This window comes from Coptis chinensis, chromosome 3 (assembly GCF_015680905.1).
Source record: "Coptis chinensis isolate HL-2020 chromosome 3, ASM1568090v1, whole genome shotgun sequence".
NCBI classification, from domain to species: domain Eukaryota; kingdom Viridiplantae; phylum Streptophyta; class Magnoliopsida; order Ranunculales; family Ranunculaceae; genus Coptis; species Coptis chinensis.
This window is the reverse complement of record NC_141458.1, coordinates 21,989,848-22,044,661: the sequence shown is the minus strand read 5'-3', so window position 1 is coordinate 22,044,661 and position 54,814 is coordinate 21,989,848. Positions and strand designations below refer to the sequence as shown.

The 54,814-nt window shown below is 36.7% G+C and overlaps 2 protein-coding genes across 2 annotated transcripts; both read left to right on the top strand.

Moving 5' to 3' along the window:
• The first annotated feature begins 28,774 nt into the window (after positions 1-28,774).
• On the top strand, positions 28,775-33,179 carry LOC147508614 (Double Clp-N motif-containing P-loop nucleoside triphosphate hydrolases superfamily protein). Its single transcript, XM_086601043.1, has 3 exons — positions 28,775-30,488; positions 30,861-31,161; positions 31,266-33,179. Exons 1-3 carry the CDS (start codon positions 29,251-29,253, stop codon positions 32,892-32,894), a joined length of 3,168 nt encoding a protein of 1,055 aa, XP_086457169.1. The 5' UTR covers positions 28,775-29,250; the 3' UTR covers positions 32,895-33,179.
• A 13,591-nt stretch (positions 33,180-46,770) lies between these two features.
• LOC147508613 (uncharacterized) lies at positions 46,771-47,763 on the top strand. The gene has a single exon (XM_086597436.1). The coding sequence runs from the start codon at positions 46,771-46,773 to the stop codon at positions 47,761-47,763; it is 993 nt and encodes a 330-aa protein (XP_086453562.1).
• Positions 47,764-54,814: the final 7,051 nt, after the last annotated feature.

Genomic DNA, 54,814 nt, shown 5'->3' with positions numbered 1-54,814 from the left:
AAGGTTTTGTTGAGCTGTTCTTCAGTACTGGTGAGATTCTTTACTAATCCAACTTTATCCCTAATCTCAATTCTTATCTCCTCCACATTCTTATCTCATCCGAACACTTTGAGTCCAATTAGTATTTAACTTCTTTTGATTACTATTATTACTATACTACCCCTACGTTTAATTTCAAACGGTCTATTCCTAGTATCGCTATTTCGTTGGCACGCGTCGTCATTATCAACTTTCGTATTGTTACGTAATGCGTTCGGTACATTTTCGACAATCAATTTCTTTTGAATTTTTTTTTTGCATCTTTTATTTTTTCGGTGCATTTTTCAGCCATTTTTTAACTACATTGCGTCCTGTATGCGTTAGTTTGATATTCTTTCGTTTCCGTTTTCGATAGTTCACGACTTTTTCCCGATTGTCCATTTTCCTATCATTTACGTTCACGCGACACTTTATTATACATTCTGCTTACTCTTTTCTTATTCCAAGTTTTCCTTGATTTTTCTTCTCTTCTTTGCCATGTGAACTTTATTCGCATGACAAAGAGGGGGCGGTGTTTCGACCCCCACCTACGTGGCAAACGTCCATTACTAGGGGTCTCTATTTTATTCATTTAATCGACAGGGCTAAAGCCCAATTTGCAATACCATGGATCAATGTACATGCCCATTAACTCATGTGTTTAAGGCTGAACCTTAGCCACATGGCTTGCCACTAATGTACATTGATTTATGTCTAGATTCATTTCTTATCAAAGAGATAATTATCAGTTGAAAGTTATAGTCTATCACAATTACTCAAGCTACAAGGACTTTCTACTCTACCTATATAAATGCCAAACTATTTTTCATTCAGAACTACGTTCTTGAGACTTGATCCCATTGATAATTTGGGTACGTAGGCAACCGCAAGGTACAGTCTCATCATTCCCCCGATCACCATCATTTTTCTAAATTACTTTTCTACGTTCTTCGTCTCTTTTATCAACACTTGATGTTTTGATCATATCTGGTTGAAATAGTTATATCTGGAGGAAGCACCATAGATAGCTTACAAGGGTCGACAACTCAGGGGAGGTTTGTGGTGCTACATACAAGGTTGATGTGGATTCTAAGAAGGAAGCTGGCATGCCTAGAGTTGGGAGTGCTGCAAACTGGTCTTCACACTACTGACCCAACTCTTCATTGTATTCTGACATTAGTCTACCTTCAGTATTTTTGGTGTTTTAATTTTCCCATTTGGATGACATTGCTTCATTAGTGGGTAATAGTTGCAGATTACAATATCTTTTGAGCTGTGATCTATAACACAAATGTTTGAAGTGTTTCTTCATAGCCTTTTAAAACACACACTTTATCAACTTCACAACATAAGACAACCAAAAAAATCCAAAACTTTGGTTCCTCTTTGCAATTGTTCGATCTCGAGATTACCACGTAAGATTCACTCTCCCACACTCATTTTTCTTCAGTCACTTATATATATATATATATATATATATATATATATATATATATATATATATATATATATATTTGATGTGAAGAACTACACATGAATAGTGGGTATAATGCGTTTCTGTCTTATTGGTTATACATATTTTTTAATATAATTAAATGGGCATGCTTTAAAATTATTAATGATGTTTTTATGGTTTATTTGAACTTAAGCTCCAAGTGAACCGACTTTTTTTTTATCTAATGAAATGGTTGGAAAAAAAATTAGGCTGAAAGAAATGGGTATTGTACAAAATTGTGAGAATGTGAGTCAGATTTTAACAAATTGAGACCATGAGTGGCGACTTGGTATATGGAACAATGATTTCATCATGCAATTGGATTCGTGTTTGACCGATGTTTGTTATCCCTCTGTTCAATTTGTAATTGTTGCAGGGTTCAATTACTAATAATCACTTACTGAGTTTATCAATTGAAGGTGATAATAGTTTTGCTGCAATTTGAGTTCATTCTTGGTAACTGGATTTATTGTGATTACTCTATTGAATCATTTCTCTTATTTTGATTAACCTTAGTTGAACAATGTCAAACTCTTTTGGGCTCAATTTGAATAGCTTGTGAAAATCAGGTGTTGTTGTTTTTTTTTTTTTTTTTTTTTTTTTTTTAATTTAGCACTATATATTGGGAATTCGATACTGAGAAAATATAGATTCAAAAAACAACATTCTCTATTCTTGAAGCTTTGGCAAGTTTTTCTTGCCATTTGTTATCGGTCATATACCCCATAACCTTTTTTTGCTCTCAATGATGCTGATTAAGTTCTTATGTTCACTTGGTGTCAAAGCAAAGAAGGTTAGAATGGAAGATTAAAATGGTAGGTGATCATGAGGTACAAAAGTAAGAACTGTTTCATATACATAGTGATGTAGCTTTGGATTGAATTTCATTTTCCAGGTTTAGGATGGACCATTCTATGGCTATAAGACTGCCGACTTTCTAACGTTAGTGCTTATTTTTGTCATGACATTGGCATTATCTTTGGAAGGTACATCTCAATCTCCATTATGTTATTAAAACATCATTGATACCAACAAAGGCATCACCTTATCAGAAATGTTTGCACATATATAACCGTTTATTGTTCATTGTTCATGACCATTTAAATATCTTATTCATTGTTTATGTTAATGTTTGTAATGCACATCATGCTCCTAATACTTGAACGAACAGGTTTATATATATATTTTTTATTGGATGGTGTTGTATTTATATTTTTCTCTTTGTTCTGTATTCAATGTGTTTTGATGGGTTGTCCGTCACTATGTATATAGGGTTTTGCTTGAGTACCATACCACGTACTGATTGTTTCATTTGTTTTCTTCAATATATGTATTAATTATTTCAATATAGGTGAGCATCCAATGCCCTGACTTATTTTATATATAGTTTTTCCTTTTGAATTTTGCAGCTTGGTTGTATTACCTTGCATTCAACAATTTAATAGAGTTGACATATTTAGCAATTTTTTAACAGGATTAGACTGACATATTACGAAGTGGAAAGGGACCTTTGTTGTAGGTTGAAGTGTTAAACCAAGTAGCGCCCTTTGGTGTTTCTGTTTTAGTGTTTGAGATTTTGACATATTCAAATCAAAATTTATTTCACATTTCCTCATATTTCTTATCGCTTATTTATGATAAGTATAAATATAGTCAACATGTCCAAGAGAACAATACATGTGGCATCGATAATAAATTAGCAACAGTACATGTGGTGTCAATAATAAATTAGCTAAAGAGAGTTACAAAATTAGTAGTACACATTGATAAGGAATTAGGTTCTCATGTAGTAGATCCTTAAATATCAAGCTCGCAATGGCAACAACCAAAGAAGAGTTTAAATGGAGCAAAGCTGAGCACAAAGCCGATTAACTTGACGTCAAACACACCCACATGATGCATGACCATCACAATTCCAACACACAGACATTGCCTTATGAACCCCAGCTATAACTACTATTACTACTAATCTAATCCATATGTAGAGTGCGAGATATTGGGGAATAATTATCTACATTTGTGAATGTTCTTGGTGTACTAAGTTATATCTGATGTTGTAGTCGTATGAGTAATTTTAAATTTTAGAATTTTCCTTCTACAGTGGATTTGTATGTGGTGTTGCTAAAGCAAGTTTGATTTCACCCTCATATTGAAATGCACTTTGTTTGTTTTTGTAATATGTTGTTTGACGTTTTGATTATTTTGATATCAGTAGTAAGTAGTAACACAAGTTTTAGAAACCATTCATTCTTTCTTTTGAAAAATATAGTTGCTCAGTCTTTGTACTTCAAACACTCAAGGCACTATGAGTACATATGTGCTTCATAAATTTCAAGATGAATATTCTAATTGTGCACAAACAAGGATATTATGAAAGTTTGAATGTACCCAATCATCCAAACCTTTTAAGTAAGTGATAGAAAAGCCCAAAAAGATTCATTTTGGCAGATATTCCTCATTTCAAACCACAAAATTATGTTAATCACATTTTTCAACAAAGTTCACGTATCTCTTTCCCATTTCCGTTTAAATTGAATGGTTAGTTACAATATTTAATTTTCATATCTACTAAGAAAAAAAAAATCAAATTAACAAGTAATAATGTAACAAGCCCGTCATAAGGGACTTTTTACCTATGGTTTTTGTGTTTATTTTTTATTTATACTAAACGGAGAAAAAAATAAAAATGAAGATAGTAAGCCCGGCCATAGGACATGCATATTAGCTAGTTCTACTATTAGTTTATAATTGACCATGTATAACACCCCTATTTTTATTCACCTTTTAGTTTATAATAAAAATAGATAAAAATAAAAAGAATAAAGATTAGAAAGAGATAAGGTAAAGAGGATAAACCCCATTCCCTATTTTTAAGGGGGTTTTGAAAAAAAAGGTGTTTACACGGAGAGTTTTAAACAGTAGAGAGAGGGAGAGTTTTACTCAAAGAAGAAAATGGAGGTTTCTTGCTGGGGATTTGCTGGCAACAGGAGCGTATCATGAGTGAGTAGTCTATGTTTTTTTATTTTAAGATTAATATTTTAGTTGATTGATTAGTATATATTTTTCTCTCAAACGCGAAATCCGTCCGTTTCTTTTCTCTCTGACATTTATTTCTTCAACTTTTGAAAACTGAACCTCAAAAGAATCTTCATTTTCTCAAACGAAAAATTGAGGAATGAAGTTCGAATTCAAGGATATATCTGTTTATGAGGTGTAGTATAAGTTATAGATCTCATTTGAACAAGGGGAATTAAAGATACAACAAAGATGAGTGAGGGCGCGAAATTTCAGCTGGGGACGGTTGGGCTTTGAGTCTCTCAGTTGTTTTGTCGGCCTCTATTGTCATTTGTAATAAAGCGCTTATTAGCACTCTCGGCTTCCATTTCGGTGAGTATTTAGTTTGTCTAGTTTTGCATTGGTAGATCTGTTGAGTTCGACGTAGAGATAGTTATTATACCACACTTGTGTCAATCTAGCTGGATTTAGTATACACTTAGTGGAAAGGTTGTTACAAAACTTGGAATGAGTATTGGCATTTGTCAAAACTAGTTTTTATAATATTTAGTAATACTTCCCAATCGCTAGAACATTCCTCTACTTATGGTAATGAATGAAATGTGATTCGGTTGAAGTCAGAAAATCAATTTACTAATTTAGAGATACTTTGGTCAACAGCTTGAAACTTGTGACATGATATATATCATAATTGGACTGCACAAAACTTAGTCACTTGATTATAGATACGTTGAAGAAATTGTATCTTGAGTTGTCACCCTGCATTATATATATCACTAGTGCATGCTTAATACTTTGTATGGACAGAGAAGAAGGAGACCATGATCTGGTGCTCTAGAACTAAAGTTGTGTTTAAGATGGGTTTTGGGTGAGAGTTTGTTTTGGGGCCGAATCTGTGCCTGGTTTGGAATCGAGTTTTCACCTAGTTAGGATCAGATTCAAACTCTTGCCAAAACATGAAAAAGTGAGTTTTATGTATCTTCTTTCGAACCCAATTGGCCTCATCACATTCCGAGGTCTGTGGTGGTAGATATGATGTCTGGAAGTTTGGTTGACAGAAAACAATGAGTTAGAAATCAGTTTCTATGCACTGTGTTCAAGTCCAGTTTTAATTTAGTTAGAGTTTGAACTAGATTTTTATAAAAACATGAAAAAATAAGATTTGGAAGTCTGTTTTCTATTCCAATTGGCCTCATCGCATTCCGAGGTTTGTGAAATTAATTATAGTGTTTGGAAGTTTGATTGGCAGAAAACAGTGCGTCAGAAATCAGTTTCTGTGCACTGTATTCGAGCCTAGTTTTTGAATATTTAGAATGAGATTGAGTATTTTTGTAAAACATAAGAAAGTAAGTTATGTGTGTTAGCTTTTCAACTCAAAAAGCCTCTATGCATTTGAACACTTGTGGAAAGTGTTGTGTCATTCGGAAGATAGTCCGTAAAAATATAGTTTGCTGAAAATTAGGATTTTTACCATTTTCGACCTAAGTTTTCTTCTAGATGGGCTGAGGTTAGGACTTCGAGTTATACATGAAAAAATATATCTACATACCTTAGTTTCTAAATAATTAAGTTACATATCATTTAGATGAATATAAGAAAAACTATAGCTTTGACTATGTGGCTAATAAGAACTACGAAGGCTTGATTCCAATCTGGAAAGATTTGGATATGTAGGCAGCTTTGAGCAAAAGTGCACCCACTACACTATACTATATTATATATTATATATTAGTTATTAGTTATTGTGATAACTATATGTGTACAATGTTAGTACTTAATGATGTACGTGATTTTGATTGTTTAAAATGTATTCACGAGACATTTAACTAATACATTATTCTTGATTGAACCTTTTGATATATATGATTTATATAATTGATAATGAGGTGAATTGATTAGTTATTGTATTTGAAATCTTTAGTAATGAATTATTGTTTGAGACGATGTTTGTTTTGTAATAAAAATATTATAATAAATGAGAACTCTCGAGTGTTACAATCCGGTGTAAAAGTGTCCGGTGAAAATTTAATGTGTCGCCCATATCTTTATATCTCTCCATGCCTCTTTGATGAAAAGAAATGTTTATGACTAATGATGTCATGTGAAAAGCCGCCTTAGAGAGGAACTAAGGCATTCACCTTGCGGGTTGGCTGTATTCCTTGAATGTACGGGAATGTAGGTGGGTATTTCTTAAATGTAGCGGAAATGACCCAAGGTATTCATTGAATGTGCCATGAATGACCTGTTAGTGTTATGATGAGTATTCCTTGAATGTGGCGAGAATGACCCAATATATTAATTGAATGTGCCATGAATGACCTGTTAGTGTTATGACGGGGATTCCTTGAATGTGGCGGGAATGACCTAAGGTATTAATTAAATGTGCCATGAATGACCTATTAGTATTATGATGGGTATTTCTTGAATGTGGCGGGAATGACCTAATGTATTCATTGAATGTGCCATTAATGACCTGTTAGTGTTATGATGGGTATTCCTTGAATGTGGCGGGAATGACCTAAGGTATTAATTGAATGTGCCATGAATGACCTATTAGTATTATGATGGGTATTCCTTGAATGTGGCAGGAATGACCCAAGGTATTCATTGAATGTGCCATGAATGATCTGATATTTTGTTATGCCCAAAAGAGGTTTGTGATTGTGTGTATGAGAAGCCTAGAGATGGCTGTGACTCACAAGTTATGAGTTTACAAGATGAAAGTATGTTTCCTAGAGGCGATATCCCGCTTGGGACATATGTCTTGTAGTGGTACTCGGTGTGAGTGAGGCACATGGATATGTGTGATTTGGCAAATGTGTGTAGTGCAAATCGTGGAGTAGGAACTAAAGGTTGGGCTGTGTCTTTTAATAAATAAGTCAACGAGATAATTAATAAGTCAAGTAAAATATTGATTTTTTGTGTGATGGAGTTATTGTATGTGATGTATATGATTTCTTATGAGAAATATATACGTGGTTTGTATGAGTTGATACTCACAATGGATGAATGTACTCCTTGGGTGTGATATTTCCCCGTTCTCATAAGTAGACGAGTGGTTTTTAAGTAAAAATATATGAATTATATGATGTTATGGATGTGAAGTGTGACAGTGAATAATATTAGTAAATGATTGTGATTTCTATGTGACTGCGAATGACTATAACTTGATATGTTATTACAAAAATATTAATAACTTGTGATAATCTGAGATCTATGGTTATGCACGCAGAAACTTTATGTCGTAATGATGTCATATGAATGACTACCCTATAGATATTAGGATATTATGATAAGTATCAATTAGACTTAAATTCTTAAATAGGTTTGGTTATGAATGAAAATTTGACTGGCTGAGATAAATCATTTTATTGTGATGTCTAACTCTGTTTTGCAGGAGGGTAGGATCTATTAATCTTTTCTGCAGGGACGTAATTATATATCCTACCCTAAGACAACGTGTTGGCTTAAAGGTAAGGTATACCAAACTCATATTTAATTAGGTTATCATATGTGCATTTAATAAATAGAATGTAAGTGGTATTTATGTTGTGAGTTATTTTGAAAAGTGGGAATGATGAGTACTGTTATATGAGATTCTTGGAATTTGTATATTGGGGGTGAAATCTTACTTGGGAAAAAACTACACGCCGTTTTGGAAAACGGAACTATATTGTCTTCCAAGTTGAAATGGTTGGTAATGTTATATTTATTAATTTGAAAGATTATTTTATATATTTTGTGATTAGTCTACTCATACCCCATGTTTGCTTTGTTTTGCAACGTGGGTGTGTTCTTGGGAACATAGATGGTGGAGTGCAGTGGATAAGGACACGTGATTTGGAGTTGCTCTTAGAGTCTTCTGGTTTAAGATTTTCCTCAAGGGAGTGCGGTTTTGTTTTGAGACAGATGTAATAGAGTTGGTTAGTTTCTTTATAGTTTAATAATGTGATTTAAGGATTGTTCCTTTTAGTTTTCTTTAGATTTCAGTTTTGTATATATTGTGATTGATAACAGGGTTTTGGGATTTGTTTCACCCCAGGTTTCCAGATAATTGAATATAATTGTTTTAAATATTGTCTGAAAATTTGGGGTGTGACACCATGCATCATCCATTTTGTGCTACCCCAGTTTCTTGCTTGTTTAGGGGTGTGCACAGTCTAGGGGAATCTGACTTAAAACGACCCCACATTAAGTCTAGGGGAATCTGACTTAAAACGACCCCACATCAAGTCTCGGGAATCTGACTTTAAAAGACCCACGTGTTTAAACAAATTTTTTAAATTATGTTTGCAAAAATTTGTTTGGGGGTGGGGTGTTTGGTCATTCCATTCTTGATCACTCAACTTCCTATTCTTATTCCATTCTCGTAACGTGGCTAAGACTTGTTTTCTTGTTTTTCGTAAATTTTGATTCCGAATTGTTTAGTTAAGTAGTTAATATTTGGATTCTGTAATTGTTATTTTATTTTAATTTAATTTGAAGTTATTTTAGTTTCCAGCATATACTATGTGTTGTATCGTGAATCCCACCCTTTCAACTTGTTTGGGGGTGGAATTATTTATTTAGAAATGCCTATAATCATATCCACGTATTTTTTGTCGAGTTATTATTGTCTGCCTGATAATGATTGAATTATGTGAATGTCGCTAAATTGGTGTCACTAGAATTAGCAAGTGTTGTTTGGTGCAACCTCAAGGAGTCATAATTAGATGATTGCTATTTTAATTCCAACCAAAAAGCTATTGGTTTGGTTTTGGAGTATGCCTCTTGTCTGTTTCTATTTTGGATTTAGAACTGTCTTATTCCATCATGTTGCCTTAACTAGTTGGGAAGCTTGTGGAACTTAGAAACTAGTTCTCTATAAATCCTTGGTGCACTCTCAACTTCACATCACACCCCTCACTTTGCATCTCTCACTTTACCTTTGATTTTCACTTCATTGCACTCATCATACACGAAGCGCGCACGCCCTCTGTTTTGCCTATACTCAGAGCGCGTGCGCCATGAAAACACTGGACCTCTTGTCAGGCAAGAGCGTGTCCGTGCCCGCCCTCAAAACACTAGAAGTCAAGTCAGGCAAGAGCGCGACCGCACCCTCCCACAAGCAATCTTGAGTGTGCCCGCCCCCTTCACCTCCGCAACCACTTAGTTTGTCGAATAATGCTATGTTTCTTTCCAAATTTTTGTGTTCGTTTCACAGATTGGGTTGGGGTTGATATTGTATGACCCACCAACTGCATTATACACTCATTCTATTCAATGACTTGGCAAGGGTGGAGGCTACAACCTAATTGGGTTGCCCCTTACACTCCATCCGACCAAGTGGCGCTTAACCGGTTAGCAATTGTAGATGATAAATGGCGTGAGGCCTGGCAAATTATCATGGCGTGGCAGGATGCCAAGGAACCTCAATTCTTTATTGAGGAGGAGGAAAACGATTAAATGGTAGATATGAGGTAAGTTTTAATTTTTGTTCGTGTCTGCGCTATGTCCCAAGCAATTTACATCTTGTTAACCCTATAATGGGTGGAACTCATATAGAGTTGTGTCTGTCTTTATTTATCAATATTAGTATATTTTAAATTTGTTTTGCAGGTTGTCAGTACCCTCCACTCGTGGTAGACCACGTGTCTAGACTACAAGCAGGTCGTGCATACGACCTAGGCCAGGTCGTCCAAACGACCTAGGAAACATAACCGCTGCAAGCTGGTAAACAACATCATTAATGACAGATCATTACTTCATAATGGAAGGAGTAAAACCAATCATCAAGTCATCATAAAAGGGGGATCTACGCCTATAAAAGGAGGCGTCTTCTCTATTCACAGGGGAGGCTGACATTGTCTCCATATCCCACTCAGTCACTCAACATGAACTACGTTTGACTTGATTCCAGTTCATCAGAGAACTGGATACGTAGGCAACTTAGAGCACCGACCTAAGTTCACTCAAACATCTTATACAAACCCTATTCTCCGAGATTGTAAGGTCATGCCAAAACTATACCTCCACATTGGCGCCGTCTGCCGGTTCGTTTTCTTGAGAAAAAACATTCACATCATTTTCTCAATCCCACGAAACTTGGTAAAACCACCAGGGAAGAACAGTCATCATTCTTCCATTCAACTATCAATGGCGACAGTTTAAAAGTCACTTTTTAAGAGATAAGTCTACATTCAACTATCCTTTATTTATACTAATCTTTAATCTTAGATCAATTCGGATAATCTGTGCACACTTTTATATTGCAAGATATATTTCAGATTTACAGATCACTTGCAGTCGATCCAGTACCAACCCGAGGGCTGCAACTACCACCATACAGATCCAGGAATCCAGCTTATAGGTCGTTCCTTACCAGGTCAATTAAGGTGCTGATTCAACCACTCTCAAACAAAAATTTCAGAGCATGTTAATATCAATGAGGATAAGCGCACACCCGCACACCAGCATAACTAATCACAGAGCTATATCAAAACCTCAGCCATATCTCATGCAAAAACCTCCGCCAGGTCATCCATCAGCCTTCCATCAGCTCAGGTTATCCTCAGCTAGGTCATCCATCAGATCAGCACATCATCAAGCCATGTCATCCTCAGCTCAGGTCATCTTCAGCCAGGTAGTCCTCCTCCAGGTCGTCCTCATCCAGGTCATCCATCAGATCAACGCATTATTAGCTCAGGTCGAACAAAAACAGAAAAAGGTGATCTTAGAGGGGAAAATAGTGGATTTTGACCTCGACAATAGCCACCACGGATCAAAGCAGTGGTGACAGCATGCGCGCCGCCGAGATCTTTCCGAATTGGGCTCACACGCGTGATTATGACAATTGTAGCCAAAGTTATGGCTAAAATACCAAAATACATACAAACTTACTCCAATTAGCTAAAGATTAGCTCACTCATCCCGGAAGCGACTCATCATCCTCACCAGTCGTCCTCAAGACAAAGTCGTCCTCAATTCAACTCATCCCTCGAATAGCTCATCCTCAAAACAGCTCATCCTTAGCTCAGCTCGTCCTCAAAACAGGCCATCCTCATAACAGCTCATCCTCAGAATAGCTCATCCTCAGAATAGCTCATCCTCAGAACATCTCATCCTCAGCTCAGCTCATCCTTAGCTCAGGTCGTCTTCAAAACAGGCCATCCTCAGAACAGCTCATCCTTAGAACAGCTCATCTTCAGATCAATTGATCCTCAGCTCAGGTCGTCCTCAAGACATGCCGTCCTCAAGTCAGCTCTCACTCGAATTGCAAAATGGAAGCTCACTCCCTTGCAGTTTATTGCAAGCCAATCAAGCTGGGGGCTAGCCATAGCCACCTCCGAACTGGGACATGTTATTTCACTGGGGCTAAACAACATTAACACCCACAAAGGGCTGTTTCTACTACGAACTGGGGGCTAGTGATAAGCACGCTAGCTAAAGGTTAACGATCAGTCATAGTAATGCCTAAAAAAGGCTTACTAATCAGCTAGCTCAAATGGCATCTACAACAACAATAGTGCCCTGAAAATCAACCAATCAGCTTGATGCCCTACTAAGGATCAAGTTCGAACCACGCACTATGATGTCAGATCACAATCAAGGACGTTCAACGAGGAACAACCACCATAGTGACGCCCCCAAAAGGCTAGCTATCAACCATAGTGACGCTCTCAAAAGGCTAGCTATCAACTATAGTGACGGCCCCAAAAGGCTAGCTATCAATCATAGTGACGCCCCTAAAAGGCTAGCTATCAACCATAGTGACGCCCTCAAAAGGCTAGCTATCAACAAAAACACCCCCAAAAGGCGTACAATCAACTTAACACCAACGCTAGGGTTAAGCTTGATTCAACCATAGTGATGCCCCCAAAAAGCTAGCTATCAACTATAGTGACGCCCCCAAAAGGCTAGCTATCAACCATAGTGACGCCCCCAAAAGGCTAGCTATCAACTATAGTGACGCCCCCAAAAGGCGTACAATTAACTTAACACCAATGCCAGGGTTAAGCTTGATTCAACTGTAATTACCACTCAAAACCTAATTATCAGTCAAAACAAATCTACAAACTACGATCTACGCACTACGAGATACGACATACGATTTATGATCTACGCATTAGAAGCTACGATCTGCGCACTACGACGTAAGACCTACCACATCAAACTCCCAACAAAGCTTTAAGCAACAAATGACATCCAGCCTACAAACACAAAAAAATTCAATTCGCAGCAATCTCCATTTTCAACCAAGTAAGACACGCGGTCTCCTTTATTATATTTCTTTACACCACTATTCTACAAACAGTGATATAAAGAAAGGGGGCTATGTCAGTACCCTCCACTCTCAACCACTCGTGGCAAACCACGTGTCCAGACTACAAGCAGGTCGTGCATACGACCTAAGGTCAGGTCATCCAAACGACCTAGGAAATGTAATCGTTGTAAGCTGGTCAACAGCATTATTAATGACAGATCATTACTTCGTAACGGAAGGAGTAAAACCAATCATCAAGATAACACAAAAGAGGGATCTATGCCTATAAAAGGAGGCATCTTCTCCATTCACAGGGGAGGCTGACATTGTCTCCATCTCCCACTCAATCACTCAACATGAACTATGTCTGACTTAATTCCAGTTCATCATTGTCTCTATAAATATTACTCTCACCATTGTTCCTTGTGTTTGATTAATTGGATTCTATTATGTCTTGATAGTTTAGGAGTGGAACGATTATGTACTCTATATATTGCATAAATATATATGTGAGACTAGAAAATAAATAATTGATACCGTAAGAACAAGTTGGAGTAATCTAGTTGAGTTTTTACAGGTTATCAGTTACTCAATTCGATGGAGTCAACTATTGTTGAAATTTTTACTTTCTCTATTTCTGCAAAGGAGATGTGGGATTCAATTGAAGATTTATACGGAAACCAAAACAATTCTGCCCGTGTGTTTGAACTTTAACTTGCAATCGGTGCTTTGCAACAAAGTGAGAAGACTTTTACATAACACCTTGGGAATCTGAAGAAATTATGGGATAAGTTAAACATATATCGTCCACACACCACTAATGCTAAGACTCTTTTGAAACGGGCTGAAGAGGATAAAATCTTCGTATTATTTCGTAGTCTTAAACCAGAATATGAAAATCTAGAAAATAATATTTTAATGGAAATTACTCTTCCTTCATTTGCTACTGTTTGTGCAACTATTCAGAGAGAGAAAACAAGGAAAAATTGAAAACAATGAACTCCGAGTTGAAGTCTTCAATCTCTGAATTTACTGTACTACTTGTAAAAAACTGATTTTCGAAAGACGTTACAGGGATTCGAAAAAGGTAAGGGAGTGGTTCATCTTAAGGGAAAAAGGGAACCGTCTCACTGTGATCATTGTGGTAAAAACTGGCACACCAAGGACCGTTGTTGGGAATTACATCCGCACCTTAAAAGGGAACTGTCCAAGAAAGATCATGTTGCAATGGCCGAGACATCAATTTCCAACTCATATATTAGTCATCAGTTGAGTCAAATTTTCCAACAACTCACTAAGTCCATACCATATAGCAAAGGTCATTATGTCTCAACTCATGTGTAAGGTAATTTACATGCCTATTTCACTATACTATGCTAGAAAATAGTAATTCATGGATAATTGATTAAGGGGCTACTGATCATATGGCTAATTGCCCTTCCTCTGTCTATAATTTTGTGTCCACGACAGAAAAACATAATATCTCCATGGAAAATGGATCCACTGTCCCCATTCTAGGTAGTGGCCAAGTGGATTTTTTTTAATCAAAGTCCCAATAGCGATGCTCTTGTTGTTCCTGCATTCCAAATTCAACTTCTATTTGTTGGAAAAATTACAAATTCCTTAAATTGTGATGTCATTTTTTCTCCTAACTCTGTCATCTTTCAAGATCGAAAGTCGAAGAAGACGATTGGTGAAGAAATTTATTCCAATGGGCTCTATTTGTTGAATTCTCATAAGAAGGCATGTCAAGCTAGTGGCTTAGTTGAGAGTCACATTTTGCATAAAAGACTTGGGAATCCATCTAGTCGTGTCTTGTCAAATTTGTTTACGCTTGTTTCTATAAACTCTGATGATGTTTGTGATGTTTGTCAATTTTCTAAACAAACTCGTTTACCTTTTCCAAACTCACATACTATGTCTAATAATTTGTTTGAGTTAATCCACTCTGATTTATCTGTTAATTCGAAGATGGCTATAAGTATTTTGTGTTGTTTATTGATGATAAATCTCGTGCTACATTGTTATATTTGTTGAAATTGAAAATTGATCGAGGTTGTGACTATTTTCAAAGATTTTCATAATATTGTTATCAATAAGTTTGGTGCTAAAATCAAGATGTTTAGATCTGACAATGGCACCGAGTTTTTCAAAGGCTTGTTACCTAAGTACTTTCATAGTCAGGGGATAATTCATCAAACTAGCTGTGTTGGCACACCTTAGCAGAATGGTGTGGCTAAAAGAAAAAAAAAACATCTTTTTTTGGAGACCACTCGTGCTCTTATGTTGGGCATGAATGTTCTTAAGCAATACTGGTCTCATGGCGTCTTAACTGCTGCATATCTGACTAATCGTCTTTCCAGTTGGGTTCTTGGTTTTAAGTCACCATTGGAAGTGCTTAAATCTAGGCCGTTGGATCTCTATCATCTGTAAGTTTTCAGGTGTGTGTGTTATGTGCATCAACAAGCTATTCATCGAGATAAATTTGATGCTCGGGCTACTTGATGCAGTTTTTTTTGTTATTCTACCACACAGAAAGGCTACATATGTTACAATCCGGTGACAAGAAAACTGGTTGTCTCTCATGATGTACGATTTGTAAAATCTGAAGCTTTCTTTCAAGCTCTAGCTGTGCCTGGGAATTGGTCCCAGGGGGAGTGTTTGGCAGATTTGGCACCTCTCCCAGTAGTTGGTGAAGGTATGGTTCCTACCGCAGAAGTTATTGAACCTACTGCAGAAGTTATTGACATCTGTACTGAAGACATTGCATAGACAGAGGCGTGTGCGCCCTCACCAAACGAGCAACTTCTACTAAAGAGACAAGGAGTGCGCCCTTCAGTTGTACATGATGAAGGGGCGTGCGCCCCTAGTTGGTTCACAACAAAGTTCGATAGATTTGTTTCTATAAGTGCAGCCTACACTTTTTTAGAAACTACTACAGACGATTGTGTACCTGTGTGTGCTTATATAAATCTCTGTAACAGAACTCTAATTATCTATCAAACAATAAAACCTCTTTCTTCTCCAGTGGGCGTAGGTTGCCGCAATGGCACCTTACCACTATAAATATTGTGTTTTGTCTATTTAATTAGTTGTTGTTCTACATATATATATATCAGTGAAAACTTCCATATCAGTTTGGCTACGTCGACATACAGAAATAACATACACAATTTAAAAATGGATTCGCATATTGCACTAGGGGCCGATTTTTTGTAGAGATTACCTTCCTACCATGAATAATATCTCCACAAAAAATCACCTCAGCTGGATGTGTCTAGTCTTGTCAAAAGAGTGTTAAACTTATGTGCCGTCAGATAAATTTCAAACTTGAACTCAATTTTTGGTAGGGTTAGATATGTTCAAAAGAGCTGATTTTCTTTGGAGATGAATTAAGTCATATCTCATCATACAAGTTGAATTAAGGGTTCATATTTTGTAGATATTGTAATAATACGGAACTTTCTCAAGGACATTTCGGTAATATCGCCATGGCAGGTAATGTATATGGTTTAATTATTTTTATTGTTTGAATGATATACCACCTATTACGTTAGTGGGCCTATTCTATTGTTTTGGGCTTGTTCGTTATATTGGGCCTTTTTATTTTATTTTGTTTTATTGGGCTTGCTTTTGTATTTTGGGCTTTTTTATTTTGTATTTGGTTTTTGGGGCCTGGGCTCTTAGAAAAAGAGGTCGGCAAGAAGGAAAAAGGGGAGGGAACTTACTTTAAGGCTCAATGAACCTAGCACCACCGAAAGTGACATCTCCTTCTCAAAGCATAAAAATATCATTCTCTTATATTGGATAGCATAGCATGAGAAGCAATACTTTTGGTGTTGGTATGTCATCAAGAGATAGCTATGATTTTATGGAATCAACACCTCCCCGCTAGTTGGAAAACGGAGGGGCTCAATCCGTAAGTATGCTTTCATTAAATGAATTTAATCATCTCATTATAAACGGGGATGTTATCTGAAAAAGGGAGGAAACAATAAATCATCTCTTTCTATTCATTTTGTTGTCTTTCTTAATTAGAATGATTGGGTATATTTCTTGTCTTATACTAGAGCTAGTTATTATATGTGCATGGGTATTGTTTCTCTTCATGACCGTGAAGGGTGATTACTATTTTGGTATTTGTTTAGTTTACATGTTTGTTACTAACTAATTATTCCTTTGATGTGGTGAAGTGTATGATTAAATCTTAGATTGGGGTATGTTACTATGCATATTAGGTATTTTAGGTCTTAATTCTTTGTCACGGGTAGTTTCAGTTCACTTACAAGAATTCCATTTAATTGAAGTATGTTATTGGACTGATTTTATTGTTGTATATATTATTTTTTCTAGTTATAATAATCCTTCTTTTCCCTAAACAAAAAAAAAAAAAAAAGTTATTATAGTTCTTGTTGGCGTGGTCAATTTGATGTAAAAAACAGGGTTAAGCTATGTTGTTTTTTCGAAATTAGCATTAAATCCGGCTGTTTGGTACAATTGTAACGTTTTTATAAGAAAATGTTATTGGCATGTTCGTTTTATATTATGACGCAGAAACCGTAGATAGTTATAGCGGTTTCAATTTGTGTTTACCGCACGGTAGAACCGTGGATTGTTGTCGTGAGAAGCATGGATAGAACAAAGGGTAGAGAACCCATGTCGCTTTCCTTATCGGAGTGACTTAATCCATTCCTATAGATCTTTACATCTCAATATAGAGGAGAACTACGATTGGCTTGATCCCTAAACGGGTACGTAGGCAGCCACCCGGCTCAGCCGCTTCCATAGGAAAACCCCTAACCCTTTGAATAACCGGATGTTTTTATATTCTTTTACCGTTATTTAGTTTGGGCATGAAAAGTATATAAGTGTGCTTGTTATGCATAGAAAGATTAATTTAACTTGAAGTCTAATGCTTTTCTTGGGTTTATGTTAATCGATGCACTTACGATGATTTAATAAGCAAACGGTAAGTTTTTGTAAGCAGCTAAAGGTACGTGTCAACTTTGTCTTTTGTATTCAATTTCTTTTCAAGTTGATTATTATATATTGACTTCATATCTAATGTTGATCGATCGCCGAATTAAACGGATAGGGACGAAAAAATATCGAGATCTATATGGTGAATACATACTAAAGAATCAAAGTCTTGTTAAGTGACCTTAATATTTGTTACAAGTAGTGGCTTCCTATTTCGTATATTATATTGATTCCTTTTAGTTGTACATAAATTATCGCAACTTGTTTTGCATGACTTTAATTTATATATGATGTCATGGAGGGTTGTGCATCTATGTGAAAGACCGATCTGGGGTATGAGATTGGTTTTCGGGAACCGCAGCTACTTGATTTAACTCATTTGTCGAGATGGTTAAGTAGCGTGCCAATTAATCAATATCTTTAGTAGTTGGGTTTTCGGTTTGAGGTTTTAATATGATATATGAATTATTATTTTTGATTTTCATTATCAGGTTTTAGGTATATGAAATGTTAGAAATACAGAGGAAACTCTGGGTATAGGATGGTTTATTGTTGATTTTATATTATTATATTGAACGTCGTCTTATTAACGCCTCGTAATCTTTATTGAAGATTTTGGGGCGTTACAGATATGCTCTCCCCACTATAAATAATATGTCCACCACATTTCGGCTCATTTAAATATGTATAACCTAGTCAAATGTTATTATGAAATAGGAAAATTATGGACCGTTAGCTAAATGTTCAAAATTGAACACTAGTTTTCGCAAAGTTGGACATATCTAAATAGGATGAAATTTTGTGGGCAAGCTATCTATTGTGAAAAGATCATATCCACAAAAAATTGGGTCTTAATTCAATTTATAAGTCAATTGAGTGGCTCGGGATTAGCTATATCCCTCCTTATATATATATATAGTCTCGATATTAGAAGTACATACTTATTTTAAGCTAAAATAAGTATATAAGTAAAACATCACCTAGAAAATGAATTTAAGTCTAATATTTTGTGGGTATTACCTACACACCATAAAGATCATCTCCACAAAATTTGAGCTCATTTGGAAACCTCTAGCATAGCTAAAAATTGTTGTCATCTTTAAAAAGAAATCTAACTGTCCAGAAATGTCGAGTTTTTGCAATCATCTTTTGCTTATGTTAGAGGTTTCCAAATGATATGAAATTTTGTGGAGATGATATTTATGGTAAGTAGGTATATCCACAAAAAAATTAGGGTTGAATTTATTTTCTATATGAAGTTTTACTTGCGTACTTATTTTAACTTAAAATAAATATGTACTTTTAAGATTAGGATTGTATATATCCCGTTATATGAACTCCACCTTATATAAACTCCAAATGAACTCCATCACCAAAAGTAGATTTATAAGATGAATTGAGGGCTAATTTTTTGTGAAGATAGTCTTCTCATAATAGAGAATCTCTCAACAAAAAATCAGCCTAAACGAAAATATTTAACCTTGTCAAAAATTGTTTTGAAATTTGAAAATTTTGGACCGTTTGATAATTTTATAACATTGAAAGAAAAATTTGATACGTCTAGACATCTTCAAATGTACTGATTTTTTCTAAATATGATCTATATTGTTAGGAGAACATCGCCACCAAAAATCAGCTTCTAATTCATTATTTTTCTTGGTGGAGTTTTTTTGGAGTTCGTATAAGTGGAGTTCATATATATATATGATATATATATATATATATATATATATATATATATATATATATATATATATATATATATAAAACAACACCGATAATTGTAGAAAAATCAGTCATCAGCAAGAACACTCTTAAAACAAATTGTTTTTTTTTTATTGATATGGGTGAAATATGTTACAGGGGAAAAAAAGCACACCCAATAGAGTAGTATCAATTAAAGCAGTTTAATATATATATATATATATATATATATATATATATATATATATATATATATATATATATATATAATATATAAACACTAAAAGGACCTTTAAAAAGTACCAAATCTAAAACACCCACAACTTCACAAAAATGATTTAAAACCTAATCTTTTTGTATTATGATCTACTAACCATAAAGAACATCTCTACAAAAATTCAACTTGTTTGATATCCTTTAACTTAGATAAAAATTGTTGTCCACTTTTGAAAAAATATCTAATAGTCTAGAAATGTTTAGTTTTTGCAATCATCTTTTGTCAATGTTAAAAATTGTATCAGTCCGGCTCCTAAAAAGACCTTAAATAAGTACCAAATCTAAAACACCCACAATTTCCCCTACAAAATGATTTAAAACCTAATCTTTTTTGCATATGATCTACTAACCATAAAAAACATCTCTACAAAAATTCAACTCGTTTGATATCCTCTAACTTATATAAAAATTGTTGTTCACTTTTGAAAAAATATCTAACGGTCCAAAAATGTCTAGTTTTTGCAATCATCTTTTGTCAATGTTAAAAATTGTCAAACAAGTTAAATTTTTGTAGAGATATTATTTGTGGTTAGTAGATCATATTCACAAAAAAATTAGGTTTTAAATCATTTTGTAGGTGAAGTTGTGGGTTGTTTTAGATTTGGTACTTAGTTTGGTACTTATTTAAGATCCCTCCCAGTACTTATTTAAGGTCATTTTAGGAGCCGGGCTGTAAATATACCATGGTTTTATATATATATGGTTTTCAAATATACCATGGTTTTCATACCATGATTTATACCATGGCCAACAACTTCACCCACAAGATAAACTAGAACCTAATTTTTTTGTGGATATGTCCAATAAACCTTGAAGATCACCTTTACAAAATTTCAGCTCATTTGATGATGTTTAACAATATCAAAAGATGATTGAAAAATCGAAAAATCTGGGCCGTTAAAAAAAAATTTAAATTGTCAACAATTTTTAATTAGGTTAGAGATTTCCAAATGAGCCGAATTTTTGTGGAAAATCTATCCATAGTTAGGAGATCATATCTACAAAATATTAGCTTTTAACTCATCTTGTAAAGGAACGTAGTATAAACCATGGTATAAAAAATCATGGTAAATGGATCCCTCTCCTATATATATATATATCAATTCCACTTCTTACGATTTAATCAGAAATGTGGCACACCGCACACCGCATACCACATGATACATTTAGTTAGGATCACTTTGGACAATAAGATCAAAAACAAATTTATATTTTTCTCTTTCTTTTTGTTTTTGATTTTCGGACTGTTGGATTTCGGATCCAACGGTATCCGCACACTCATCCCTATAGGGATATCCTCGATAGCCCAAATCGAAGAAATATACGTTGTGTCAGTCAAATTCCACTCCATATGACTTAATCAGATATGTGGCACGCCGCCGCACACCGCATGATGCATTTAGTTAGCAGCACTTTGGACCAAGAAGAAATATATGTTGTGTCAGTCAATGGATTAAAATATCAGATGTATAGTATTTAACACATGATTATGATAATCACATCTAGAACTGTATTTTATTTATTTATTGGTACGTTAGCATTTTCGCTTTAGGTAATCAACATCAATTAACCCATTAACATCTATAACCACTATATTCTATTTTCTTGTACACAATACACACTTTTGGTTATAATGTCAGATTATCACATGTTAATTAATTGCTATGGATTCTGAAGAAGATTATGATTCGCTTTTTGGACTACACTAGAGGTCGACAGTGTACGTACCTCTAAAACAAATCTCTTGGAGTTGTTCTACTTGACAATAACAAACATACGCAAGCTCTAGATATATATTCTTCTAACGTGGAACCATTTAATACTTTTGTCCCCCAATTTGCTCAAATATCTGCCTCTCCCCCCTCCACATATAAATATTGTATTGCAATGTGAAGTTTATGCATCCTCTAATTTAATCATCATTTTTAATTGTTTATGTTTTCCGTGTCTCAAGTCTCAACCGGCTAGGGATAATTAAAGTTGGTATTTGTTACTTACGACCCCAATTTGTGTTGGGTAGACTCTTACAAAAAAAAAACTATTATTATAAGTGTGTTATTGGTTTCAAAAAATCTAAAAAAAAAAACAATTATTACAAGTATGTTATTGGTCTCCAAAAAATTGAATTCAAAACCCCAAACTTAAACGACCTGGTTAGGTCGTTTGGACTAAGTCTCAAACGACTTGGCCATTAACGTTTGGAGGACTTAGTCCAAACGACTTCGTGGTCGTCGTTTGGGACTAAGTCCCCAAACGATTTCGCACACAACGTTTTGGGACTTAGTCCAAAACGACCCTACCACACCGACAAGAATCCAAAAACATAACTTTTTAATTTTTTTCAAAGTTCAAATCCCAAACGACACGGCCACACCGTCTCGGATCGAGTCCAAAACGATGTGGCCATGTCGCCGGATTCGACTTAAAAAAAATGGTCACACCGTTGGACTTAGAAAAATCCTTAACGATATTATGGCACCGTTTGGACTTAGTCCAAAACAATGCCATGTCGTTTCTGGGATTCAACTTCAAAAAAATATAAAGTTACGTTTTTGGGCTCTTGGACCGGTGTGGCCGTCGTTTGACTAAGTCCCAAACGGGTGTAAGGCAAATCGATCCCAAACGATCTAAATTCTGGATCGTTTTAAGTTTGGGGTTTCGAATTCAATTTTTTAAGGACCAATGACAAACTTGTAATAATTGTTTTTTTTTTTAGATTTTTTTGAAACCAATGACACACTTGTAATAATTTTTTTTTTTTTCTGCCCAACACAAATTGGGGTCCGGCAGTAAAATGACCCAAGTTGATCCCCGGATTATGCGATTATGAGAAGCATCACAATATGTCAATCCTATACTTTTTCCTAATAATGACAACATTTGCCGGTGAGGTTCATAAAAATTTATGTAGAGATATAATATTAAAATATCCCCTCAATATATTTATTATTATGAATTTAATTAATTGATACAAGATTAACTAAGCTTAATAGTTGGTCAAATAAGTTTGATTATAAATATGAGGTAAATATATTCGTTCTTCATTCATGAAAACAACCTTTTTTTTTCGAATTGGAAAAAATTTACCAAGACATTAATCAAACTTTTTCCAATTCGAGACATTAAGAAGTTGAGCATGTCTTCAATGCGCAAGTCGTATGGTGCGCAGGTAATATGGGCCTTTGGATCAGTATTTTTGCCATTAAATACACATGCACCCCTTGGTATGAGTGGCCGAGATGTAATGGCGCACCATACATCTCGCGCATCATAGATTTAGCCTAAGAAGTTTACCATGAATTTATTGATTTTTCTTTGAAAGAGTATACTTATCCAGTTATTCAGCCCATAGTTTGGGATTTCAAAATTTTTGAAATTCCAACAAATCTAAAAATTGAAATTTATCAAATTTCGATCTCTATTATATTTGAAATTTTGATTGATTTTGGAATAATCAATATTTCAACTCTATATTTGAAATTCTGATTTTTTAAAAAACCGAAATATTAAGTGGAATTTTGAAGTTTCGTTCGGAATCACGATCAGTGATCCTGCCCCATGAATTTATTGATTATTCTTATACTCGTTTATCCGGCCCATGAAATTTATTTAGAAGTCCAGTTATTCAGTTAGTTTTTTTTTTTGAATTCAGGGGGTTGGATAACTGGATAAGAATAAGAAGAATCAATAAATTCATTAAGGCTCTGTTTGGCCATCTAATTTTCTGTAGTACCTCACCATGTGTAGGGTATGCAAAATTAGTGGTGGATACTCCAAAAGTGATTATTCTAGAGACTGTTTGGTCCGACGGTTTGTCTCGTACTGTAGTTCATCTTCTTCATTTTTTTTACCAACTCTTCAAAGGCAATAAAAATTGCCATCAAAATTTCCAAAATAAAAACTCAAATCCCCAATGAATCATTTTAATGAAAACCCCAAACTTCAAATTCAACATATAAAAAGCACTACCCATTACTTGAAATCCAACCAAAAAGTGTTTCTTTGAATACCCATTACTTTCAATATACATGAAGCACTACCCATTTTGAATACCCAAATTTTACAAATTTTATGTGGTGGAAATGGTGGATTGTGCTTGTTGGTAATGCTTTGTTTTTTATTTATTTTTCAAGCAAGATAAAAGTTTAGAAAGAATATGGTGGGGGTTAGAACTTTCATAATAGAGGAATTGATATTTGTTATTCAGAAAGGTGGTGGTGGTGGAGTGGTGGGTGAGAGATCCTGGATGGAGGTGGGAAAGGGTAAAGAAGAAGCCATTTTGGTGTTTTTTTTTTTTCGTTTTTGTTTTTGGAGTTTTCCTTGCGTATAAAGCAGTAGAGAACGAAATCGGGGATTGGAAAGCCTATTATCTAGATATACATTAAGTTCAGCTAGCTATCCAGAAAATGATGGACAAACAAGAAACCCATTGCTCTTATTCATTATATGGCTCCAAACCATGTTTAAACAGGCCCTAGCAGGCTCCAGACTGTTTAAGCAAGTAGCAGTCTTTTGATATGTAGCAGGAATATGAATCCTCGCAATAATACTCCCCTTCTCTTTCTGTGTTCACGTGTCAAAAGTGAACAAGCCATGTTGAAGATTTGGATGGATGAGGACAACAGCTACATTTAAGTATATTAGTTGAAGTGGGGTAGTTAAAAATTGAATGAATTTTTATGTGGACTCTGAACAGGCCTTATTTATATAATAAGCTGGCATAGCAGTCATGTTGTACAAGCACTTGCATAAACCTTTTCGATTTTATTATTTATTGGCCTCATGCCCTCATAGAGACCATGCTATAATAATGGTTTGCTTTACTGCTTTAGGTCTCCTTGAGTCCTTAGACATAAGTAGTTTGGTCACGAAACTAAGAAACAGTCAGTGGTTATTTGTAGTTTTCTAGCTCATCTTTGTTCAGGGGCGGCCCTTGAGTTTTGGGGGCCTTAGGCGGATCCTAAAGTGTGGCCTCTATCGATAAATGATGAAAAATAGAGAAGCCAATTTTTTTTTCATATTTGATCACAAATTAAATTCAAATTCCTTTGTATTCTTATAGAATCAAATGTGTGCTTAACATCAATAAATTTACACCAAAATTCAATTACAAAAACTAAGCACTACTGAAAAGCTAGTTTTCTTATATTTCTAGCTGCGAAATTACTAATTGTCTTCATAATCAAGTTTTTCTACTAAAGACTTTTCAATAGATAACATAGCTAATCCATTCAATCTTTTTGACACATGCTTGATCGAAGGTAAAATTTGATCAACTACTTCAGCTTTGAAAATTTTCTTTTTGCAGATGCGATGGTAACTAGTATCAACAAAAGAGAGAGGAATGAAGACCATAAAGTGCAAGTTGGAGAACTGGAAAGACCTTAGAAATTGCGCAGGACGAGATTGAGAGGAGAAGTGGAGTCATGGAGAACAAGCCTCTATACAGTTTAGTATCGATGTTTAATGATTTATGTTTAGGCCAAATTTAGAACCAATGTTGGGCGAAAAAAGAACAGTAGATATTTGTTTGCTAAAGTTTTTTTGGGTCGAAAAAAAAATAATTGACCACAATTGCTTTCAACCATGGGGGCCCTAATATTTGGCCAACTTTTGGGGCCCCAGCCGGCTGCCTGTGTGAGTTGTCCTCAGGGCCGGCCCTGCCTTTGTTGCACCTCTTTTTACGTTCTTTTTAGATTTTTATTTTCTGCACCGGCCTCTTTTCTAAAATCGAATTTCTTTATTTTTCCAATTATAACGCTGCAATTTTGATTAGCAAAAAGTGAAGGTAATATTTATACATTTCCATATTCATGCATTTGTATAAAAAGTAGTCCAAAACTCCAAATGGTATTTGATATCATCCCCATAATTTGTCCATATGCCAAACGGCTCAATAGGTGACAAGGAACTTTCCAACTGCTTCACTTTAAGGTTTGAAAACCTCTAAAAAATTGAATGATGTTAGTGACATGCTTAGACTTATATTAAGTCATAATAAATGCTAATTTTAACAAGGCCGTTTCCTCCTCGGATAAAGATCCAAGGGATTTGTCTTAACTTTTATAAACACAATTTAAGAACCCTAACGTTATGGTTTAATTATTCTCATCAAAAGTGACTAATACAAGTTAATTGTTATCTCTTGTAGGAATTTCTCCCAAACAGCCAAAGCCCAAAGGAGTCTTTATCACTCTTGGAAATAAAGCTTTCCATTACCTATTTTTTCTAATGTTAATATATTCTTTGAAAAGTAGAATGCTTGTGTGTAAAGCCTGTTCGCCATTAGATATGTCAATAATATTAAAATGTGAATGAGTGCTTAAAGGATAGAAAGATGGTTTCATGTCTTAGTGGAAAGGGTTAATTTTCTTGGTGGATTTTCTATTGTTAGTATGTTTTAAGGATTCTCAAGTACTAAAACGCTAAAGGGAGAAAGATGCCTTGTTATTTCAAAAACAAGATTTTGAGGAGCATGAGCATCTAGCTGTTGTCCTTGTTGAAGAACAATAGCAATGACATTCCAACTTTTTGCCACTCTTTCTCTCTCACTAACTTAATTTACCAACTATAAGAACCAACTTTCCTCTGTGCTTGATTGGAGCTTCTCATGCCTAATTCATCTGGCTATCATAAAAGTAGAGTACTTTACTTAAATTATTCTAAATGAAAAAGGTGGAGAGAGGGAAAGAGAAGTAAAAGATCGAAAGAATTGAAAGTCCATTTCCTTTGAGTGCAAAATGCTACAAAAACCTTTTTGGAGGTTTCGGGTGGGGGAGGGCTTCACAAAAAGATTGTTGCTTAAAGTTTGACCCATTTGGAATGAGTATTCATTCTTAATGGGGTGGCTTCCACAAGTGAAAAGGCACTCATGTCTCATGATTTTATATCAGTTTGAAAGCTTTCTTTTTGAATTGGATCAAGTCCTCAGATCAGAGCTCACATTTATTGGCCATTGGGTATGCAATGTTACAAAACTTAGAATCATAATTAGAAGTATAGCGGGGAAAGAAAAGGGAATCATAGTTTGAAAATTCTAATCACAATAACAGAAAAAGTTCTTCAAGTGGTAGTTTTTTCCATTGCATCACAAATTCACAATGGAGATCATATATTGTTTGGGACTTGATCACTTGACACAAAGCCAAATACTGTCATAACATTTCTTTATTTCAGAATCAGTTTTTATTGCAACTTTTATGACTTGGTCGAATGTATTGCATGATATTGCAGAACCAGAACTATGGTTGCTGGTACCTGGCACAATTCAGGTTCTGAAAAAGTGGTCCAAAAATTCGATTAAATAATACAGGAAGAGCAGCCAAAACTTTTATTTGGGTCGAGTGATCCTAGGTGTGATGGCATTGTGGGTATTCAGCGAATAATAATGGATAGTTTGATCATTGATGGATATCAGACGTAATAAATGCAGAAAGTGTCCCTGTTTGGAACTTCCTGATTTTGTCCTCGGAAAAGGAGGTATCAAAGTTGCGGGCGTCAGCTGGAACTGTGTATTGTCCACTATTTTGCCAGCCAAGATACTAAAAACTGATGCCCTTATTCATTAGGTACATAGCGAACAAAATTATAGGTGACACCCGTGTGCATGAGTTTCAAACGTCGGTATACACACCACATCGGCCTAGAAGCTCACAAGAAGTACATGTTAGTTTAGACGAACTTGAGGACATTTGACTCCACATCCTTTGCCAAGTTTAGTCGAAGACATATGCTAAAGGACGAGAGTAGGGATCTCAAATTCTCAAGGGATTAAATCCAATTCTCAAGTCGACTTGGTTTCGAGTCGGTTAACCATGGGATGACGTTTGTTCGGTTTTTATAACACCTAACCTGATAATCAAAACCGGACCGAGCACACCCCTACTAATAATCGGTACTAAAATATAAAATCATTATTATCTGGGGAACCACTTTTTATTGGTTTGGTTCGGGTCATTATCGAATTATCGGAACCATTGACAGCTCCTAGACTAGACAAGAGAAGGAAATGCAAAGTCCATGATCATATAATGCAAAGAAAACATTTAGAAAACGAATTAATTATTTTACTAATAATTTTAAGAGATTTTGCGATTATGGTTAGGAGATCCCCTTCACAGAAATTAAGCCTTAATCTAAAAGTTTGAACTTTAAAGTGCACTTACAGAACTATCCTGGCATCGAAAAAATGGTAAACGATTGATATGTGTGTTTTAAAAGTTGAATAAAATCAATATAGGGGAATAGACCATACGATTATAGATAGAACATTAAAGCCCAAACACTCTAAAAGTCTTTCACCTGTCTTTTATAAAGTCCAAGTCTTTCTGATAAAGATTGAAGGCCCACATATAATAAGTGAAGGTGGTCCATAAAAGAACGCGTAAAAGGTAAGAGAGAGCGTGCGTTAAGAGGAGGGAATAGTTAGTGACAGTGATGATGAAAATGATTTGGTTTTGCTGCAGATTTAATGACTTAAAAGGTAAAACAAGAAAAAAGCAAAAAGTTGGTTGTGAAGAAAGAAAAAGAGTCAAGTAGAAAAGGTGAAATCCGTGCAGGTTCGTTTCCACAGGACCTCTCAACGAATGCGTGTGAAAAGCATAAATTTGGTTCAAAGCTCATAATACAAAACCAGCTTTACGCCTTTACTTGTTTGACATAGAGAGAGCCAGTCATAGTCACCTTTGCAAAGATACATGTCGATATTCTCTGCATAGACCCTTATCAAGTCAATGGATATTAGAAACTAATAACATTTTTCTGTGAGGATTAATTAGATGGACACATCCCGCACATGGGTAGCACGAAAAAATGGTGTTTATTTTTGTTTGTCGTGAGCGGTGAGCAAGCTCAATAGAAAGAAGGAAAAGAGTTATAATTATAAGAAAAAAACAAATGAGTTTGAAAGAGGTGTACTTGTACATGTAAACACACCAGTAATCTGTATGCAATTTTTTTTTTTTTTTATCTAGTTTAAATATTAAAAACACTAGAATCCCACTCCAAAAAACAAAATCTACATTCTCCCCTCATTCATTAAATTCAAGGGTATCCAACTGTATCTCATCATCCATTTGGCCCCTCTCTTCTTCTTGAAAATAAATATTCACACATTCTCAGAAACTTAAACGTCTTTCTTTTTCACCTCAAAAAATATCACCCAGTAAAAAAAAAAAAAAAAAAAAAAAATTAATAGAAAGAAGTATAAATATTGAATGACAAAAGACGGTGGTGCTCGTCTTTATCTCATCTCCAAAAGCCTCTTTTTTCTCTCTCTCTTAAAAAGTTCATTCATTCTTCATAATAAAGAAAAGAAGTGTCTTCAAATGCTGTTCATGTGAATCAATCACTAAACTTTTTTTTGTCATTCATTTCCATATCTCATATCTCATTTCACTATTGTATACACAGTACAGTGGGTGGGCTAGTCTTTAAACTTTAGTTTTTTTTTTTGAGATGAAGGGGCAGTTTAGTTTTGTTAAAAGAGATTGAAAAAAGATCAATTTTTTTGGATCAAAAAATGAGAGCAGGATTGAGTACAATACAACAAACATTAACACCAGAAGCAGCAAGTATATTAAACCAATCAATAGCAGAAGCAGGTAGAAGAAACCATGGACAAACAACTCCACTACATGTTGCAGCAACACTTCTTGCTTCATCATCTGGTTACCTTAGACAAGCTTGTATTAGATCTCACCCCAATTCATCACACCCACTTCAATGTAGAGCTCTTGAGCTTTGTTTCAGTGTTGCTCTTGATCGACTTCCTTCTGCACAGAACATTTCGCCACCTTTATTGGAGCCACCAATTTCTAATGCTTTGATGGCTGCTTTGAAAAGAGCCCAGGCTCACCAACGTCGGGGGTGTCCAGAACAACAGCAACAGCCGCTTTTAGCTGTTAAAGTCGAGTTAGAACAGCTTGTTATATCGATTCTCGATGACCCAAGTGTTAGTAGAGTTATGCGTGAAGCTAGTTTTTCAAGCCCAGCTGTGAAAGCCACTATTGAACAAACATTAAATTCAACAACTTCTGGGGCCAATTCTAGTGGAAACAATATTGCTTCTTGTGGCGTTGGGTTGGGGGGGTTTCGACCTGCGCAATCGGCTAATAGGAACTTGTATTTGAATCCAAGGTTGCAACAACAACAAGGGAATAATTGTGATCAGTCTAATGGAGGGCAAAGAAAGGAGGAAGTGAAGAAGGTGGTGGATATTTTGATGAGGAGTAAAAAAAGGAACCCAGTTTTGGTTGGAGAGAATGAGCCAGAATTAGTTGTGAGGGAATTGTTGCAGAGAATTGAGAGAAAACAAGTGGGAGAATGCTTACTTAGAAATGTTCAAGTGGTTTCATTAGAAAAGGAGTTTGGGTCAGATAGAAGTCAGATCCCAATGAAGGTTAAGGAATTGGAAGGATTAGTCGAAAGCCGGATTAGTAATGGTAATGGGAGTGGTGGTGTGATTTTGAATTTAGGGGACTTGAAATGGTTAGTTGAGCAGCCAGCAGGATTGGGAGGTTTGGGTTCAGGTCAGGGGCAGCAGCAAATTGTATCGGAAACAGGAAGAGTCGCGGTTGCGGAGATGGGGAAGTTGTTGGCGAGGTTTGGAGAGGGGAGTAACCATCTTTGGCTGATTGGCACCGCGACTTGTGAGACTTATTTGAGATGCCAGGTCTATCATCCTTCAATGGAGAATGACTGGGATCTACAAGCAGTTCCTATCGCCGCGAGAGCACCACTTCCGGGATTGTTTCCAAGGTGCATTTTGAATTCTTTTTTTAAATAATTCATTAAACATTAAGCTTAATTTTGGTAAATGCTTTGATTTATTTGAAGAGTTTCTTTGTATTGCATTGAAAACATATGATCATTGTTATTCTGGTTGATTCTGATCACACTTTTAATTCTTGAGTTTACTCGCAATAAAATTAGAAGAAAAATGTCAAAATTTTTGTTATTTAAATGTAGGATTGATGCAGTCTTGAACGGGGTTTTTCTTTTTTATTGTGTCGAACTTCCAGGATACCTATAATGAATTTTGTTCCAAATCACAGTAATTCCATACTGAGTAGACTTTGAGAACCTGATACTATTTGGAGATTAATACTCTGTTTCTTTTGGAAATCCCAGAATGGGTGGCAATGGTATTCTTAGCAGTTCAGTTGAATCTCTCACACCAATGAAGAACTTCCCTATGATGACGACGCCTTTATCAAGACGTTTATCTGAGAATATGGATCCTTCCCGAAAGACAAAATGTTGCCCCTTGTGTATGCAAAGTTACGAGCAAGAGCTAGTGAAATTGAGAGCGAAGGAGTTTGAGAAGCCATCTCCTGAAGCTAAAGCAGAAGCTACTCGCCCGCCCTTGCCACAATGGTTGCAGCTTGCAAAGCCTGACAGTGGCAATACTAAATCAAGTGATCAGTCACAGGTATGTGTTACTGTGTTTTCGTTTGTACTTCTATTTTGTATCAGTGAGAAGCTCCTAACAAGATGTTTTACCTTCTGTTGTTCTTCTATGTCTATTGTAAACAGTCCAAGGATCAAGACATGGCATGGAAGCAGAAATCTGAAGAATTGCAGAAGAAATGGAATGATACATGTTTACGTCTTCACCCTAGTTTTCATCACAGTGTGGCCTCTGAGAGAAATGCTCCAACCACTTTCTCAATGAGTAGTTTGTACAATTTAACCCCACTTGGGAGCCAACCTTTTCAACCCAAATTGCAATTGAACAGAAACCTTGGGGGTTCCTTGCGGTTGAACCAAAATCCAGTACAGGAACCACCTGCTGAGCAAGTAGTTAATCCACCAGGAAGCCCAGTGAGGACTGACCTGGCACTTGGTCATCCAAAGGTCTCCGAGTGTATTACTGAGAGAATCCAAACCGAGCGGCGTGTCAGGGACTTCATTGGCTGTATTCCTTCTGAACCAGAAAAGACGCTCTTCGAGTCAAAGAAGGACAAACTAGCTGGTATATTGGATCCCGATTCATTCAAGGCTCTGTTTAAGGGGTTGGCAGAAAAAGTTTGTTGGCAAAATGAGGCAGCATCGGCGGTGGCTTCAACTGTTATTCAATGCAGATCAGGCAGTACTAAACGGGAGGGTTTTGGGTGTAAGAGTGATGCTTGGCTATTGTTTGCAGGTCCTGATAGGGTTGGCAAGAAAAAGATGGCAATGGCACTTTCAGAATTGGTTTGCAGGAGTAGTCCGGTCACCATTAGGCTTGGCTTTCGAAGTAATGATGATGAGGAATTAGGTGTGAATGTCAGAGGGAAAACCATAGTGGATCAAATTGCCGAAGCAGTGCAGAGGAACCCATCCTCTGTAGTTGTGCTCGAGGATATTGATCAAGCTGATATGCTTGTTCGTGGGAGCATTAAACGAGCAATTGAAAGAGGCCGACTACCAGATTCTCGTGGTCGTGAAGTCAGCCTGAAGAATGTCATCTTCATCCTTACTGCAAATGGGTTGCCAGAGAATCTAGAGGATGTATCAAATGAGGTGTCACTCCGGGAGGATAAACTCGCAAAGTTAGCTCGTAGAGGTTGGCAATTACACCTGTCAGTTGGTGAAAAGACTCGTAAACGTTGTGCAGACTGGCTTCAGGAAAACAACAAGACTGCAAAACCAAGAACCGGTGCTGGTTCTACATTATCTTTTGACTTGAATGAAGCGGCCTTGGGTGAGGATGATAGAGCAGGGGGTTCACTCAATTCCAGTGATCTTACTGTTGAGCATGACCATGAAAACAACCTCATAAACAATCAGTTTCCTGTGACACCAATACCCCGCGAGCTACTCTGTAGCGTTGATGAAACCATAGTCTTCAGACCCGTTGACTTTGGCCCACTTCAGAAGAAGGTTGCAAGCACCATTTCTGCAAAGTTTTCCAGAATTGTAGACGGACGGCGAACTGTAGAAGTTGATCGTGAAGCACTTGACCAGATTGTTGGTGGCATTTGGTTTGGACGAACTGAATTGGAAGAGTGGGTTGAAAAGGTTTTGGTGCCAAGTTTTCACAAATTGAAGGGTACATTGTCATCGAGCACCATAAATGATGACAACACCACTATTAAGCTTGTATCAGTAAGCGACTCAATGAAACCTGGCAATGGGGATTTGCTGCCAAGTAATATTACGGTGGTAACAGTCGGATTCTAACTGAAAATGATGATGAGGGGATGAAAATGGATATCACTATATTTGGTTGGTTATTTGTATATATTTATTACAACCATTTGGCAAGAAGCTGATAAAGGAGAATTACAGTTACTAGAGACAGTTGAAGGTTGTGTGTATCGCTTAACAGCAAGGGAGATGTCTCTTTTTCTTTTTATCTGTTTATTTTTTTCTTTATTAATCCCGATTATTTAAATTAATTATGTAAACGAAGTTAATAAGATGAAAACATCTCTCTATATATTAAAAAATTTTGTAATGTGAAAACTACAAGTGTATCTGATTTTCTAGTTTTCTTTGGCTTGTGTTTTAATTACTGTTATGACTCTGTATAACACACATTTTCTGGAGCTAGATATGCCTTGTTATGGCATACTGTAAATTTGAAAAAGGGTAAAGATTCTCCCGATTTCCGTATGTAAAATTCATTTTCAGGAATTGTGTTTGGTGAAGGGAGCTTTTGGTGGGTGATGAATCAATTTCTGGATCAAACACAACTCACCGGAATTTGCTAATATCCTCATAGACAGCGATATCGAAATGGGAACGCAGAGAGCCAGAGACTACTTTCCAATGGAAAATCAAGAACCATAAGAAGGATAAGAAGAAGAATCTCAGTTCAACTTGATCACGTAAAGTCGGGAAAGATGCTAACCATAACGAACGTAACAAAAAGCAGCTATGCAAGTTAAACACAACACATTTCAAGACAACCAAAAGCATTTAGGTTTTTGTTGAGACAAATGAATCTTCTTAGAGAAGATGTTATTGTGAATGTTTCTGTTTTGATTAGTTTTTTCTCTAACACATTACTTCAAATTATGAAATGCACTAACTTCGGTTCTGGAAGTTGAAGAGTTTGTTTGGATACACAAGTGCTACATGTTCGTATCAAAAGTAACTACTAAATCTGGGCCGCTTCACTCTAAACTTGGATAGCTTGGAAGTCAGTTTCTTGAGATCGTAACACATGCTAGCTAGGGAGAAGATTTTGCACTTTAATTTACAATCATCAAGTGCAAGAAACTAACAAGCAGAAAGTTGGATGTTCCTTGTCTATGAGCATGCACAAGCAGACCATGGCTTTCATATCGTTGGTAGCTAGCTTCAAACATTCCCCACCACAAACACAGACATCACATAAAACTAAACTCAGCAAGTGTTTGATGATGATCGAGTTTGAAGGGTTTGAAGCCAACTAAACATGGGGACCATTGTCATGCAAATGGCTCTCATTTAGTAGTCGGTGATAGATCTAACTATCAATATATATCATAATATTTTACATTATTCCTCATCTTTGGGTCTCGATCGAATGAATTGCATTCCTAGATTCACTTCCCTCCAATATTATATATATATATATATATATATATATATATATATATATATATATATATATATATATATATATATAGTTGTTAATATCTTCTAACAATTGAAGTTGAGGTCAATATGTCATAGTTAGTCTATTATGAGATCCTCAACCCTGTCGTAATACGTGAAATTTGATTAATATTTATAATAGTACCAATATAGTTGTGTACCTTTCGAGCACCATCCCTAGAGATACAATTATAATAGCATTCAGACTTCAGAGGAGGAGGATGAACTCTTAAAAACATATACAAATAATAAACACAGAAACAAAGGCTTAGCTCGATCTACTTCGATTTTTATGGTTGATGCATGGCTCTACTTGGTTGCAAACTTGCAATACTATATGAAAAATACTTATGGAATGAACTTCAAGATTTAATTTAGAAAAACCCGATAAAAGCAACAGATTCTTGCGTGAAATCAATCACTAAGTGTAAAATAGACAATTGGAACTATACCATAACAATAACAATAGTTTATCTAAGAACTCGATAAACAATTCACACCCCACCCCCCCCGATAAGATACGTGGTAAACAATTCAAGATCCATAGCTTCCAGCCTTTCATGATAGTGTGTTCGTTGAGCCAATAAATAAAGTATGAATTTATCATAATCATGAACACATAAAGTGGTAAGATCCTTAATCAGGCTTTCCACAATAATATTGGTACAATAAAGCTAAAAAGTCATGCACGAGGCTCTTGTCTAAAAGTGGGGACAAGAATTATGAGGAATAATAAAAAGAAGAAGAATTAACACACAATCCAACAAAAAGAGAAGAGCATGCTTAAACAAGTTAATAAAGGCAAACCCCACTTACATGAATTATTAATTAATACAAAAGAAGCATGGAAAAGATCTTTTTAGCAGAATTGAGACAGGTAGAAACATTGTTTATATCCATGTAAAGACATTATTTAACATCTAAACTATAATAATAATATAATTGTGGGAGAGTGGTTGCCCCGTCTAAGCGAATTTGTGGACAGGCTTGTCTACAAACATCAGTTCTCATTGGTGCAAATCATTTTCCGGCACATAAACAGTTTTTTGAAGCAGAATAAACAGTTTTTTGAGGCACCAACTCCACCAATTAGCACTTGCTGTCTTGTGGACAGCAAATAGTAGCCTGTCTACAAATTTATTCTGTATCTTAGTTTAAAGTTGTGAAAGTAATGCAAGTTCAAACCACATTTGGTTGGCTCTTGTACATTCTTGAATTGATTCACTAAAAAGAAATTTTGTCTTGGGCAAGGGTGCAACCCGGTTGTGAGGTACCTTAGCCTTTTTGAAGAATTTTTCAAAATTGTTTTCATAATATAATCAAGTAAAACAAGATTATAATTGGAAACAAAAAATTATAATCCACAATGTGAGTTAGCGCTCTTACGAGGCTTGTGTAAGGCTTTCTAAGTTGGTCTTTGCGATTCGTACTTATCCACCATCCCTTTTTAGAGGCAGCTAAGACCTTTGATAAATATATATGTAGTGTTCTCCAGGGTATTGTGGTTTCTGATGGTCCTGACTTTGGTGATTTGTAGTGGCGTTTATCGACACTCCCATTACGTCTTGGTGGGTTAGGTATTTATTGTGTCACTGATGTCTCTACTTTTGCTTTTGTGACCTCCTGTTGTCAGACTTCTGAGCTTTAGAACCACATTCTTAGGAGTTGTGGTCCGGTGCCTTTGGATGAGACTCTTGATGTTGTGAGCAGGGCGACATTAAAGTCTCTGTCGATCCGATTTTGACCTCAATTATTCTTTGGCTGTGAATGCCACCGTCCCCTCAAAACTACAATTTTTTTGGTGGAAGTGTTCTACAGTAAGATTGTTGTTGGTCTTGAGAGGGAGTTTAAGTTATCTACTTGTAAAAAAAAAGTCATTGGATGCTTGCAGTCAAAACATACAAATGATTTTCTACTTACCATTCCGATTGAGGGACTTGGACAGCGTATGTTGTCGGTGGAATATCGTTATATTATCCGGCATCGTCTTATGATTCATTTGTACTCTGACGGTGGTCTATGCCCTGTTTGCAAAAAGAGTAGACTAGATGCTTTTAGAGACCATGCAGCACATTGTCGATATTTTTCAGGTTTCAAATATCGACATGATTATGTCAGAGACATTTTATATGATGCATTTTGGAGGGCTAGAGCACAAGTGAAGAAGGAGGCTCCAATCAATTTTCTCACTAATCCAAATGAAAGTAGATCAATGCTTCGGCCTGCAGATGTATTGATCTACAGTTGATCTGAGGGGAATCATGCGTGTGTTGATGTAATTGGAGCATCTCCATTGGTAGGGCATGGGAATGGAGTCTTTGAGGTAGGAGAAATAGCTAATAGAGCAGCGACAAGGAAAATGCTTGTAGGGCTAACCAACATTGTTTTATTATGTTCAGTTTCGACACTTTCAGTTTCTTGGCACAACAGTCTGTTGAGCTTCTTAAGAGATTGCAGAAAATTATGGACAGTAACATAATGACAGTTGGTTCGAACGAGTTTGTATTTAGGAGGATAGGATTTCCCATTTAGAAAGGACTTGCAGCGCAGCTTAGTTGCACGTCTGTATTAATCATTTGTAAAACTCGTTATCATTTTCAATAAAATTTCCACTAAACAAATAAAAAATAAAAATGACAAAGTCATACAAATTTTGTTTATAGTTCATGGTCCATCCTATTGTCTGATGCATGTGAACAAATTGAACTATATATATATGATGTTATTATTATAGGGAGGGGTTCTAGGGACATATGTTATAAAAACACGTAAACAAACTCAAAATCGTTAGGACATTTATAAGTTTTAGATTATGCTAATTTTTTGTAGATATAATCTCCTAACTATTTTAAACATTGTCATAAAAAATAAAAAAATTCTAAACTTGCCAAATATAGTATAAAAAATCGTGAAAATGAACAATCCACAATTCTTAATTTGTTGTCAAATCTAAAATTTAGAAATGCCCTAACAATCATGAATATGTTTGCGTGTTTTTGAAATATACGTCCCTAGAACCCCTCTCATTATAATATATGTCAAAGAAGCAAAAATTAACTATATATAAATTGTATCAATGAACAACAACAACAAAAAATGACGTATGATGCTTAATTGTCCATATAAGAATTTGTTTATTAAACGTAGTTCAAGTAATGTGAAAAATTGGAAGAAAACAACATTTTTGTGATTTCTGAAATCAAATTTGATATACAAATTTATATCACCACAATATCTAGAAGAACACAATCAATAGCTAAAATTGTCATCATGGTTTTCTTGTTGTGGAAAAAAAAATTAGGTGGTATAGGTTTCAAGCACTCTTATTCTCAAAACATGGCTTTGATTGCTAAGTTGTGCTGGCAACTCATTATTGAACCTGATCTTCTCTAGGTTAATTAAGGTTATTAAAGCTAAATATTTTAAAAATGTTCATATTCTAAAAATCTAAGTCTGCATCAAAATGGTGGAAAAATATCATCAAGGTAAGAAATGCCCTATCTCTCATTCCTTGTATTCCTTGTTGGATCATTACTGATGGGCAAGGCATAGACATATGGGAGGATAATTGGATACCCTCCATTCCCTTTAAAAAACCTGTTGGTCCCAAACCTAATGGTCAGAACAATGTCAAGTATGTTTCTGACCTTATTGATTCTATTACTTACTCTTGGAATAAATCTCTGTTAGATGAGTTGTTTACCAATGACATAAAAAATGAGATCTTAAAAACAAAAATTCATTCTTTTGATTGTCAACAAAAATTGATTTGGTATTTGGAAAAAAATGGCAAATTTTCAGTTAAATCTACTTATAGTTGGTTTCTTTCTCAAAATCAACCTATCAACCATTCGGTTTATGTAAGTAAGTCTTGTTAAAAAAGCTTGGAGCACTATTTGGAAGATAAATGCTCCTCATAGAGTCAAGTTGTTTGTTTGGAAAATCCTAAACTCCATATTGCATACTAGGAAATTGTTGTATGATAGGCACTGTTGTGTCAGTGCTTTAATTTATTCCCTAGATGCATGACAGAAGAATTGAAGAGACTACTGAGCATGTTTTTTTTTCCGTTAAACCACACACACACACACACATATATATATATTAACTAGATTTTGGACCCGGGATCTATTAAATATTTTGTGTGCTAAAAAGGCTTTACAAAATGTCTCACACAAATTTTTGAATAAAAATATATTTTTATTGAAAATAAACTGAAATATATTAATGAGCAGCGATTATGGTGTATAAGTATTTGGAAACTAAAGGATCAAATTGAGATATCACTTTATGGTTTAGGATATTAATCTGTAATTTTCAAATGAAATCATCTTAAACTCGATCTAACTTGTATAATAGTTTTCTTAGATTTATGGTGATTTAGCGGTAAATCATCACCGCTCGGCTTACGTACTAATGTGTACAAATCACTAAAATATCTATCAAATCACTAAAACATATTGATTGTTTCTATATACTCAAACAATACATTACTCCCACTTGAAAAGATTTATCACATGAACGTGTTATATGATGAATTGATGAATACAAAAAAAATTCCCTTTCAAGAAAATGCATTCACCTAGTTAGAATACTCCTCCAAGTATTTTCTCTTTTTCTAGGTGATTGTTTGTATACATGCAAAATATACTTATTCAATTCCAACATGAATAACAGAGAAAATCATATCGTTCTATGTCTTTCGTCAATGTGAACATGTCAAAGTGTTAACGTAAGATTGGGTGGGTAAAATGAGTAATGACCATTAATTTTCAGATTTGAACAATCTAATAATCAAATAGATGGAAGAAGAGTGCGCCTTTCAAATAACATTCCATTTTCAAACTTAAAGCTTCTAACACACACCTTAATTGAACTTATAATAAAATGCTCAAATATTCCATCTTATTTCACTTTTTTCCTTATTTCTTATAGTATATTTATCTATTCTCAATGTTTCTACAATCACATTGCAAAACAAAGTTCGGATAAAGAAATAATACCACAAAGTTCTTCCACTATTGCACTAATGTTGAAAGAGTTAAGTTTGATGGTATCAATAAAGTGTCACAAAAATAAGCATAACAATAATTTACACAAACATTCTTCACTCTTTTCGATCAATTAAAGAATTATCATCCATCCATTATCAGTAAACCACTCGTAAGAATTTTTAAGCTTCGATATATTTTACTCCAAAATGATTAAAATTTCTACAACCAAAAAATATTTAGGTGGCTCTCTTTACAACCAAAGTTTGTTGTGTATCGAATAAAAGTTGTTGAGCTATTGCAAGTTCAATTGTAGTTCCATCGCTTTGAAATGCTCATCACAATGCAAATTCAATAATAGCTTTCTTATGCAATACCAAGAGTAGCTCGTATAAGACATCATATTATTATACAACTTGGCAAGATCCTACTCCATGATGATATGGACATTCTATAAGCATCCACACTCATTTATGAAGTTAGAGAGGTGAAACATACTTAGCAGGATCTTACTCCATGATATGGACATTCTATAAGCATCCTGACCCATATCTTTTAACACTATCACATTTTCGTGCACTCAGAATGAGCACAAATTTTGAAAATTTATTTTTAGCATTATTCCATCTTCCTGTACTAGGGAAAAAAAAGAACAAAACTTAGGAAACCAATGACAGCTGCCTCGATCAGTTAATTTAATCCTTGCTCCTGAATGAAGTGATTTCACTCACCGTATTTTGTATTTGTTATAAGAGTCAATTCCAATTTCTGTTCCAGGTGCTGAAATGAAATGTAAGAAGGTTGTATATATTTAGTTTAAAGAAAGCTAATGTATTGTTTATAAATGAAATTAGTTAAGTACATATACTTAAGGTTTTGCTTACCATTTGGGTCCTAAAGGAAACCGTCCCAAATGCCAAATACAATTTTGTTTTTGAATTCATTTGTATTTCCCGATGATATCTGAATACAAAATCTAAATTGTTATAGTCAACTCTTATTGTGATGGAAAAAACTCTATGGATTCACATGTAAACGTACTCTATTGCTCTATATACATTGAATAGAAAAACAACATCACATACATAACCATGCATTACATTTACCTGTCTTCCAAATATGACTATCGGTGATCGTCTGATTATTTCATAATGTTCTTAAACCAATAGAAGCATAGTTCTCTAAATTAATGGGAAATAACTTGAGAGAGTTTGCACCTTGGCATTTGATCTCGTGTTAACTTTGTTATTTTCTGAATCGAGTGTTCGAGTGTATGTATATGAGAGGTTGTGCGTGTTTAGATGATTATTAGATATATCATTAGATTGTCTAAATAAACAATGTCATACAAAGAAGCATAAATCAAATGTGTAAATAAAAGCACCCCTTCATAATAAGCATGTGTTCTTTTTACAGGTTTAGACTTTCAATATGTATTATCATATTGTAGCCCGCATGTGTTTGAAAATCAGAATGAGATCCAAGAAAGAAAAATGAAAAGGAAGAAAAATGCATATGTTAAAAATGTGAGAGTGTGTGATGGTATTCGGGCACTTACTCGGGAAGTATATTGGTTTACTTCTTAAGAAGTTAATAACCAACAACAAATGCAAATTTCAGATATATGAAAGGGTTATGCGAATAACATTTTGAGTGTTTTAATTCGGTATATCTCACATAATCCTTAGAGAATGTGGGGAACCATCGGAAGCTGATTTTATACTCTATAATAAGTTATTAACTATAGAATATGTAGTGTTTTTGAGGCCGCGTTAAGGATATATTCGAAATAAGTCGGTACTCTACAAATCACCTATTTTTTAGATTTTTTTTTATTTGATCAAATATATAAGAATTGGCTTTAGTATATAGATAATAGATAATAGATTATTCAAAACTTATAAAGTCTACAATCAGAATCAAGTAACCAGCTTGGTACCTGACCCCATGGCCTCGTGCCTAAAGGCCCATTTGGCAATTTCATGGGCCTGTCCATTAGTGTTTCTAGGAATCCAAGAAAAATAGTAATTACAATTGCTAATTAAACTGATAGTAGCTTGGGCAACATTCTTCATACGCCACTGTATCTTTTATGGATTCTATAGTGGATGGATAACTGCTTGATTGTCTCCTTCAAGTCTGACATGTGTGACTTCTTCTCTAGTTGCCAGCATTACACCCATCTCAGTTGCAAGGTACTCTGCTTCTTCTGCTGACTGAGCTCTAAGAGGTTTGTAAGCTTCTGCCTATATCCGTTGTAAGAAACTTGTAGTGGCCGAAGAATGTAAAGTGGATTGGGTCAGCGGTGAAGTGTTGGGGATGCAATGTAATACAAAAAATCGAGGAGTAGAGGATCGTTGCCGCGGAATGTCGTACCGCGGACGTGGCATGGTATGGAAAGAAGGGGAATCGAGGGATTGGAAGACAGATGGATGGCCAAGATGAAGGTGGGAAGAGGTATAAAGAGAAAGAGATATGAGGAAGAAGAGGAGGGGGAGAAAAAAGACCTAGAGAAAAAAGAAGTGAGAGAAGTGTGATACAACATTTGGCGCCGTCTGTGGGGACGAGATCTAAACAACTGGAGAAATGTCAACAAGAGTGAAGAGAGGAGTAGGAAGGCCAAGAAAGGTGGTGGTTGCAGAGGAGGAGGGGGAGTCAGTGAGGAGTGATAGGGGAGAGCAAGGTGGAGAAGAGACCACCGCGTCAGTTTCAGAGGGAACAAGACTGTTACATGAGGAAATAGCGAGATTGAGGGAAGAGAACGATGGACTTCGGAGGGAGAAGGAGACCATAGAGGAGTCAGAGAGAGAGGAGTCGGAGTCGGAGAAAGAGGAGGAGGGGAGGCCCGACTTGGTGGACAATATGGTGGCTGGACTCACGAGGGAGCAAGTAAGGGAAATGATTGCCAGTGACCTGAAAGCGAAGCTGGAGCAAGCCAAGGGCATAAGTGGGGCTGCGAACCAAGTGGTGGCAGGGCTGAACCGTAACTCATTGGCTGACGCAATTTGGAAATCTGAGGTTCCAAAGCGGTTCAACCAGCCTAGATTTGAGAGGTATGATGGGAAGGGAGATCCGGTAGATCACATTCACCACTTTCGACAACAGATGTCGTTGTGGCAAGAACCTCGGTATGATGGACTGCGATACATGATGTTCCCCACTAGCTTAATTAAAGGGGGGAGCTTCTGATTGGTATTACCGGTTGCCGTCGAAGAGCATAAACAACTTTCAAGAGTTAGAGCAAGCTTTCGTGGACCACTTCATACACCAAAAAAGCGGGTAGTAGATATTACGGCTCTGTTTAATGTAATACAGAGATCCGCAGAGTCGGTGGGAGATTTTTTGTGCAGATTCAAGGCAGAGACGTTGAAGGTGGAAAACTTGGACGAAAGAACTGCGGTGATTGCGTTTGAAAAGGGGTTACGCCCAGGAACGAGGGTACATAAGTCTGTGGCCAAGAACGAGATCGTGACATTACAAGACCTATACCCGAGGGTGGAGAAATATATAAGGTATGAGGACACTATGCAAAAGAGATGAAGAGGCCGGGGAAGGCCATATTGTCATTAAAAGGAAGCGAGGATCACCGAAGATACGAGGCATCAGACAGGGGAAGCAGTGGGTATCGGGGCTACTCTTCGTGGCCCGAAAGGGGGAGAAACGAAGTCAGGAGGGAGAATAGGGAGAGAAAACCTTACCGAGAAATGGAACAAGCATTGTTAAACCACCCGCTAAGTGAAATATTGCCGCTGATTCAGAATTTGCAGGGCTATGAAGAGGCCGCGAACCAAACCAGAGGAAATACCAGGTAAGCCTTATTTTGCTTACCATCTGATATAAAACCATGAGACGAATGAATGCTACGCGCTTAAGTGGTTAGTACAGAAAATGATAGGGAAGGGGTTGCTGAAGGAGTTTACAATGGGAAAGGGGAAAGAGGAGCAGGTACCAAACCAGGGAAGGATACTGGGGACAATCAACGTCATTTTCAGTGGAGAGATTTTGAGTCACAATGCCTACCGAGATAAGATAAGACGAACTGCGAGCATCCATCAAGTCAACAAAGCAGCAAGACACTCGCGGCCAGCCTCATGATCCGCGACTGAAAGGGGGAGCGTAGTGTTTACTGACGCAGACTTGAAGGCGGTTGACTCCCCGCACGAGGATGCATTGGTAATCACAGTGGCAATGGGTAATTACATGGTGAAAAGGGTACTAATTGATTGCGGCAGCGCCGTGGATTTGTTGTTCAGAGGGACAATAGAGGAGATGAAGATAGACAGGAAACATTTAAGACCATCGCAGACAAATTTGTACGGGTTCAATGGAAGCATGATTGAGCCTTTAAGAGAACTCTTGCTCCCTGTGACAACAGGACTGGTGACATTGTTATCTCGATTCAAAGTGGTGGACGCCGATTCGCAGTACAATGCCATTCTAGGGAGGCGGTAGATTCACTAGATGAAGGCAGTACCATCCACTTACTACCAAGTGATCCGATTTCCCACCCCAACTGGGATGTATGAGGTTTGCAGAGATCAGGTGACGACAAAGAATAGTCATCAAGGAACAGTAAAAAGGTTGATTTGAGAGGATGAAGGAGAAACATCGAACCCTAGGAAGAGGCGGGCATAGCAATTACAGTGTGCCTCTGCGGAAGGGGAGTCGGAGTCGGAGTCGTTAGTGGTACCGAAGACTCTCGATGAGATTGAGATAGTGAATTTGGGGATGGGGAAGAAGAGAAGTTTACATCAATAGGGTCCAGTCTGCCTGAAGAGTGGAAGAACAAACTGATACAGTTCCTCTATGAGAATAAGGATGTCTTTGCTTGAACAATTGAGGATATCACTGAATTAGACCTAGGTTTCGCATGTCACCATTTGCACATGAGGGAAGATGCTAAGCCTGTGAGACAAAAGATGGGAAGCATTAGGCCGAAGTATGCTGAGGGAATTTACGAGGAGGTTGCTAGGTTGAAAGGAGCGGGAATAATACAGGAAGTGGAGTTCACAGACTGGTTGTCTAACATCGTCGCGGTACCAAAAAGAATGGCAAGGTGCGTATGTGCATCAATTTCACAGATGTCAACTTAGAGTGCCCCAAAGACAGTTACCCCATGCCGCGAGAGGATGAGCTAGTGGACCAAACGGCAGGATTCAAAATATTCTCATTCATGGACGCGTCGATGGGGTATAATCAAGTCGCAATGTATGGACCATACCAAGAGAAGACGTCCTTCGTAGTGGAAGGGGGGTACATATTGTTATACGAGGATGTCGTTCGGTTTGAAGAATGCGGGGCCACTTTCCACCGGCTGGGAGAGAAAATGTTCGAGAGCAAGGTCCGAAAGGGAATCGAAATATATATAGATGACATGGTGGAAAAGAGCATGTCAGAGGAAGAGCACTTAGAGGGCCTGAGGGAGACATTTAGCATACTGCGGGCACATAATTTAAAGCTCAACCCAGAGAAGTGCATATTTGGGGTGACCACAGGGAAGTTTCTCGGATACAATGTGACTCATCGGGGAATAGAAGCCAATCCCGAGCAAATATGATCGCTGATAGAGATGTTTTCACCTCAAAATATTAAAGAAGTACAGCGGCTAGCTAGAAGAGTCGCGGCATTGAACAAGTTCATTTCTAAGTCGTCAGACAAGTGCAGGCCGCTTTATCGACTGTTGAGGAGTACTCCAGACTTCGTTTGGACTGCTGAATGCAAGGAAGTGCTTCAGGAACTGAAGGGTTATTTGGGCAAGACACCTTTGTTGTCACGGCCAGAACTGGGAGAGAAGTTGTACCTATACCTGGGGGTTATAGAGTACGCAGTAAGTTTAGTCCTCGTCCGAGTGGTTGATAAGGTTAAAACACCGGTGTACTTATGATAAAATGATAAAATTGAATATAATTCTACTCCGAATAAATAATGAATATCAAATGCAAGTAAAACTATTTCTTTATAAGCATACTATTTATCAAAGATTTCTACTCTCGATACTATTGAAGTAGAGTTGGAATAGAAGATTCGTTCCACTCCTAGTTCTTTAGCATTCAAAGTTTTCTACGACTATCAATCCTACCAAAGTCAATGAGAGTTTTACGAATTATACTACGATTCAATTTATACTAACAAGATAATGGGATTCAACTATGAAATGCTACGGGTTGAATCTATGATAAGGAATTAGGGGGGTTTGATTCCACCTTAACTCGACTTAATTTACTAGCGACGAATCGTCGTAATCCGAATTGAACTGCTTTCGTAGAACAATTAGTTCTTCCTAATCCCTAGTTGTTCATGGTAATCTCTACCAACTAACATCTAGCATGTGAACGATCAAACCCATTCTCATGGTGAACTAATCGTTTCTAGAATGGAATGGAAATTATGACTACTCTACGCTAACACAAATCAAGCTTCATCAATGCTTCTTCAACCCCCTCTAATAGAGGTTTAGCCTAGAATCATCATGCTATCATTTCCATATGCAATTAAACAAGTCATCATAAAAAGATTGAAACTTTGCTTATTTAAACTCAAATGGAAACTATTAATACAATAATTGATTTAAACTAATAATGACAAATAAGTAAATCTAAGAATTGAAACTAATAATTAATGGAAAACAAAACTAGATTATCAAGAACAAAATATTTTATTGATCTAACAACTAAATAACAATAATTCAATACTGAAATTAAAACAAGAATAACAACTAATTAATTAATTGAAAAAACTAGATCTAGAACTAAGCTTTAATGACTACTTTCTATCCTAACCTAATTGATACTTAAGATCTAAGTCTTGTGTGTGGAAATGGAGGAGACTAGATCCATATTTTCGTGCATGGGCTGAGGGTCTATGTTTTGAGCTGGAAAATCGAGCCCAAAGCCCAATTTCTTCAGTCCACAGGGCCTTTTTCAGCTGGTTTTGACTTCAATAGGCTTTTCGTCCACTTTTGCTCCTCTAATTGGGTCAACGTTTCTACCATTGGAAAGCTCTTTTCGAGCCGGTCGTTTTGACATAAGGTACGCCCAATTCCGAGGCCTGAATCCAAAGATACGGTCTTGAAAGTTCTCACTTTTTTGTCTTTATTTCTACCCGCGTTGACTATGACTTTTCAGCTTCTGACCGGGATTTACAAAGGCTTTTTCTCCTTGAATCTTGGCATTTAATCATAGAACTTCTTAGCAACCAACCCTTGCTCCTTTATATCGCCAAAGTGGCACATTTCTGTACATAATTGAATTCAATGCCTGAAATACATAAAAGCACGTAATTAGCATTAACTCTTATTTATTACTCGCATAATTAGTCTAAAAGTATTATTGTTAAGGGGTTAAAACTACAGTTTTGGGCTCTTATCAACTTCCAGAGTAAAACCTTGTTGGATGCGGAGACCCAGTACAGTAGAGTAGAGAAGTACGCTTTGGCATTGATATTCTTAGCATTGAAGTTGAAAAGCCCAGAAGAATGCTAAAATGGGTGGTGATGCTAAGTTTTATGAAGTTCAATATCAAATAAGGACTGTGGAAAAAGCACAGGCAGTGGCGGAGTTCTTGGCAGAGTTCCCGGCGGAGGATCCGACTTGGGGGGAGGAGATGGTCATGGAGCCTGAACATGAGGGGGAACCGGACTTGTTAGATCCATGGGATAAAAAGAATGGATGGAGAGTGTTCGCAGACGGGTCTACCACAGATACGTGTAGTGGAATAGGTGTCGTAGTGGTTACTCCAGATAACGACAAAATAGAGTTGTCTATTAAGTTGGGGTTCGCGGCAACCAATAATGAGTCAGAATATGAGGCTGTGATAGCGGGATTAGGAATGGCAGAAGATTTGGGGGTGAATGAGTTGACGGTGTACTCAGACTCAAATTTGGTGGTGTGTCAAGCAAATGGAGGTTTTGTTGCTAGATGTGCGCGAATGTCAAGATATTTGGAGATTGTACACAGCCGAGCGGCGAAGTTCAAAAAAATCAGGTTCATACATTTGGGTCGTGGTGAGAACAGACACGCAGACGCCCTAGCTTACATCTCAGCTGCAATACTGGGGTCAGAAGAGATAACCATAAAAGTAAGGAGGTTGGAGAAACCAAGTATCGAGAGGGTGGAAGAGATATGCCAGACTGCGGAAGGGGTAGGAGGATGGATGGACCCTATAAAACACTTTATGTTTGGAGGAGAGGGGAGTGATAAGAAAGAGAGGAGAAGGTTGGAACAGACTTCATGGATATACACTCTGATAGAAGGGGAGGTGTACCGAAAGAATTTCGATGGACCGCTGTTGAGGTGCTTGGGGCCGAACCTGGCACAAGAAGTACTGGCAGAATTACATGCGGGAGATTGTGGGAGCCATTCAGCAAGAAGAGCCACAACACACCGACTGTTAACTCAGGGTTACTTTTGGCCTTATATGAAAAAGGACGCGGTAGAGTTTGCTAAAAAATGTGGAAAATGTCAGAGGTTTTCTTAGTTAATATTTGCACCAGCGGAGCCGCTGCACAATGTATCAAGTCCGTGGCCATTCGCCATATGGGCCATGGATATTATGGGTCCACAGCCAATGGCCAGCGGTAAGAAGAGATTCATGCTAGCCGCTACAGATTACTTTACCAAATGGATAGAGGCCGTGGCATTGCAACAGGTGAAGGAGGAGCAAGTGATTAAATTTTTATGGGAAAACATCATATGTAGGTTTGGGTTACCATATTCCATCATAGCAGACAATGGAACACAGTTCACGGGGTCAAAGGTGAAGGAGTTCTTGCAGGCTTATAATGTGAAACAAGAATTCTCATCTCCCTACAAATCCCGAGGGTAATGGACATGCCGAATCATCTAACAAGACCATAATGAACAACCTCAAGAGAAAGTTGGAAGATCGGAAAGGAGCATGGGCCGATGAATTGAATTGAGTCATGTGCTCTGGGCTTACCGTACTACACCACGAACCTCCACTAGAGAGACTCCTTTCTCGTTAGCATACGACATAGATGCAGTGAATCCAGTGATCCCATCGGAGTTGGTGGCATCCACTACACGCACTAAGGCTGTTGAAGGGGGTTTGAACTGGGGCATATTGTCTAGAGACTTGAACTTGGCTGAGGAGAGGAGGGACAATGCACGTGTCAAACTAGAGGAGTACCACAGACGCCTACAAAGGCAGTATAACAAGAGGTTGAAACCGCAGCAGTTCCAAGTAGGAGATTTTGTGCTTCGCAGAGTTACTCCAAGTACCAAGAAAGTAAATGACGGGAAGCTGGGACCAAATTGGGAGGGACCCTACACGGTGGTGGATGTCGGAGGGGCTGCCACTTACAAGCTGCAGACCATGGAAGGAAAGCTGATAGAGAGACCTTGGAATATAAAAATGTTGAAAAAGTTTTATATTTAAATGTAATACCAATCCGGAGCAAGGGACTTGGGCTGTTTGCACATATATAATACAATGGCACTTTTGAGAAATTGACATGGCGAATTAATAAAGGCAGATCAGCCTCAGAGAGACAAAAGGGGACTAGCCCTTCGTGGACAAATCAAACTTGGGGGCAAGGTGAGTTGCCCTATTAGGTTCACCAACCCCTCAAGAAAAAAATAGTAGGGGCGGCGGAGCCCTTTACGAACATCACGTCCAAATCAAATTTGGGGGTAGGGTGAGTTGCCCTAACAGGCTCATTAGCCTCAGGGAGACAGCGGGGGGAGGAACCCTTCGCAGACAGCATATCCGAATCAAACTTGGGGGCAAGGTGAGTTGCCCCAACTAGCTCATCATCCTCAGAGAGATACCCGGGCGAGCCCTTCGCAGACAGTATGTCCGAATCAAACGTAGGGGCAAGAGAGTTGCCCCAGCAGGCTGCGAAGAGTGTGGCAGCGAGGGGGATGAGCCCTTCGCGAACAAGAGTCACAAGTCACACATAGGGGCAAAGAGAGTGGCCCCAGCAAGCAGCGAAGAGAGTGGCATCGAGGGGGATGAGCTCTTCACGGACAGAGATACAAACTACACAAGGGGCAAAGAAAGTTGTCCCCAGTAGGTGGCATAACCAACCAAAAAGAGTGGGAAGGCGTAAGAAAATATGATAGAACACCATGTGAGTACAATGAGAATGTGCGTGCCAAGTGGTTAATCTAAGACGCATCCAAGATTACACAATCAGAAGGGATCTAAGAGGGTCAATAGGGACATACAAATCATTGTGGAAAGGCATTTTGTAATTGCAAAGGCTAATAAAGATCAAAGGATAAAGGAACAAACACCATAAGTGGAGTAAATTCAAGCACAATTAAGCAAAAGCATCCATAGGACAAAATTCAAAACAAATAGTGGATCATGAGATTCGCAAAAGTACAAAAGCAATGGAAAACAAGTGGAGGGAGCCACAAAAAAGTACAAAGCTCAAAGTCGAGAGAAGGGGTCCTAGACTATCTCCGATGTAGGTTCAACATCATTAGCCGCCTCTGTGTCCATAGACCCCTCTGTCATGGGGGGCTCAACTACCTCCTCATTGTCTGTGGACTTCTCCACCATGGCGGTCCCATCTGCCGCCTCAATAACTTGGCGCGTCTTCCACAGCAGTTTCAGGGGCTTCAAGTGTGAGGGTGGCTGGCTTCTCGGGAAGAAGGCGCCCTTCTTGGAGGAGTCGCACATGTTCTTCTTGGATCTTTGACACTGCCTCCTTTTTGTGTATGAAATGGTATATGAATGATGTAGATAGATGATGGTTGTTGAACAAAAAGAAGCGTATCAAAACCTAATTATCCCTCAATAAGTAAATGATGAGTAGGGTATCGTTCCACTTTTAAGTGTATGTTATGTGAAGGACATGATTTGGAAAGGGGGTTTGAGGGATTAAAAACTATTATTATAGATATTATAGATTCTAATGTTAAACTAAACTAAACTAAACTAACTAACTAAACTTATACTAAAACTAAGAATTGGAAATAGGGAGAGAATATGAGAGAGATAGATTCAAGAGATTCAAATCCACCAATGTTTTGATTTAATGATCTTTTGCTTCATGTTGTTCTCCCAAGTAGACTACAATCGGGCAATCGAGCAAGTGCCGATGCCTTTTTAGGTGAAACATCGTTAAACAATTAACTCTACTTAAGGTTGTTCCTATATTCATATTACTAGTATCTTCTTTCTTTTTATGTGAGCTTGGGCAGCTATTCAATGAATCACCATCTAAGGCAAACACAAGGAATACTTTCCTTACTCTAAAACACTACACAACTAGAAGAAAAATAGAGAATAATAGTATAATATTCAATTACAATAAATAAAACCCTGTTCTAGCATGATATTCGATTGCAATAAATAAAAGCATGTCACTAGCAAATATTCAATTGCAATAAATAAAACCCTAAACTAGCATGATATTCGATTGTAATAAATAAAAACCTTAATCTATACTTTCATCCCCTGGTCTGGGCAATGAAACTAATAACTAAAAACATAAAGAACTAACCTGATTGAGGAACACCATAAACCAGAAGAATCATTAAACCTTAAGCACCGGCTTCATCTCCTCCCTTGAAGGAGAAGATTAGCCTTCCATAAAGAAAGAAGAACACGAAGAACGAGAAGAAGAAGAGTTGAAGAACATAAGACTAGAAAGACTAATTTATTAACTCTCTGCCTCAAGTTCTGGAGACAAGAATATAAGTGAATTGGCCCCTTACATGAGGCACTTAGGTCCTCTATTTATAGGGGTTACAATGAGCTCTAGAAGCATTCCAAACCGTCATTTGTTTCCTAATACAAATAGACTTCTTTCAGAGTCTAACTTCGTCTCCAAAACTGAGAAGGAATTGGCTACAGTGTCGATTCATGCGTCTGGACTCATTATCCATACGTCTCATACTCAAGCAATGCGTCTGGACTCACGATCTATGCGTCCCAAATGTGAGCATTGAGTTTTAGACTCAGAAGTCTATTTTCCCTCTTTTGCTCCATCCTTCTATCCTCTTTTGCGGGCTTTGGTCCAAGCAACAAATCCTTTGGCTTTGGGCTTCCAAATAGGCTTTAAAATAGGTCCAAGTCACATCTTTAATAGCTTCAATTCCTTGGCCTTCTCCATGATTGTCCACGGGCTTCCCATGTGATCCTTAATGTCTCAATTGCTCCATTTTATCCCTTTTTCTCTAATATTCTACAAAAATCTTTTTCTCACCTGTAGAATCTTAAAACATAACTTACAAACACTATTAGTCCACTAAGATGGCTAAACAAGAGGCATAATCGAGGGTTAAATAACACTTTTTGAGCACTTATCACAACTCCCAACTAGCCATTTGCTCGTCTCTTAGCAAATAAGATAAAAAATAGATAAGTGATCAAAATCACATCCTAATAACAAAAATAAAATCCTAACTCATTTTTAAGTAGACATCGCATTGCATTTACCATATGCAACAAGACTTTAAACCTTTAAGTTCCCCAAAAAGGACGAAGAGTTATAGTCTCGTGAGGGTTTTTAGGTGATATACCCACAAAATCAATCAATAGCATGTTCAAGAATGATAGTATTTTTTTTTAGAGAGAAATTCCTTACCCACTTAGTGCTTACTCCAATAGACGGTCTCCATTGCTAACTACATTCTTTGCAAAGAAAGACTCATAGATTATGATGGGAGATAGTAAAAATTGACAAAATTCTCAATCAAGGCTTATGTTTGTACTTAGTCAATCTCTTATACTCTCCTATCCAAGAAACAGAATCCCTAATTTACCATAGGTAGATAATCTCGACTTTTAATTCTCACCGGTCATACTCTCAGAAAGGAATCTCTAAGAAGATGGTCTACTATTTTACCTCATGTATGTGGGGAAAATAATAATGCATACGAACATCCCACATACTACCTTGAAAAACAAACTTCTGAATAAAAGTAATCTCATGGAAAGAATGTAAATCACATATGAAGTGTCGGGTCCTTCACTTTAGCATCCTCTCACCTATTCTAGACTTTGTATCATACTGTAGTGATAAGCCATGGGTTGTAACTTGGCTTGGGTATTGGTTTATGAAGGAAAGGTAAAAAGGATTCTAAGGTTGTTTCTGAAAAACACTAAGGGTTTTGCTTCTTTCTTTGGAAGATTTCTTCAAATTCTGTATTGCAGAGAAAATTCTTCCTTTGTCTTAGCTTTTCCATCCATTCTGCTTTTTTTTTTTTTTTTTTTTTTTTTTTTTTTACTTTCGTATATCCTTGATTAGTACTGGATATGCTTGTTTTCCACTAGCTTCTTTCACTTTGAATAGAATGATGGTCTTCATTGTATCTCTCTGATATTTCCTTGTAATCTTCCTTTTATGGTCTTTCTTCCTCCTTGTGCCCTTCGTATTCTCAGAAACATATGGGTATGGCTGATAAATATTTTGGCTATACTCCTTGTCTGGAGTTGGGTAAAAGGATAAAGGGTTTTGGAAGAAAATAGCTTATTGTAAGGCTCAAAAGGGTTTAACATGATGGTCCTACTAGGTGGGATAAAGGCTGAATGGGTTCACTACTTGACTTATCAGTATGATACTCTGTTTCGAATAGACTACAAGACCTAATGGCTATCTCCCCAGTTGATGCCACTTCATGATTAACCAAATCAACGAATAATGAGACTATATTACAACGACATAAAGAATTGAAAGATGTTGAGTCACTAAGACTCGGATTTTTCATAAGAACTCTCCAAAGAATGGGTATAAAGCTCAAGTCTTACGGGTTAAGTCTAAAAATTCTACTTCTAGTTTACTAGGGGTTTAAATCTCTCTTCTAGCAAAAGTATACAAAATTGATCAAGTATTATGGTGGTGCCTTAATAAAGAATTCTATCAACAAGAACTATGTCCGAGCATAATAAATAGTCTAAGCAGTAATGAAATCAATAATATCAACTATCTATCAAACTCAACACTAAGCAGTATAGAATATATATCCCAGACTCATCATTAAAATTCATTTTTCTCATGCAACTGATATAGAAACAAAAATATTTTTGTTTTTGAAAACTAATTTTTGAAATTCATTTCTCAAGTACACCTCAAGTACACCCCCTACTTATATGCATGCATTGACCTCAATGTATAAAGAAGTAAATGAAATGGATGAGAAAAAGGTAGGATATTACCATTGATGCGAGAATATCGAAATTAGTTCAAGAAACAAATTTTTTGGGTCTTTTATGTCGGATCCCCAAGACGTAATGTGAGTCTTTTAAAGTCAGATTCTCAAAACTTGTATATCATGCATTATCAATTTGGAGTGAGGAGATCAGATTTTCTTACCCAAATTTGACAAATGTTTGGAGGACGAGGAGGTCTCACCTTGTGGGTCGTCAAAAATACCCCTTGATATGCTGGAAAGATTGCTGGTGAAGTTATTTCTCTACCTTGAATTATTTCAGGTCTGATGATTGTGTGATAGGCCATATGGTTCCTCTGTATAGAAGATTGATGAAAATCTTTCTTTCTAACAGGGATAATAGTATCGATGTGTCCTTTTACCACCACAAAGAATGATAATGGATGTCTGGCCGATCGCTTCCAAGGTGGGCGGTAGACTGGTTCACATACTTCTCTCGTTCAGACAATGATGGTGTAGAAGAAGCTTCAGTAGTGCAATGCTTCTTATCAATATGGTCCATTTTCTGCTTCAGAAGACTCATTTCAGTTTCTAGATTCTGTTGTTTTTCCAAAACTTCTTTAAACTGATTCTCTAGCAACTGATTTTTCTGGGTAGAAGTCTGTTGTTCATCCTGAAATGTAGAGTTCATCTTCTCAAGATATGATACTCTCTCTGTCAATTTTCCATTCTGCTCACTTAAATTCTGAATTTTCTGCAGAGATTCTAAGAACATGGCTAGCAACGCCTCTGTGGTGGGGTTCTCAGGTTCATCACAGTTTTCTGTAGATTGAGCACTTTCAATTGTATCTTCGAATGGGACGAATTCTTGTATCATACTATCAAGGAAGTGCACCTCTCCACCTTCGGCTTCATCACAATCTTTATGCAACAGGTGAAAGATATTTATGTCCATGGACATCTTACCAAAGTTGATCTTCATTTCACCGTTGTGACAATTTATCAAAGCTTTTGCGGTAGCGAGGAAAGGTCGGCCTAGAATAATTGGAATTTTATCAAAGGCTTCCTTGGTATCTATTACAATGAAATCTACTGGATAGTAGAAATCAGCTACTTGAACAAGAACATCCTCAACTATGCCTCTGGGAATCTTGGTAGAGCAGTCAGCTAACTTCAATTTGACTTGTGCAGGCTTTAGGTTCTCCAGGCCCAACGCTTGGTACACATGATATGGCAAGAGATTAACACTAGCACCAAGGTCTAAGAGAGCATTACCCGTGAATTTTTCTCCTATCTTGCATGATATTGTAGGACTTCCTGGATCTTTGAGCTTGACTGGAGCTTGCTAATAGATAATAGATGTTGTTTGTCCAAACCCGAAACGCCGCTTTGGAACATGAGTACTTCTCTTTATGTTGCATGCATCCTTCAAGAATTTGGCA

Excerpts from the sequence above, each read along its gene's own strand:
- LOC147508613 (XM_086597436.1), top strand. The coding sequence starts at position 46,771 with ATGGGTGGTGATGCTAAGTTTTATGAAGTTCAATATCAAATAAGGACT.
- LOC147508614 (XM_086601043.1), top strand. The coding sequence starts at position 29,251 with ATGAGAGCAGGATTGAGTACAATACAACAAACATTAACACCAGAAGCA. Across the intron at positions 30,489-30,860 it reads CTTCCGGGATTGTTTCCAAG|AATGGGTGGCAATGGTATTC; the intron begins GTGCATTTTGAA and ends TGGAAATCCCAG. Across the intron at positions 31,162-31,265 it reads AATCAAGTGATCAGTCACAG|TCCAAGGATCAAGACATGGC; the intron begins GTATGTGTTACT and ends TATTGTAAACAG.